The sequence below is a fragment of the Impatiens glandulifera genome, chromosome 2 (assembly GCF_907164915.1).
Source record: "Impatiens glandulifera chromosome 2, dImpGla2.1, whole genome shotgun sequence".
Lineage (NCBI taxonomy): Eukaryota > Viridiplantae > Streptophyta > Magnoliopsida > Ericales > Balsaminaceae > Impatiens > Impatiens glandulifera.
In genome coordinates, this window is record NC_061863.1 from 27428576 (window position 1) to 27500664 (window position 72089).

General features: G+C 35.9%; 1 long non-coding RNA gene across 2 annotated transcripts; it reads right to left on the bottom strand.

Annotated features, from left to right (window-relative positions):
- Window positions 1–15939: 15939 nt before the first annotated feature.
- Window positions 15940–17721, bottom strand: LOC124927175. 2 transcript variants are annotated; one of them, XR_007098392.1, is made up of 3 exons: window positions 17669–17719; window positions 16748–16820; window positions 15940–16247 (listed from the first exon to the last, which is right to left on the bottom strand). It is a non-coding gene; the product is annotated as an uncharacterized LOC124927175 (long non-coding RNA). The 2 variants fall into 2 exon arrangements; XR_007098391.1 differs by having other exon boundaries at window positions 15941–16247; window positions 17684–17721.
- Window positions 17722–72089: the final 54368 nt, after the last annotated feature.

Below are 72089 nucleotides of genomic sequence, written 5' to 3' on the forward strand. Positions count from 1 at the left end.
AGGCCTGAGGTTGAGTCGTTCCGGATTTTTGCACAAATGTTGAACATGTCCGACTTTTATCTCAAACCTGAGAATGCTGAAGGTATTTATTAGCCGGAGCTGAGAACAATTAAATAACCGGAGCTCATGCTTCATTAAGTGTCGTTTGACGAAACCGGTTGACCGAACTCCGGTTGACCGATCTTCACTTTGAACCGAAATCGAACTACTGAACCGGTATACATTGCTGAGCCGATCTTGCCTACATAGAGATTTCGGTATTTTGTTCAGCTTCCCTGAAATAGCAAAACTTTAAATATTATTTCAGTCGGTAAGATTTGAACCCTGGTCACCAGTGTGACGGGCTATAGTGTTTACCACAACGCTACAGCACCTTCTTGTTATATTTAAACCAATTAATATACTTGATATAACTTAGCGGTTTAACATATATATTTGAACTTAGTTTTATCTATTCATTAAAATTTTCATAAGTTCTAACAATTATTTTCTAACAGTTTCTCCATTTTTGATTATTTAGAATAAATATTCAAAACTTGTAATCGTTGACGGTTTAAAATTAACTTACTTAATTTTTCTAACATATATTTTAAACTTAGTTGTGAATAAAGTTTAGTGGTATATTTTTTTTGTGCAAGAATAAATCTAAAAGACAGTGCTACCTTAGACGCGGTCTAAAGTAAGTTGTCTTAGATGTCTTACGTAGTTAGACGAGGTCTAACTCCTTCAGATGGAATGTGAAGGAAAATATAGTTAGTCGAGGTCTAACTCCTTCAGACAGAGTCTAAAGGGAAACGTAGTTAGACGAGGTCTAACTCCTTCAGACGGAGTCTGAAGGGAAACGTAGTTCGACGAGGTCTAACTCCTTTAGAAAGAGTTTGAAGGTAAACGAAGTTAGACGAAGTCGAACTTCTTCAAACAGAGTCTGAAGGCAAATGTAGTTCGACGATGTGTAACTCCTTCAAACGGAGTCTGAAGGGAAACGTAGTTCGAAGAGGTCTAACTCCTTCAGACGAAGTCTGAAGGGAAACGTAATTAGACGATGTCTAACACCTTCAGACGGAGTCTGAAGGGAAACATAGTTCGACGAGGTTTAACTCCTTCAAACGGAGTCTTAAGGGAAACGTAGTTCGACGAGGTCTAACTCCTTCAGACGGAGTTTGAAGGAAAACGTAGTTAGACGAGGTATAATCTTTCTGACGGAGTCTAAAGGGAAACGTAGTTAGACGAGGTCTAACTCCTCCAGACGAAGTCTGAAGGGAAACGTAGTTAGATGAGGTTTAACATCTTCAAACGGAGTCTGAAGAGAAACGTAGTTAGACGAGGTCTAATTCCTTCACCGGAGTCTGAAGGGAAACGTAGTTAGACGAGGTCTAACTCCTTCAAACGCGCTCTAAAGGGAAACGTAGTTAGATGAGGTCTAACTCCTTCAAACGGAGTCTGAAGCTAAACGTAGTTAGACGAGGTCTAACACCTTCAGACGAAGTCTAATGGGAAACGTAGTTAGACGAGGTCTAACTCTTTCATACGGAGTCTGAAGGGAAACGTGGTTAGACGAGGTGTAACTCTTTCAGACGGAGTCTAAAGGGATATGTAGTTAGACGAGGTCTAACTTCTTCAGACGCGCTCTAAAGGAAAACGTAGTTAGATGAGGTCTCACTCCTTCTGACGTGGTCTGAAGGGATACGTAGTTAGACGAGGTCTAACTACTTCAGACGTGGTCTAAACAAGAATGTATGATGCCTTACTTTAGCAGTTGTCTAAAGGAAGCATATGTCTACCCACGGTCAATTAGTTGCTTGCTCCACTTCTTTCAGTAGTCTGACAATCCAGTTAATTCCATCAATGAATGAATGCCACGTACGTGAATATCTCTCAACCTTATTTCCAGTACAAGACAATATTAGAGGATATTTAGGGCACTACTTGTTTAGTACAGCCACGATCCAAACATTCAAAGCCTATTGTACTCTCGTACTATAGGGGGTCGTCCAACGGACACATGCCACGTGTCCTCAAAGAATATTCAATCCCTGGTGTATCTCAATTATATATGGAAGCCAAAGGACAACGGTCGAACCGCTTCACACATTCAATTCAAGAAAGTTTGTGAAATCAAACATCTTTCTATCTAGTTGTAATCACATGTAATTGTATACAGCATTTTTTGTGAGAAATCTCAGTGTGGTAAGTTGAACAAAGGTTTTTTTTCAACAGAGAGTTAGCTAGATCAGTGAGTTGTAGTTGTTTCAAAGTATTTAGTGGATATCCTTTCGGTTGTGGATGAAGGAGTGACGTAGGAGGTTTATCTCCGAACATCCATAAAACTTCCAGTGTTTTTTACTTTCTGTCATTTGCATTCAGTTTTTTAAAGGTTCAAATCTAATGAACACTTCCGCACTTGAATCTGTTTCAAGAGTTTGCAGGATTTGCAAAGAATAGGAACAAATTTCTTTTTTTTTTAGAAGTTTTAGGTTCAAGCCGGTTAGACGATAAGTTTTGCGTCTAGTTTAATGTTAAGTTACAGGATATATGTTTAATATTTATGATCACATATTTTATATACGTTTATTTTAAATTATTTAAGATATTATGCATTATACATTATAAAATATTTATATTATAATGTATATAATTAAAAGATTCCTTTAAATAATAACAAAACTTAAAATAAATATTTTTTTTGATAACTATAAACTAAACTTTTTTGACTTATTTTGCCGTGTATAACTACACCATTGCTTTACCAGTAAATAATAAAAAAAAGTTAATAAATAAAATATCAAAATATTTTCTTATGATATTTTATCAAGATTGCCATAATCTCTCCAATATATATATATATATATATATATATATATATATAATAGATTACATTTTATTGAAAAGATAATGCAATCTTTATTAATAGATAAAGATTATGATATATATTATAGATAAGAAAATAAAATTATTGACAAAATATAATCCTTTATTAATGAGATTATGAGAATATTTATTAAAGTTATAATAAGATATTATATTAATATATTTTTAACTAAATTGATTTTTATTGTTTAAATTAGACTACTACTATATAAATCAAACAACTAATTATACATTGCATAATAAATTATAAACATTTTAGTGTAATAGCTATGGAAAATATATCAATTAAATTTTTGATATGTTTCTTACTTATTTCTGGTATATATTTCATTTTCTACATGATTTTATTTCTGGATTATTTATGTTTATAAAATGTAATAAACATAAATTATATTATATTTTATATAATTTTTTAATAATATCTCTATTGTTAATTTATGATTTATTATATAAATTAATTCAAATACAACAAAAAATAAATAGTATTTTTTAATACTGTATTTTTTTTTTTGGAAAAATATACTGTATATTTTTGTTTATTGACTTAAATCCTATTTTTTTATATCTTTTATTTAACATTAAATTTTGATAAATATTATTTTTATCTTTTACCCTTATAATTTGTTTTATTTATAATTGCATTATAGGAATACGAGTTGTCTTTTTACGTCAATATTTTAAACTCTCAACCATTTCACCATTTAACAAAAATAAGAATATGATATTGACATTTTAATTTGTTTACTTTAAAAATGGAATGTTTTTTATGAATTTTTTTACTTATGTTGATTATTATGTCTAATGAATAATATAGAATAAATAAAAGGTTGTTTATTTTCTCTTTTAACATTATTTTATTTTTAATTATTTTTATTTAAATATTATAGGTATTAACATGGTTATACATGGTCAACAGAATTATACAAATTCAGATGACATCAACGTATTGAAAGGTAGAGTATATACATTAATATTTACTAAGTTTTTATTATTTAAAAATTGGCTTAGATTTATATTTTTATTTATCTTAATTTGAATAATAAAATAATGGAATCATTTAAAGCTACATGTACCAAGTATAAATATATATTATGAGGATGAAATATTTATTTTATGATGTACAAATTAAATATTTATTTTATGATATACAAATTAAATATTTATAAGAAAATCTTATGGTTGGACTACAGATTTTGGATTGCTAGTAAGAACAATAAGTTTAGGCAATATATTATTGTTTTATAAATGTAATATAAGCTTCATATCAATTATAAAAACAATTATAAGTTATTAAAAGGATATAGATTGACAATAATTAATATATAATCATATTAACATAATTGATTTATATATTTTGTATTTATAATATATTATTTGTATCGCAGAACTTAATATAGAATCTAAAGGGACGGACCAAGTTATTTTCAACTCTTGCAATCATCCGAGATCCTGCAGAGATATATCTCCATGTTTTTGCTGCAAAGATACAAGTTATTTTGTATCTAAATGTTTTGTAACAATAAAAAGCTGTAAATTTGTTTGTATGAACTCTTAGATGGAGGGCAAGAGAATTAAAAAAAATGAAGCTATAATAATAATAATTTATACAAATATGTTTTCAAGTTTTCAATAGTAGATTCATAATATAAATTTAAAAATAACTAATGAATGTTTATTAAAACAATATATATTATATTTCATATTAATCCAATAATGAGATATTTAAATAGGATAAAAATGTAAATATGGTGTATTAGATAATATATTATATATATTCTTGGCACTGAATCTTTGTTTAAATAAGAAAAAATAAAATAATTATAAAAATACAATAATGTTATCTAATCTTAATACAAAACACTATAAGACACCTGCTAAGTTAAATCAAGCCAGATCAAAGATTATTCACTAAAATTCATTTAAGGTAACAAAAGAAAAGATTTAGAAATTAAGATTACTTTTAAAATTGAAATAAAATCTCTATTTTATTCGTCCAAATTATTGTAGCAAAATAAATTTCATACTTTAAACTATTAAAAGTAGTTTAAAGTAGAGGTTAGTTAAAATTTGAAATTAACATACCATCCTAGGCAAAGCTAATTCTAAATGACGCTGAAAATAAAAAAAAAAAAAATAATTGTTATTCATCATCATGTTTATAACATTACTTATTTGTTCATTTCAATAAATTTATATATTTTGAAGTTTATGTTTTGACAAATTAAGTTTATTTGTAAGTAAAATAAAACAATTTCAAATTCACTTAATAGAAAATATTATAACTCCTTTTAAAGTATAAAAAATTTGTAGTAACACGATAAAATCACTCAGAAAACGGACTAAGTTGTACATTAAAATGAATTATTCTTTTTTATAATAGAAAGATCTTATAAAATAAATTATACTTGATACTTAAAGTAATAACTTATCTTCCTTTCACAATTCAATCGAGTTAGAGAATTAATTACAGGGTGACCATGCGTCTCTTTTAATATTTTTCCATTTTAAGAAATAAATCTCACAATATTATGTCGTCACCAATTTTTTTCGCAAAATTAGGAAAATATAATTTTTTTATATATATAAACACCAAAAAGGAGAGATTCTAATTTATGGTATCGTTGCTTGGTTACGTGTAAAAAAATGCTTCGAGGCTATTCCCCACATATCCGTCTAGTTATACGATTTCTACTATTATATTTTTGTCCTTTTAAAAAATATTTATTTTATTCTTAATTTTTATTTATTTTTTTAACTCGGATTAAAATTGTCCTACCGTGTAAATTTTAGTGCAAAATTTGGTTTTCATGTAAATGGTCGACCATTTATCAAAAAGCACGAACTAATTCCGTAATTTCTTGAAAAAAATATTACATCAAAGCATGGGTCTTTTAATTTTTTGTGACGAAACATCTCTTTGGGTTCACCACCCTATTCTCGTAGAGGATCATCTTTGGTCCTCTACTTTTGATTGTTGGACAAGTTGTACTTTTTGCCACATACTTCACTCCCTTATCCGTCCATTGCACTTCTTCAGTTGCAAAGGCTAGAGAATATCAATTTTCATTATACTATTATGGACGATTGTCATCTCCGTTTCATCATTCCAGGTATCACTTTGATACCATGAGATACAATATGGGTGATATCCCTGTCATCACTGTATGGGGATTGGAGGTGGCTAACTTCTACGGTACTACCTGATACTACCTCTCTATTCAGACAGTTCAACATGTGTAGTGTCATTCCATAGGAAGGTGTTGTCCCTCGACGCAATGGTCCCATTTTGAGTATATTTATCACACTTATCCATCCTTGTGGGATAGTGCAATTCAAATCAAGTTTCTAATGCCTTCGATCAATGTTGTTGCAGAAGCCAATCTGCTTTACCATCCATTCATCATTGAGGAGGAGGTCGATCTCATTTCGGAGGATGAAGACAAAGAAGAAGATGACGAGATGAGCTCTTTGTTTTCTTTTACTTTCTGTCATCTTATTATGAATTGCTTTACTACATGTATAAATTCATTGTGTACACGAGTAATAGCCACTTTCTAATTGTACGAACTATCTTATCTCGATGTTATAATGAATTTAGAAATCAAGTGTCTATTTCTATTCTTGACAGGATTTGCATAGTTGGTAACATGTATTGCGACGTAATTAGTCAAGCAATTGCTTGAATACATGTGGTAATGTTATTGTGTTCCATTCTATTTTGCATACATGGAATTATAAGGAATAAACGTTCATAACATAAAATGTATTTCTTAAAAAATTAAAACATACATACTGAAGTTATTTTTAAGCTCTGTTTTGTACAGGTTATGAATTCATCTTTTTCAGACATGATATTCATGTATGTGAGAGGTTCCTTAAAGACACCCCTTCTTGTATCTGATATAGGCTATACGATATTCTATCTTTAGCATATTTAAAGATAGACACTAGACTCATGGCACACATGTAACAGAAGTGGGATGGCCTTACACGTTCGTATGTCATTGGCTCACATTGTATCGCTCCTACTATTGACGAGTTCCATTCCATTTTGCGCTCCCCTTCCAGGCATCATATGGACCTCCCGCTGGCGAAGGATGCATGGCCTTCTCAAGAACTCCTGCTGAAGTGTTTTGCGACTGGTGAGTATACGTCCTTTTTTTTGTTTCAGACGGTATCATAGCCATGAGGTAGAATCTGCTGGAGTGTTCTAATGGCCGTGAAGACCCAAACATTACCAACCGAAATATTCTAGTTATGCTAATGGCCCATTTTATTTCTTTGCCTAGAGATGGGGCAGCGACCTTTCTCACACATGCTAGAGGTCGTTTTACTGATGGAAGATTCCCAACGCAATACGTCGGGCTTATCCTTGCTAAAGACCATACTCAGGGTGCGCCAAACTATTCTTAGGCAGACCCACACGTCATCGAGAGTGTCCCCCCTCATTCTATATCTCTAGATGATAGAAAAACTCAACTTTATTCCTACTACGGTTGATGGGCTCTATTATGGTCACACCATGATGCTTGAGTAAAAAGTTGTTGCAGCTCAATGCCATCATCCTATCGATGATTATCATTCCATCCAGTTCACGGTTCCTTCATACCATATTTTGGACATCGCAACCTTAATGGAGGACCATTCTTTCATTGTGTTACTTGGCTTGATAAAAATTACCTCATATTGTACAATGTACCTGAGAAAACAGATAGGCAAGTGTTTGGGCATTAAAGTAGTGGATCCATGTCCTATAGTTGAAGGACCTATCACGACAGAGTTGTACGAGGCTTATGCATGCTTAGGCAGGATGTGTATAGGTTGTCACCAATGCAGTACTGGATTGACATCATCATTAGGGATATGAACCTTCATTGGGAGACATGTGAGGAAATGAATATGTCATTAAGCGATGGAGATTCTTCAGTATATGAGGACCATGAGCTTGATGTTTATTCTCCGATTTAGGGACATATTGCTCTTTTGGACCAGACTAGTGTGGTACATGGTAGGCCCGATCACGAGGTGGTCAATGAGATAAAATCAAATGTGTCTCTCCCTTCTAATTATGGCTCGAGCTCTCCATAAGACAAGGGACCGACAAGTTCGGAAGGCTCTCACCTTGAGACAAATCTAGAGGAGGATCTAAACTATGATTTTGATCCTTAATGTCTTTTAGGCATAGATTTATTTTAGGTTTGTTTATGTCATGCACAACATGTTGTGTGCATGAGTAAAACTATAATATTTTATGATTGTAATAAAACTATCCTTTGGGATGTAACCTTTTATAAATGAAAATTTAGTTATTAGCTTTGAATGTCTATTTCTATTCATGACATGTTTACCTTTATTTCAATGAATGTGAAATGTTTTGAAAATAAGAAATTAAGATAATACGTGGATACACGATTTTTCTTTCAAAAAACACCCTTATTACCATAGTAACATGTCTCTCGAACAAAGTGTTACCATTGATGAATTTATGAAAGACACAATATCTTAGAAGTGTTTTTCTCATAAAGAGTATGACCTTTTAGGATTCCAATAAATGAAAGAAAGATTCTAATACAACGGCTATCCCTTGGGATTATGATAAGGAGAATGCAATCATCCTAGTTGTTGCATCAACGGCTCGCGTGTGGGAGATTGTGCTAGAGGCTCTAGAAGCTAATTCAAAGATCAAGAAGAACAAGGCCAACTTTAGTTGGGAAGTGCTTGAGGATAGAAAGAGTATCCCTAAGACCAAAACGGGTGTCAATGCCACTAAGTCCAACATTGAAATTAAGGATAGTTTCTTAAAAGCCTTAGAATCAAATAAGTAGCGAGAGAATGCTAAAGTAATATTTTCTTTGAAAAAGGTAGAGAAAGAAGATGGTGTTAATGTCACTAGATCCGACGTTGAAATTAAGGATAGTTTCTTAAAAGCCTTAGAATCAGATAAGTAGCGAGAAAATGCTAAAGTAGCATTTTCTTAAAAAAAAGGTAGAAAAATCAAATGTTACTATTGATATCGCTCATGTTATTACCCATGTTTCTTCTCCCAATGTGGTTTTGGCACAACTCAAAAAAACGTGTGCCAACATATACATTTGAGAATTATTAATGTCTTTTGTAGAGCATCGTTAGGCATGCTCGCATAATTAAACAACAAGGTCATTTCTATTGACTTAACCCCTACATAATTAGTGACCATGGCCATATGCGCCACTCCAGCCTGTACCATTTCTTTCAATAACGAGGACATGCCTCCTTGGGGCCCAAGTCACGCCAAAGCATTGTATATTTCAGTGCGCATGGAGGGTAATCTAGTTCCCATGTACCTAATTAACATATGTCCATGGCACACATTGGTTATGATAGGAGTTTCTCAAGATATGTTGTTTCATTCTAACCTATGTGTGTGGGGATTTGACAAATTGAAATGAGAGATAATGGGGAATTTTAAAACTACTGTCAAAGTGTTTGGAATTCCCTTTGAAATAGAATTCATCGTTATACACTTGCAACCCTCCTACAATTTGATCCTAAGAAGGCCATAGTTACATCAAGCAAGTGATGCAGCGTCTACGCTACACTAGAAGATGAGATTCACTCACCAGGGAAAATATTAATGTGGAAGGGGAAAAATGTACATCTGTTAGTTTGACTACTTCTGTGGTAAGCCAACAGGTAGAACTCAATGATTTTGAATTCAATTTTATTTTTCATCCCTAGCAATGGGTCTTAACAAGATTGAGCGAGCGAGTAAGCAACAAGTATGACAAGAAACAATCATACATAAGAATTTGTAGAGTTTAGTTTCATCTTCATGGGTTAGGTTCCTCTTGTCTTGAACCATCCCAATATCTCCTTTTGATAAAGTCATGTAATGCAAAATTAGAGTATTGTCATATGTTTGACTGCAATATTAAAAATTGTTTTCTGCACATGAATTTACTAGATAGGATATCGATATACCTTTATGTTAAACTAGAAAGAGTGAAATTGAACTCGTTTTCAAAATTCCCTAGTCTAAACTAGGGGCATTTTTACAAAATTTGTGCAGAGATTCGTTCTATCTTTCTACCACCCGTCGAGCTTAAGATACCCACGCTTAGTGTACTCTTTGAGACCCATGTTATCGAAGATGATTAACTCAAGTCGAGATACAGTCAATTATCTCTCAGGGAAGATAAGAGGCTGGACGCTTTGTGTAAAACTCATGTTTATCAGTGTCGCATTTTGAAGGCTTTCAACAAGAAGGTCAAGCCTCGACAATTGTTGGCATGAGATTTAATTCTCCGTAAGATTCGAGAGCTTCAAGATCCAAGAAGGAAATTTTAATTACCATGGGAAAGACCTTATGTCATCAATCAAGTTTTCTTAAGGAGTGATGCACGTCTCACTTCGATGGATGGTGACGATCTCTCTGCCTCGTATAATCTTAACATGCTTAAGAAAAACTTCGTCTGAAAGCGGGGTAGTGAAATCCCTGGGAGTTAGACCTCTTATTGGAGTTATGATTGTTATTTGTTTGTAAATCTAGTTATGCTAAGAATTGTCCTCGAGAAGATTGTGATTCATATTCATATCATTTCTCTTAGCAAGTGATATCTTCTATGTGATTCTTAACCTTAGGAGAATCTATTTATTTTAAAGTTGCATCGTCATGAGTACTATTCCAGATCTCTTAAACCCGGTGTTCAAGAATTTTCCTTTTTGAAAGTCGTATCGTCATGTGCAATATTCCAGACTGTTGGATTAAAAATAAAACATTAATCTATCATAAGTAGCCAACGATTGTAAAATTCGAAGTTTTGAATATTTATATTAAATAATCAAAAAGGGAGAAATTGTTAAATAAAAATAATTAATTAATTAGTAGTATTAATTATTTATTTAAATAAAGAACTTAATCAAGTTAAATTTTGTGCAAATAGAAGAAAACCGGAAGGAAGCAGCTGATCGGTTATATCTTAATTCAGCGGCTTTATCTCTTCGGCTTTATAAAAGACGGCGACCGGTTGTCTGGTCGGTTATCCATAAGAAATGCAACCGGTAGTTTGACCGGTTGTCTGCTCGACTTTATATAAGAAGCGGAATCGGTATACCAATCAGTAGACTGGCCGGTAGTATCTTCGATTTTATATAAGAAGCGCAATCGGTAGACCAACCGGTAGTATCTTCGGCTTTATAAAAGATGGCGCAATCAGTAGAATGTCCGGTTATCCGCTCGGTTCTATGAATGAAACAGAACTGGTAGTATCCTTACTTCGGTCTTATCATATGCGGAATCGGCAGTATCTATCAAACGGTAGTTTTCCCGGTTATTTACAAAAGGCGCAACCGGCAGACTGCTCAGTAGTTTTCCCAGTTAGTTACAAGAAGCGGAACCGGTTATATGCTAAAACAATTTTATCCAAGACACAGCCGACAATTCTCATATCAATGCTATGCAAAATATATCTGGTAATTATAGAGAACAATTTTCAAGCGTCCAGACTATTCTATTGCCATTTTAGTGAAAGATATCTTGGGAGAAGAAGTCTGCCAAATTAACTCAAACTACCATTTCGATATAAGTCCGATATAGTCTACTTGGAGCAGTTGTCTGTCACATTATTCCAGACAGCCAAATCATTAGAAGACAAAACTGTATGTTGATTGCTTCTTGAAAATCATTAATCCAATTAATGTTATGTTCACCTAGTATTAGAGTACAAACAAAATCAAAGGATATCCCAAAACTGTACTACACTGATCTTCAACAAATCAAATTCAAGAAACGACGTACTATCAAGGAAATATATCCGTTGAAGAAGAAGAATATGACCGTTGTCATATTCCTATTTAAGAGAACAAAGTTCAACCGGATAAAACACCCTTGACAACCTTTTACAATCTTGCTCACGTTCATTTGACATACAGCTTTCACATCTTGCTATCAAATTGTTCAAGCTTTCAAAATAGTGTGTGTTAGAAACTCAAGTGTATTACAATATCATCTATTATGTATAAGTGGTGAGTATTATAAGTTGACAGAATCTGTTTTTGTTCAACAGAGTAAGTTTATTAAAGGGTCGAAAACGAGCAGTCATTAAGCCTCGGTTGTTCGACTAAACCTATGTGCGTTGTAAACCGATTGAATATTCTAGTGAATATTTTTCTCAAAGGTTTGAGAAGAAGGGTGACGTATGAATTTTATCTCCGAACATCCATAAATCATGTGTTGTCTTCTTACTACTTTATGTCCTCTTATTGCTGTCTAAACCGTACATTTGTTGCTTCAAGTTGAAACAAACACTTTCGCACTTGAACTCAGTAGAGTTTGTGACAACTTGTGAATAATAGAAACCGATATTAACCTCTAAAATGGTTATTATCAATCGGTGTGTGTGTAAGCGTTCACCTTTGTGAGACATCGGTCTCTTTTGACGATCCCGATCCTAACACCTGTTATGCCTCTGATCGTATTGTTACTCTTTGCCATCTCTAATTCTCCGTCCCCCTTTGCGTCTTCAATCCCTTTACTCTGGAATTTACCCTCATCTAATATTCGGTCAAAGGGATAAAAGACTACTCTGTTCCGTCTTACGGGTTCGGATACTGTCCAATTTTCGATAAATACAGGGTGTTGAAGATATTAAAACCTTGGAATCTAAATAGTAATAACCCTCCTCCTCTTCTTACTACTGAGATTTATACACTCGGAACCCTAAATTGGAGAGTTGAAGATGCTCTAATGGTTGTGTACAATTACTACGTTCCTACTTTCTTGAATGGATCTTTGCATTGGATGATAAATGAGGTTAGGACTATCAATTCTTATGGTTACATTAATAATGAGAAACAGACAAGTAGCTTTGCCTCCTCCTCTTGACATTGGGAGATATATAAAACAGATAAAAAAATAGTTACCCTTGGAGTGTTTGAAGGCTGGTTGAGTGTATTTGTGCTCAATTCAATTAAAAGATTAGATGTTTGGGACATGAAGGAGTACGGGGTTCGTGAATCATGGATGAGGGAGACTGTTGTGAAAATGTCACTCTTTTTCTTGTTAATCATTCATTTCCGGTGAATTACATTAATGATAGGGAAGATTTGTTGTTTTTAATGCTGGTTATGGTATCTTTACCCTAAACCAACTCGGTTCAAAATAATGAAACAAAGATCCCGACTAAACTGGAGGAACCTTTGCAGCAAGTGGTAGTGAGGTCAGTGGTGGTGATTAGTTTTGGGGTGAAGGAGGGGATACAATAACTCGAGGAGATGGTATAATTGGATTCAATTGGGAAGAGGAGAGAGAATCAGAGATGGTGGAGGGAAACTCTAGTTGCCAATGGAGGTTTTCCGTGGATTGAGGAGTTTTGACGATGAATTTGATAAAAATAAATAAATTAGAATTACAAAAATTTAATTAAGGGTAAAATTAATATATTAAATAAATAAAATACATAATAATTTAAACAAATATTACTAAAATTAACTAAAAGGGAGTCTTAAATATAAGAAATATTGTAAGTATAGTTCTTAAAATGATAAAAATAAATGAGTCGAAAGTTGAAATTTTTTAAAATAACAAATTTGACAATAAATATTAAATAATTTAAAAGGTATTACACACTTATATAGTAAATTTGTAAATACCCCCAAATATTTGATAGAAGAATAAGCTGATTGGCATCTTTGTTGGTTCAGCTTCAATTTTTATTGCCTCGGAATCTGAAAACTCATTGGAAATGTTTCCAATGCACCTTTGAAATTGCTGAGAATATCGGCAAAGAAAATTAAGACAAAAATTTTCAACATTGGCTTAAAAATGGTATTCATAAGGGCTTGAAATGTAATAAGCACATTAGTGATGCCGGAAGACATCACTATAAACTAAAAAAACTCAGTTGTTGTGCAAACTCTTCCAACAATTGGAGATTTGCTTTGACTGTAACTTCCAATAGTCCACGCAAAATCTCCAAGTCATATCATTTTTATGAACCAGAACAAAAGAGCTGAGAAATGACTTTGACGGTCACGAATGACCATCTTTTCAATTCAGTCTTTTATACTGCAGAGTATTGGGGATGTCTTTTCCTTCAACACAATATAATTTTCATGATCTCTATGAGGTAACTTTGTAACTGGCGAAAGAAGATTAGAAAAATTCTGAAGCAGCACAGTGAATTCTTAATATTGTTTCGTTTATTGATATTTTTCTTCAATACTGATGCAGAATGCCCTATTGCTTTTTTATATTACTAGAACAAGTGTCCCTTCAATCAGTTTTTGAACACATTTGACAATCTCGTTCCTTCTAAAAATTGCATTTCAATTTTGCTATAGCCTTAGAACTGTCACCCATCTCTCTGATGTCGTTGAATGTTATTTTCAATTTCTAGCAGTTCCAATGGATAACCCGTAATTTAATCCGGGTCCAAGCCAATAACTCGAACGCGTTCGGTTTGAGCAACCATTCAATTCTCAATATCATATCATAACAGGGCATTTTAAGAATATGCATCTTGACAGAATTCAACACTCCCAAACATCCCCTTGAATAAATTTATTTGAGCTTGTTAATGTTACTCTATTAGCCACTACCAGTATTAATGGACATTTATTGTGTAGGGTCTGCAATCTGGCTCAAGATACTTGAATTAACGAAGTTGTGTGTACTCTCTTGGTCAATAGAAATGGAGATCTATAAGTTGCTAAATTATCCCTTGTTTACATTTTTGAAAATTTCTCATTTCCCTCTATTGAGTGTATTGTTGGTTGGTCCTTGATTGTCCATTCTTCGGTCGGAGTCAAGTTCCATCAAGGTATACAACTAAGCTTTAAACTTATGTCCAGGGAAGAACTTTTCATGGCATGTATAACATAAGCATTTAAGCTTCTTTCTGTTACTATTTTAGGGTCGAATCTTGTGAGCAAGCGAAATGGTTTAATTCTTGATTGTTTTGCATTGTAGGTTAGTTTCGTTACTGCGTATGGAATTGGTAAAAGTGGAGGTCCTTTATTTACTAAAAATCCTAGGATCTTGAGTTCTTGGAATGTCGCTTCTTGCACATCCCCGGCTTCAATAGGCGAACCAAATTCAGATAAGCTCATAGATGCCCCCAGATCACTGCTCATCAACAAATCTGCGGGAAAGGTTGGTATTTTCTGCATCAAGTTTACAAATTTACAATTATCTTCTTGAATCGGTTCATTTTGTTTGAGTTGGATTAATTCCACGAAAGGTCAAAAGGTTTAGGTTCGAAATTTCTCAAGATTCTCCTTTTCAATTCTTGTTACTTAACCTCAACCTTCATGTCTTCTTCATCAAATCGTGGAAAGTCGATCTTGGTCAGCATGCTTTGTACTCTTATTTGGAGTGTACATCAAATTGATGTTCTTGTCGAGCATTTTCTTGTGTGATATCTCCTGGCTCTTTGCATTCTTGTTGCAGTTTCGTAATGCCTCGTACAAGGCCCCTATCTTTGCTTTTGTATGTATTTCCGATTGGGCATCAAATTTTCAATGGAGTTCCACAAGGCCCCTATCTTTTGTTGACGAGTCTCGTATTTATTGGGTTGTATGGGTTTAAAAATATTGTTGTGTCAGGAAGTTCTTAGATGCTTGAAAAAAAGAGGAACAGTAAAGAATAAGACATGAAGAAGATGGGATACTTTAAGAAGGTAATGAGGGACTGAGATATCATCATATATATATCCCTCAGCATTCCATCCCATCTCCTCTCCCTATATCTTATTATTTAGCCATTACATTAGTTCTTATTGAGTGGTAATATTACAGTATACATACGTACGACTCTTATTCCAATATATGATTGCTGCCTATTGCTACATTAGCAGATTGCATTAAACTGAGGGGAATGTCTAACTACTAGGCGAGATTAAAATTGTGTCAACATATTCATTCATAGCTTATTACTTCTCCTATTCGTCCTATTTGTAATACTACTAAATGAACTAACTGTAAAAAAATGAAGGAGAAGAAATTGATATATTTTCCGATTGATTTGGAATGCTAAACTATTAGAATGGAACAATAATTCATAAGAAAATAAAATAGACTAATTAAATAGAGAATATTTGTTGAAAGACACAACTCAACCACTTGAGTTCAAACTAGGAAAAAAAATACAGCCAAAATGAGGAGGTCACGAAGATCTTGATTCAACAAAAAGGTGGATTTAGAGACAAACACCGAAAAGTAGGACAAAGTCAAAAGATCTGCATAGTTTGAGATGTGGAAAGTGTGTAGAATGACAGTTGTTGGATTACCATGACGGAGCAAAAATCTTCTAGTGGCACAACACTTGAATATATGCGGTGATGTGCATAGTGGCGTCGTGGAGTGTAATGACAGCCGCTGAATTGCCAAGATGGGAAAACAATCTGCAGAATATATGCGGAGAGGAGCTAAAAACTAGTCAGTTGATACAAAAGAATGAAAAACACGGCCACAAACAGCACAATATTGTCAAGGGAATTAGTCCCTTGGAAAACCAAGATGCAATATGTTGTTTCCAGATATAGTGTTGAAGTCAAATATAGGGCTTCTCTCTAGAAATATAAGGAGCTATCTGGATAGACGTGTACTCATTGAACTGGTATTACCAATGAGTTGTTTTGTGTCCAGTCTTTGCACATATTGGGATCTCACCTTTTTTTTCTTTGTATTTATGTAGAGCTCCACTGTATCATATTATTCTATCAAAAATTGTTCTCTTCTAGAAAATGTAAGAATAGTTTACTATACTTGATTCTATTATGCATGAACTGCAATTAAAAAAGGAGAAACTGAAATAGAACACCAACTAATGCAAAATGTGCGTGGAAACTACATCGACAAATCATTAGCTGCTATTAGAGAAAAAGCAAGTGAAAAGTAATACCTTTAACATTTCTTCTTCGCAAGTTGCCCAAGGATCCATTCTACGTCTTGATAGTGGAATTGAAGGATAAATGCTGTAAATGGAAACAAATTGTATTAAAGACAAATACTTAGTTGTCTTAAAAAATACATCATTTTACGCAAATGATGTAGATATGTGAACCCCACACTTCAATGTGTACTAAAGATAAATACACAATTGTCTTAAAAAAACAAGGATAACAACCAATAGTTGTGGGTTCATGTGGCAACTAACCGAACAAATTGCAAAGGCATTAAATTTTTTTCTAGAAATTTGAATTGGGCCCACGAACCAATTTTAAATCTACTCCCTTGCACTTGAAATCATTCTACATGTAGCTTTATTTTGATAAAAGTTTTATCTTTTCAATAAAGATATTCAATAATTTAGATTATATTGGCAAGAAATAAAGTTCTAATAATTATATTAACAATTGAAAAAAAAAAAGAGGCATGTCCAAGTGTGAGCATGCAATGGCCATGTAAGGCGAACATTTTTTCTTTGCCTAAGCACAGTTAGACCCAGTAAAGATTCTATCTTGACCCATTAAACTAGAAGTTAACTAGGCCTGAAGACAAAGTAGCACATAGCCCACACAAAACAACATACACCCACTTTACTATTAAGTTAATTTAAAAATTAAATGAAAAAGTGTAAGAAAATTGTTATAACTTGTAACTCAATTAACACATCATCATAAATTATAATAATATAAAAAATTACACTAAATATACTTAGAATTTAATTTTGGTAGTAACTACAGCAAAAAACATAAGTAGTAACTAAATTCAATACTAACATCAATAACTACTCTAAAAAACTTAATAATAGAAGTTAAGATTTCAAAGATCATAATGTAATTTAATATTTTGTAGAGAATCTTAAGAATTATACTTGAACCTTTTTTATTTTTACCAGGGGATTAATATTGTTCCTTTTCTTGTTCAACATAATAATCCTTCTTAGTAATCTATTCACCTCTCAGGTTATGTTCAGTTTCACACTCAGACCCAGCATGTGCCTCCTCTATAGGGGCAACCATTACACCAAATGATCCACAAGATGTCATTCTGCCTTCTTCAGATAGCTGATTGCGATCAAGACATGATTCCAAAGGTTCCTTTTGTTGCCCATGCTTCTTAGAACCACATTGTCGCTTATTATGAGTATACTGATCTTTTCCCTCCAAATCATATCTTTTTGAATTTCTTTTTGGCTGGGATTCATTCTTAAAACTCAAGTAATCAATCAGACCTTTCCTTGCTAAAGATAACTTTTTCTTTGCTTCAAGATGCTCAGATGTGGCATTGGAATGTGAACAAAATGGACAATAAAAGTGTCTACAATCATCAGAGAGCGCATCATAACCTAAGCAACTTGGGTGGGCCCCGAGTGTACAGGTTCTTGTACTGCAAATCAGCAACTGACCATCTCTGTTACACTTTATACAGAGATTAAACTCTGTCTTTTGAGTTGTTGAAAAATTATCTTCACTAAATGTGCACTGCCATTTCAGGAATCTTTGTTTTTCCATCTCAATATCAATCTTCTCATCATCAAAGCCATCACTATCGCCCTCAGTTTCTGCATCATCAGCACATTCCATTTTGGTTCTGTCACGGAGAGAACAAACTGATGGTCCTATTGGACAATCATTGTTTTCTTTCTTCGAAAATATGTTCTTTCCAGAACCATGATCATGGATATCTTCCTTAGACCTCAGTTTATCCAATTTATCAGCTTTGGATACAACTGTTGTTTTAGAATCTGTCTCAACCAAATTCTCTGACAGTTCAATTGAAGCAATTGTAGATAATAAGGTGGGTTCATTTTTCATGCTAGCAGCATGTTTAGCCTTCTTGGGAATATGTAAATGGGAATCACTCTCATCCTTAGGACTATTTCCATCATTGAGGTGTTCTGGAAATTTATCTTTTGATGTTGGATCAATCCTTTTGCACATAGAGGAAACATGGTTTATCTGTATTGGATCTTGGAGGCTCTGATTAGAATATGAAGATTGACATAAAGCCAGGTTTCCTTGCATTGAAATAACTTGGCCACTATGGACTCTTTGTTTAACTTTGAGTGGAACTGCATTGCTCCAAGCTTCATGATTATTTAATGAACCATTAAGAGATGTTTTGTTTTCTGATAGATCACTCTTTGACAATCTACTGCTCTTCTTCAAGGATTCAAGGATTGGATGACCTTCCCGAATTACATTTTTTATCTGTTTGTCAAAAAGAATAGATATATCTTGTTTATTTGAAAAAAACTCACAATATAGACATTTCCAATATTAATGATTAAGCACAGAGGAAGTGTCTATACCCGTTCTAAAGCACAGTTAGGCAAACTGCGTCTTTTATTCTGAATAAGGGTCTGAATATCAGAGTTCAAATCTGATCCCTCCTTTTTCACAGTAAACACAGAGAACTGTATTTCATGCATATAAGTTAGTTAGATGTTTGTTTATTGAGGAGACAGCTGAAACTAGAATACCTGCATTGCATTGCACTTGGTTTCTCAATAACCGAAAACACAGTTTACGGAAATCAACATACCTTATGTAGCAAAATTTGACGAATATCTTCATGATCCGTTAATCGATCGATTTCAATGTTAGGAATTGGACCAGTTAAAGGAGCATTAAGATTTCCACGCTGTTGTACCTGAAAATCTTCCAAGCTTTTCAAAAGAAGGATGTTTCTAGCATCTTTTCCTACATCATCAGTTATTTCAGGTGTCTTCGCAGCTAAATCTGAAAACCATAATTGATAATATCAATAATATAATTTTTTAAGCCCTAATAAAGGAGCTAAGACAATAACCAAGAAAACTGAGAAAACAGATCATTTTAGTGAGTTAACAACTTCGCACGTACCAGTTAATACAAGACATATCAATTTCCTTCACTTTTGCTAAGGCTTCAATCACCCAAATCCATGGAAGGGTGGAAGAAGCAGAATGCTCGGTACCCATTAGTGTGTATGATTGTTTCAGAAGTTTGCTGGACCAAAAAAACCACATTCCAGTCTCAGATCATTGATCTATAATATATTTTCAATTTTTGATTATATATGTATCAATAATATAAAGGGGGGAAATGTGGCAATCACAATGTAAGCCATATTTGTGAACCGATAACTCTTTAATGAATAGACAGTATTAGTTGAAGCCTTAACTGGCCAAAGGAATTTGCAGTAATCATATCTATTATTCACATAAACATCTTCAATCTAGAATCTGATTATACCATGTTCTACGCAGGTATATTATTGACCTACTAGTGCAATGCAAATCTTAATGTATATTTATTAATCAAGATGTAAAAATGTGTTCATAGTATTCTTTTGTTTGAATTTAGTTAATACTTTCGCATCTTCAATATCTATCAATGTCAATTCTATTCCTATACTGAATGGAAATAACTTTAAAATTGGAAGGAAAATGTTTTTATTATTCTCAGATGTATGGATCTAGACCTTGCGCTTCAGATTGATCGACCCACTATTACGGATCAAGGTACCCTTGTTGAAAAACATGACCCTAAAAAGTGGGAAAGATCAAATCTCATGTGTTTAATGATCATTAAACGAGGAATTCTAGAAACATTTAGGGGTGATATCTCTGAAGTCACTAATGCTAAAGAATTCATTGAGGAAATTGAGAAACGTTTTACAAAAAAAACAATAAGGCTGAAACTAGCACGCTTCTTGTGAGATTGACCTTAATGAAGTGTAAAGGAAAAGGAAATATAAGGGAGTACATTATAAAAATGTCTCACGTTGCTTCAAAACTAAAAACACTAAAGTTATAGCTTGGTAAAAGAATTAAATCTGTCAGATCAGACCATGGTGGTGAATACCATGGTCGATATAATGGATCAGGAGAACAACGTTCAGGACCATTTGCTAAATTCCTAGAGGAATGTGGAATTGTACCTCAATACACTATGCCAGGTTCTCCTCGCATGAATGGTGTATCTGAGAGACGAAATAGAACTCTTAAAGATATGGTAAGAAGTATGATTTCTCATTCTACTTTACCGAAATCTCTCTAAGGAGAAGCAATAAAGACTGCAGCATATATATTCTCAATAGAGTTCCAACTAAAGCAATAGCTAAAGCTCTTTATGAGCTTTGGACCGGTAAAAAGCCAGTCCTAAAGCATTTTCATATTTGTGGATGTCCAGCAGAAGCAATGCCTTATAAGCCAAATGAAATGAAATTGGACTCCAAAACAGTTAGTTGTTACTTTATTGGATATTCTGAGAAATCAAGGGGTTATAAGTTTTTTGTTCCCACGAATAGAACTATTTTTGAGACGGGAAATACGGTGTTTTTTGAGGATATTGAGTTTGAGGGGAGAAATACTAAGGAATTTGTATTTGAAGAGGAATTTGTTCAAATTCCTACAATTGCTAATAATGATAATCATGAATTTATTTATGATATTAATCAAGAAGCAATTCCAGAACTTCAAGACATTAATACAAATCTTCCCATTGAAAACAAGGTAAACATTCCTGAAGAATAAACTCAACAACCTCAAGAACAAATACCATTACGGAGATCCATGAGAGAAAGGAGAAATGCTATTTTAGATGACTATATTGTATTTCTCCTAGAACATGAGGATAGCGTTGAAATGATGGAAGATGATTCTATCAACTTACACCAAACAATGCATAGTTCTAATTCTCATAAATGGATTATTGCCATGAATGAAGAAATTAAGTCTATAAAAGACAATGACGTTTGGGATCTAGTCTAATTACTTAAAGGTGCGAAACCTATTGGTTGTAAATGGATATTTAAAACCAAAAGGGATTCAAATGGTGATGTAGAAAGATATAAGGCACGTCTTGTTGCAAAGGGTTTCACTCAAAGGGAATGTATTGATTTTACGAACACATTTTCCCCTGTTTCGACAAAGGACTCTTTTAGGACGACCATTGCATTAGTGGCGCATTTTGATCTTGAGCTACACCAAATGGATGTTAAGACTGCGTTTCTAAATGAAAACATTGATGAAACAATTTTTATGAACCAACTAGAAAATTTTATAGTGGGAGATCCAAACAAATAATTTATAAACTAAAGAAATCTATCTATGGTCTCAAGCAAACTTCTCGTCAATGGTATCACAAATTTCATGAAATTATTATCTCATTTGGTTTTGAGAGTAATTTAATTGATGATTGTGCATACCACAAATTCAGTCGGAGCAAACATATTTTTCTGATTTTATATGTCGATGATATATCGCTCGCTAGCAATGATACATGCTTACTATATGAATCTAAAAGATTTCTTTCAACTAAGTTTGAAATGAAAAATCTTGGTGATGCCTCTTTTGTATTAGGAATTCAGATACATCGAGATCGTTCTCGAGGTATACTTGGATTACACTGGTAAAAAAATGACCTTTACCGACAGAAATTACCGAAGGTTTATAAAATTCTCCTAATTGATCCCGAGAGGAACAAATCTTTCGTTATTGAAAATAGATTCTGAGAGGTGTGTAAAACTCTCGGTTTTGATTATTAGTACCGAAAGTTATGCTAATAACTCTCGGTTTTGACATTCCCAAAAAATGGAAAAAAATTCCAAGTGTTGGAAGTTGGTTAATTGCGAAGGTTATTCCAAAAACTTTCGGTTTTACCTTCCCTGACATGTTTAAATACGAAGGGTTTCCATTAAACCGTCAGAATTGACTCATCCCATAAAATTGAAAAAATATTCTAAGTTGGAGAATGATTAATTGCGAAGGTTATTTGAAGAACTTTCGTTTTTACCTTTTCCTGAAATTTTTAATTGCGAAGGTTTATCCTATAAACCTTCGGTTTTGACTCATCCAAAAAAAGACAAAAAATTAAATCCCGTGATTCTTATTACTAAAGGTTTTTCAATAAACCTTCGGTTTTTAGATTAATCAAAACCGAAGGTTTATTGAAAAACCTTCGGTAAATAACTTTATAAATACAAACCCTAACCCTTCTCTTTTTCATTCGCCTCTCTCCTTTTTCTCTCTCTCCCGCGACGCAGCCGCCTCCGACGCTCCTCTTCTTCTCTGTTCCAGGTTAGTTTTTTATTTGTTATTTGTTTTTGTTCTTATTCCGTTCCAGCTTCTTTGCCTTGATTTATTTGTTTTTTTTTGTTTTGTTAATTATTAAATTTAGATTTGTTATCATTTAGTTTATATTATCTAGATTTATGCTAATTTAAATTATTTGTTTGGTAGTTTAATTTAGATTTGTTATTGTTTAGATTAGATTTAGGTTAGTTTGTTAAATATATATGATTTTGTTAGATTTTGTTAAATGAATGATATATTTTGGTTATTGTGTTTGATATATATATATATATGAAATACATTTAGGATGGGTGAGTCATGGATGAGTATTCAGCTTACACCAGAGAAACTGTCCCGGTCATACCAAAATTTGCTAGCACAATCAGAAACTGCGGCATGTGAGGAAGAGGTGAGAAAAATGACGCTGGAAATAGAGGAAATCCGATTGAGGGATGCGGAAAAATGCCAAATGCTTTATGAAATTAAAGCGGTCAGGGCTGAAATGACGCAAAAATTGGTGAATCTTGAACAACAAATTGAATTGTTGAAAAGGCATAATCAACCACCCCCTCCTCCCCCACATCTACTAATTAATTTCTCGATTATCTTGTTGATTAATTATGTATTATCTTATCCGTACGAATGATAACATTTTGGTGTGTTTTGCTTTCATAATTATGAATTATTATTATCCTTTAATTTGATTTTGGTTTATTAATGTTGTTTAGGGTTTCTTTTCCTTTATTTATTATATTGCCTTTATTTGATAAAATTATAGAACATATTATCTTTTAAACAAAAAAATAGGGGTAATTTCGAAGGTTTTCAAATAAACCTTCGATTTTGACCTATGTTTTAAAAAATCCGAATGGTCAAAACTGAAGGTTTTCAAATAAACTTTCGGTTTTGACCATTGTTTAAAAAAAGATGAAAAATTTCTAAGTGTTGGGAAGGTTCAAAACCGAAAGTTTTCAAATAAACCATCGGTTTTGACCCTTGTATAAAAAAAGATGAAAAATTTCTAAGTGTTGGGAAGGATCAAAACCGAAAGTTTTCAAATAAACCTTCGGTTTTGACCATTGTTTAAATAAAACAGAAAAATTTTCTAAGTGTTGGGAAAGATCAAAATCGAAAGTTTTCAAATAAACCTTTGGTTTTGACCATTGTTTAAAAAAAACAGAAAATTTTTCTAAGTGTTGGGAAGAATCAAAACCGAAAGTTTTCAAATAAACCTTCGGTTTTGACCCTTGTTTAAAAAAAGATGAAAAATTTCTAAGTGTTGGGAAGGATCAAAACCAAAAGTTTTCAAATAAACCTTCGGTTTTGACCATTGTTTAAAAAAAACAGAAAATTTTTCTAAGTGTTGGGAAAGATCAAAACCGAAAGTTTTCAAATAAACCTTCGGTTTTGACCATTGTTTAAAAAAAACAGAAAAATTTTCTAAGTGTTGGGAGAATCAAAACCAAAAGTTTTCAAATAAACTTTCGGTTTTGACCCTTGTTTAAAAAAAACAGAAAATTTTCTAAGTGTTGGGAAGGGTTAAAACCGAAGGTTTTCAAATAAACCTTCGGTTTTGACCCTTGTTTAAAAAAAGCAGAAAATTTTCTAAGTGTTGGTAAGGGTTAAAACCGAAGGTTTTCAAATAAACCTTCGGTTTTGACCCTTGTTAAAAAAAACAGAAAATTTTCTAAGTGTTGGGAAGGGTTAAAACCGAAAATTTTCAAATAAACCTTCGGTTTTGACTATTTTTTAAAAAAACAGAAAATTTTCTAAGTGTTGGGAAAGGTTAAACCGAAGGTTTTCAAATAAACCTTCGGTTTTGACCCTTGTTTAAAAAAATAGAAAATTTTCTAAGTGTTGGGAAGGGTTAAAGCCGAAGGTTTTCAAATAAACCTTCGGTTTTGACCCTTGTTTAAAAAAAATAGAATTTTTTTTAAGTGTTGGGAAGGGTTAAACCAAAAGTTTTTAAATAAACCTTCGGTTTTGACCATTGTTTAAAAAAAACAGAAAATTTTCTAAGTGTTGGGAAAGATTAAAACCGAAGGTTTTCAAATAAACCTTCGGTTTTGACCCTTTTTAAAAAAATAGAAAATTTTCTAAGTGTTAGGAAGGGTTAAAACCAAAGGTTTTCAAATAAAACAAAGGTTTTCAAATAAAACCTTCGGGTTTGACCCTTGTTTAAAAAAAACAGAAAATTTTCTAAGTGTTGGGAAGGGTTAAAACCGAAAGTTTTCAAATAAACCTTCGGTTTTGACCATTGTTTAAAAAAAGATGAAAATTTTCTAAGTGTTGGGTAGAGTTAAAACCGAAAGTTTTCAAATAAACCTTCGGTTTTGACCATTGTTTAAAAAAAATAGAATTTTTTTTAAGTGTTGGGAAGGATCAAAACCGAAAATTTATTTAAAAACTTTCAGTTTTGACCCTTGTTTAAAAAAACAAAAATTTTTCTAAGTGTTGGGAATGGTCAAAACCGAAAGTTTCAAATAAATCTTCGGTTTTGATCCTTCCCAAAAACATTCTGTTTAAGGTCAGGACCGAGAGGTTTATTCAAAACTTTTGCAAATACCCATCAAAACCGAAAAGTTATACCATTAACTTTCGCTGTTACCACTTCATAATTATTTAAATTAATTGGTTTTTACCTACTAATCCAGACTCCTAAATAATCTAATCAATTGTGGGTTATTTTTTTAAAATTAAGATTGTGTTTAATGTTAAAATGTTTATTATTGTGTTTGATTATATAAAAAAGTGTATATATGTTTGTGTTTGATGATCACATGAATGTGTATAAAGTTTGATCATATGGATTGTGTAATGTTTTAAAGTTATCTAATGTGTTAAATTATTGTTGTTCAAGGTCATTAGAAGATTAAAAATCAAATAATTTCACAATTTTTGAAATGGTAATTCCGAGAGTTAATAGTAAAACTTTCGGAAATACCCATCAAAACCGAAAGTTATACCATTAACTCTCGGAATTACCATTTCACAAATTGTTAAATTAATTGGTTTTCTAATTTCCAATCTAGATTCCTAACTAATATAATCAGGTGTGTATTATATTTTAACAATTAAGATTGAGTTTAATGTTAAAATCTTCATTAATGTGTTTAGAGAAGTGCATATGAATGTTTATGTAGGATTATCCTATTTATTTGTGTAATTTTTGATCATATGGATTGGGAAATGTTTTAAGGATTTCAAATGTGTTAAATTAATGTTGTTCAAAGTTATTAGAAAGAGAGAAATCAAATAATTTAACAATTTGTCATGTTGTAAAACTAAAGGTTAAATATATAACTTTCGAAAATATGCATCAAAACCGATAAATATACCAAAACCTCTCGGTTTTTGTATTTAAATTTAATTGTATATATGTCAAAACCGAGAAATTCAGAGACATCTCTCGGAATTTAAATAATCAAAACTGAGAGTTTTCATATAACTCTCGGAATTTTAATAATCAAAACCGAGAGTTTTCATATAACTCTCGGAATTCATTTATGTTAATAAAAATCGAGAGTTATATGAAAACTCTCGGAATTAATTAATTAAATACCGAGAGTTTTCATATAACTCTCGGAAATAATATTTTTAATTAAAAAAAGACCTTTCTTTCTCACTTCCCCGTTTCTTTTCTCTCATCTCTCTTTCTCCCCGCTTGTTTTCGCCCGCGCCGCCAACAAGAAGACGACTCCCTCCCGCTGAAGAAGACGACGTTGCCCGTAGAAGACAACGCCGCCCACACACCGCCCTTCTTGAAGCCGCCTCCGCCTGAAGAAGACGTCGCGAATCCGGTTGAAGATCTGCCGCAGCGCCTCCGCCGCCCGTCTAATTGAAGGTAAGCTTTCAGATTTTAGGTTTAATTATTTAGATTGATTAATGTTATATATATATGTTAGAAAAATTAAGTAAGTTAATTTTAAATCGGCCAACGATTACAAGTTTTGAATATTTATTCTAAATAATCAAAAAGGGAGTAATTGTTAGAAAATAAACCGTTAAGTCATATCAAGTATATTAATTGGTTTAAATATAACAAGAAGGTGTTGTAGCGTAGTGGTAAACACCCATGCCTGTCACACATGTGACCACGGATCAAATCTCACCGACAGCAAATAATATTTAAAGTTTTGCTATTTCAGGGAAGCTGAGCAAAATCCGAAATTTACTTATAGGCAAGATCGGCTCGACAATTTATACCGGCTTAGTCAACCGGAGTTCGGTCAACCGGTTCGGTCAAGAAGTTCAAAATCCGGACAGGTTCAACCTGTGTGTAGAAATCCGGACATGTTCAACCTATGTGCAGAAATCCGGACAAGTTCAAGTTCAGGACCGGTTGAGTTGTAAACCGAAAGAACGGTCAAGAAATCTAACCGGATGAATATCAAACCGGTTAACCTGAAACTATGAAAAACCTGAAGTCATCCGGTTAACCTGAAGCTATGAAAAACCTGAATTCATCCGGTTAACCTGAAGCTATGAAAAACCTGAAGTCATCCGGTTAACCTGAAGCTATGAAAAATCTGAAGTCATCCGGTTAACCTGAAGCTATGAAAACCTGAAGTCATCCGGTTAATCTGAAGCTATGAAAAACCTGAAGTCATCCGGAACAGGTAAAGAATTCAACCGGTCAAAGAACTCAACCGGTTAAGAAACTCAACCGGTCAAGCAATCAAACCGACCAGAAACATGACCGCACAAAGAAAGACAGGATCGATCAAAACTGAAGGCCGGAAACACCAGATAGTCGGTCATTAACCAACCAGAAGCCAAAGAAATAACCGGAAGCCATCCGGTTAACACAGATAACTGACCAGCATAAGAAGATACTTCGGGTATGAAAAACCTGAAGTCATCCGGAACAGGTAAAGAATTCAACCGGTCAAAGAACTCAACCGGTTAAGAAACTCAACCGGTCAAGCAATCAAACCGACCAGAAACATGACCGCACAAAGAAAGACAGGATCGGTCAAAACTGAAGGCCGCAAACACCAGACAATCGGTCATTAACCGACCAGAAGCCAAGGCAAATAACCGGAAGTCATCCGGTAAAAACAAATAACCGACCAGCACAAGAAGATACTTCGGGTATCTTTTGAGAATGATACTAAAGGAACAGACTGAACATTTCCATATTCATACAAGTCTGAGGAAAGTCTGCAGGCTGCAAAAGACAGTCCTACAAGATCTTTCTACTTCAGGATAAATCAGAAAGGAAATCTTTCAAGTACAGACAACTGTCTAACCAACAGTCACCATATTGAGTAAAAGACAAACCTGGCAGGTTTGTCTTACACACTGGAAGAACGGACTGCCAAGTCTGTGAAGTTGACCGCCAGGTCTGAATCACTGAACCTCTGCTCAACCAATCAAATTCAAGGAAGTGAAATATGACCGTTAGCATATTTCACCTATAAAAGGAGCAGCTGAAGAAGAGTAAATGTGGGATACGTGGGACACAGTGAACAATTAATTTACAAGTGATAAGATTGTGTTCTCTCTCTAGAAAGCTTAAGTGCTAAGTTGAAGTGTGTATTTACAATTTCGGTGTAAATTGTACGGGTGTTATTGAGCAGGAAATAAGTCTCGATCGGATTGTATTTGTATTTCTTAGTGAATATCCTTCTCGCGGTTTCGAGAGGAAGGGGTGACGTAGGAGTTTTATCTCCGAACATCCATAAAAACTTGTCTTGTTATTTACTTTCTTCCTGATTTACTTTATAACCGAGCTGTACTAAACTACCTACATCACTTTGACCGACTCTACACTACCTAAACCGAATCATCAAGTTACAAAAACCGACCCATCAACTTCCAAACCTATCCTACTCAAAACCGGTTCTGCCTATCCTAAGAGTGTGCCGCTTCAACCTGAAACAAACCTCTTCCGCGCTTGAACCTGGTTCAAGGGTTTGTGACATTTTGTGTAGTATTGAAACCCCGGTGTTAATTTCTAACAGGATTAATCACCACCCTTTGAGTGAGACGCGCTTACCGGCCTAACCCCGGTCCTCCAGCGGCAACCTAGATCCTAACAATATATATGTTAGATTAGGTTGATTGATCATGTTAGAATTGGTTAGATTTGGGTTGGAATTGTTAGATTTAGGTTGATTAATGTGAAATTTAGGTTATATGTTCAATAATTTGGTTAGATGTAGTTAGATTTGGTGAGATTGTGTTTGAAATAGGTTGATTCATGTTAGCTTTGGTTAGATTTGGTTTGAAATTGGTTGATTCATGTTAGATTTGGTTAGATAATTTGGTTTGATTTAAGTTTTATTTAGGTTAGTTTAGGTTTGAATTAGATTATATTTTCTTTGGTATATGATTTTTGTTTGATTTGGTTTGATTTTGTTTGATTTATGTTAGATTTTGTTTAATTTAGGATTATGGTTTGATTTTGGTTTGATTTTGGTTTGATTTTATTTTGATTTAGGTTAGAAGTTGTTTAATTTAGGGTTTTGGTTTGATTTTGGTTTGATTTGGTTTGATTTTGTATGATTTTGGTTAGATAATTTGTTTAATTTAGGATTATGGTTTGATTTGGTTTGATTAGATTTTATTTTGGTTTGATTGAGGTTTGATTTTGGTTTTATTTAGGTTAGAAGTTGTTTAATTTATGGTTTTGGTTTGATTGAGGTTTGATTGTAGTTTGTTTTTGGTTATATTGAGTTTGATTTATGGATAATATGATATATATTGAGTTTGATTATATTTATTGTTATTAGGTTTCATCCACCGTCTATTGAAGATCGTCGAGCTTCCTCCACCTACAGTCGCCTCCTCCACCGTCGCCGCGCCTCTCCACCGTCGCCGCCGACACAACTGCTAAATAAGGTCAGTTTTAAATGTTTTTAATAATATTAGAATTATATTATTATGTTGTTAGGATTATATTGGATTTTAGTCATGAATTGAATCATGTTGATTTTGTTGAATTAGATTTGATTATGTTAGATTTGATTATGTTAGATTTGATTATGTTAGATTTGGTTTATGTATGAATGAATTAGATTTTAGGTTATAATTGAATTGTTTGGATTAGATTGGATTTTAGGTATGAATTGAATTGTTTGGATTGTGTATGATTGAAATATTGTTGGATTAGATTTGATTTTATATATGTTAGATTTGGTTTATGTATGAATAAATTATATTTTAGGTTAGATTTGCGAATTGCATTGTTTTGATTAGATTGGATTTTAGGTATGCATTGATTTTTTTGAATTATGTATGATTGAAATAGTGTTGTATTAGATTTGATTTTATGTTAGATTTGGTTTATGTATGAATAAATTATATTTTAGGTTAGATTTGCGAATTGCATTATTTTGATTAGATTGAATTTTAGGTATGAATTGAATTGTTTGAATTATGTATGATTGAAATAGTGTTGAATTAGATTTGATTTTAGGTTAGATTTATTGTAAGATAAATGGAAGCCTAAATATGTAAATAATAATGCGGGTTGTTTTCCATTTTATTAGAAATATGGAAGTACCCGATAAAAGCTAGATGACCTTACGTCGAGATCATCCAGATTACGAGGAAGGTGTTGACAAATTACTCGAGTTTGCTGTTAGGAGTACATCCCGACAAACCGTGAAATACTTGAACACCCCGTTTATGGAAATAGATGAAGTGAAGACTCACCTCATCATTTATGGAATAAATGTTCATTATGAGTATTGGTATTGTCATGGAGAAAAGAGACGTACTACTCAAGTGGTTAGTGACGATGTCGATGAAGATGTCGATGACTTCGATGATGATGATGATGATGATGACGACGATGGTCAGTCGGAGGATTCCGTGCCGGAATTCAACGATGCGAGACCAGAGATGAATAATACAGTTAATGAAGAGGTCAATGAAGAACTTTATATGCACGAATTTATAAACGATATGTTCTCCAATGTTAATGATGTCCCAAACAACCATGAACTAGTCGAAGATGCGTATAAATTTTATAAATTGCTTGATGATTGCAAACGACCATTGTATGAAGGTGCTCGAATAACGAAATCATCAGCACTACTAAAACTACTTCACATATAAAATGTATGTCAATGGACAAATTCTTCGTTCGATATGTTGCTGCGTCTGTTTAAAGACTACATATTACCGATTGACGCTCAATTGCCAAACTCATACTACGAAAGTAAAAAATTCATTACTGATATCGAGCTTAATATGACAAGATAGACACATGTAAGAACAACTGTATGCTATTTTGGAAGGACGAAAAAAATGAAGATTCTTGCAGAGTTTGCGGTCTTTCAAGATGGAAAGTCGACCAAACAAGTGGGGCAGTTCGAGAGAAGCAAAATTGGAAATTCATTCCAAAAAAGGTGTTGAGATATTTCTCTCTAATACCAAGACTGCAAAGACTATACATGTCCTCAAAAACGGCTCCAATGATGAGATGGCATAAAGAAGGAAAAGTTGATAGTGATACATAGAGACATCCCGCCGATTCCTTAACTTGGAAAACGTTTGATGAAAATTATAAAGATTTTGCGTCGGAATCTCGAAACGTAAGACTGGGTTTATCAAGAGATGGGTTTTAACCATTTACAAATGGGAAAAAGTCATACAGTATTTGGCCGGTTATTCTCGTTCCTTATAATGTGTCACCCACTACTTGCATGGATTCTAGCAATTTTATTTTATCTATGTTAATTGACATATTTCTCCAGCCATTGATCGACGAGTTGACTGAACTGTGGCAAACTGGTGTGAGAACGTTTGATGCACACACCTCGCAATACTTTAACATGCGAGCGACGTTGTTGTGGACCATTAACGACTTTCCCGCCTACGCGAATTTATCAGGCTGAAGTACGAAAGGTAAATTCGCTTGTCCTTGTTGTAACAATGACACAGTATCTCTTCGATTGGTTCATGGTTCTAAACAATGTTACATGGGTCATAGACGCTTCCTTCCACCAAAGCACAAATACAGAAGGGATAAAGAGTCGTTTGATGGTCAAACTGATTATAGAGACCCCCCTAGATTGTTAACGGGGCAAGAAAGTTACGAGCAAGCACAAGACCTAGAAGAGATAATTCTTAGTACGGATCTGAGCAAGAAAACCAAGATATATCATGAAACGCGGAGAGACAATTGGAACAAATTGAGCTTTTTCTTCCGTTTGCCTTATTGGAAATCACTATTATTGAGACATAATTTGGATGTGATGCATATTGAGAAAAATATTTGTGATAGCGTGTTGGGAACAATAATGAATGTGAAATAGAAGACTAAGGATGGTCTTAAGGCCCGTAAAGACTTACAACTGTTAAGCATAAAATCATGGTTACATCCTATAAACGATGAAGGAGTGATTCATTATCTAGAAGCGCCTTTAACTTTGACATCCGATAATAAAAAATGTCTTTGTAAATTCTTGAAAGATCTCAAGTTGCCTGATGGTTTTTGCTCAAATATCAGCGGTTGTGTAAATTTGGAAGAGAAAAAGATTTCGGGATTAAAGAGTCATGGTTGTCACATTTTGTTGGAATATCTTATTCCTTTAGCAACCCGTTGATTACTTCCAGATAATGTGTATGATGCGTTAGTAAATTTGTCTAGGGTCTTTCGGTTGTTGTGTTTCAAAGAGTTGATTCAAGCGGACCTCGAACAATTGTACATGGATATTACATTGACACTTTGCAAATTTGAAATGATTTTTCCGTCGTCAATCTTCGACATCATGATGCATCTCCCGGTTCACTTGTCATTTGAGGCTTTGCTTGGGAGACCTGTTCAGTATCGATGGATGTATCCGTTTGAACATTACATGGGTATAATGAAAAGTTATTTGCGGAATAATAACCACCCCGAAGCCTCTATAAGCTAGAGATATCTTGTAAATGTGAGTATTAGTTTATGTGCCAGGTATATGGAGGAAGAAGAGCAAGAAAATGCACAAACTGAAATCTCGGGCATTTCAATATTTTTATCGTCGGAAGACCTATCTAACGGAAAAATATACAACTTGGATTATATTGATCGAGTGACAGCTCATTCATACATTTTGAAAAATTGCCCCGATGCAGAACCTTTTTACATGTAAGATTCTATGTTGCTGCTATTAATTAGCATTAAAGAGTATGCTATTTACTATTCGATCTATTTGCAGAGATTATATGCAGTATTGAAATAACAACGAGTCCCGTGGAGAAATGTTTGCCGCATATTTCAAACATAGAGTGAGTAAATTATAATCCATATCTCCTAACTCTTTATATTTATTTTAACGACTACATTTCGGGTATATATATAGGTCGCTCAATTAGCAGAAATTAACGACATATCAAGATACCTCAAGATCTTAGGAGAAGGTCCAAGTATGTACTCGTCTATGTATGTTTGGTGTAAAGTAAACAGATACAAATTCTGTACAGAAAAACACGACGAAGGTTTGACCACTCAAAATAGTGGGGTGGTAGTTGAAGGGTACAACGAGTCGGAAATTATGTCATACTACGGAGTTTTAACGGATATAATAGAAGTACAATACTTTTCTCACAAACGAGTTGCTTTATTCAAGTGTAAGTGGTTTGATACACACTCGGGGGAACTAGGAATGAAAGTGGATAAATTTGGCTTCGTAATTATAAATGTAAACCGAATTTTAAAAACTCAAAGTCAAGACCCGTATATATTGGCGAGTCAAGCAAAACAAGTATTCTACTCCCCTGATATGTCAGCCCGACCCGGTTGGAAGATTGTGACAAAAATAAAACCGCGGTTTACAAATATGTAGTTCAAATTAATTAATTAGGTAGGTTTATATTCTTTACTTTATATTCGTTCTTATTACTACTCATTTTTATTAATGGTGCTTTAAGAATGTCTGAAGGTCCTAAAGAAACTTGGAAGAATATGAGAAAAACACCCAACAAATAGTTAAAGCCATACTAGAACCTCCATGTACAATCAGAAAACTTAAGGCTCCGAGAATCGTCTTCTAGAGACGAACCACCTATTGCTATGGTCTCGATAACTACTGCTCCCCTAGAAGATGAGGATGTTGAGGCTACTGAGGCCAAAGAGTTTGTAGAGAGTACGTTTGCTGATATGGTGGATGACGATGAGGCTGAAGACGAGGGTCTCGAGGAGCTTCACGAGGAGGATGACAAGGAGGAGCACGGTTCCACTCCCGACCCATCATCGACAGGTAACTTGTTTACAATTAGTTATTGTTTGAATTGATTCACATATCTAATTATGAATTTGATAATTTTGAAGAATCTTCTACCCGCAAGAGACGAGGGAAGAACAAGAATATTGCGCTGTCTAAGAGGGTAGCGGGGACAAGGATTCCTCTTACTTTTAGAGAGGTAGATGGGAGGTCAGGCGGTGCCGACGTGGGAAGAACACGGTGGTCTAGACATGTGGGGTCGGTTGTGCGGGACCTCTCAGCCGTCTCACACCGTCTTCTAAAGTGGAAGGCATTAAGTGCAGACCAATTGGATTCACTTTGGACTGCTATCACGATAATAATTATTACTTAATTATACATTGTTCATTAAATAATTATTTTTAACATTTGATTGTTTTTTTTAGGATCCGTTCGAGGCTACTAATGGTTCTATTGATTCCTTTAGAAAGACCGGATTGGGACACGCCAAGCAGATATGTGATAGATGGCGCTCGGATTTGAACAAGGGATATATCCGCGTCCACAAAGGAGACGAGGCGGCGGTACTGGCTAATCCTCCACCATACTACAATCGAGATGATTGGGAGTTTGTGTGTCACAACCATTTCTTTCGGAAAAATTTAAGATACGGTTTCATAATTCAAATAAAATCTGATATTAATTATTCTAACTTCATTTTTTATTTAAAATTCAGAAAAACAGTAGTACAAATATAATGAACAGGAAGAAGCTAAAATTCCCAAATCATACGGGAAGTAGACCATTTGCACAAGTTGAAGAAGAGTTGGTAAGTACATTATTTGTAATAACTTAATCTAAAGATTGTTATTAATTATATAAATCATTTCTTTCAACAGACGATTGAAATGGGACGGGCACCGTCTGTCATTGAAGTATTCAAGAGGACCCGTACCCAAAAACCGACCAAAGAAAACCCAACCCCCGTCCTGGACGAACACGTGCAAGAAAAAATTGTAAGTGAATTGAATATGGCTAGTTTTTTATTATAGAAACGATTCTTTATTTCAATTGTACAGGTTGAGATGGAGGAGGTTCTTAGTAACAAACCTGAAATATCTGATTTTGAATTGACGGAGAGGGTGTTCGGACAACAAAAACACGGGGTAGTGTTCTGAATGGGATCAGGCGTCCGGCCCACACACTTTCGTGAGGATCGTCGAAGTGGAAACAATTCACAACAAAACAATGAGCGATTCTATGAAGAGAATCAAAGAATGACACTCAAACTGGAGGAATTGGAGAAGAGGGATGAAGAAAGAATGCGCATAATCAATGAAATGCAAGCGGAAAATGAGGCAAGGAATGCAAGAATGGAGAGGGAAAAGTTGGAAATGAATGCAAGAATGGAGAGCGTCGAATTGTTTATGAGGCAATATCAACAACCACCTCCTCCCCCCACCAGCTAATTCTAGTACGTTTTGATTAATTGTTTCGATTGAAAACATGTTTTGATTAGTTATTTCGATTTGAATTTAAAACATATTGTTCGGATGATTAGTCTGGTTGGGAATTTTGTAATGATAATGATCATTTCATGTATATGTCATTTCTTTTATTATTGGATATATATTGGTTTGGATGAATAGGTTTGGGTTGCGAGCAAAACAATCGGCCTATTTTGTACATTTTATAAGGAAAAACCGAGAGTTAATTGGAAAACTTTCGGTTTTTCTATCTAAACAAGAACCGAGAGTTAATTGGAAAACTTTCGGTTTTTCCCTTTGGATGAAAACTGAGAGTTAATTGGAAAACTTTCGGTTTTCATCCAAAGGGAAAAACCGAAAGTTAATTACATAACTTTCGGTTTTGCTCATAAGGAAAAAACCGAGAGTTAATTAGATAACTTTCGGTTTTACTCCAAAGGGGAAAACCGATAGTTAATTGGAAAACTTTCGGTTTTTCCCTTATGAGAAAAACCGAAAGTTATCTAATTAACTTTCGATTTTACTCCGAAGGGAAAAACCGAAAGTTTTCCAAATAACTCTCGGTTTTTCCCTTATGAGCAAAACCGAGAATTATATAATTAACTCTCGGTTTTTCCCTTTGGAGTAAAAACGAAAGTTAATTAAAAAACTCTCGGTTTTGCTCATAAAGGAAAAACCGAAAGTTTTCCAATTAACTCTCGGTTTTACTCTCGGGTTTCTAAACCGAAAACTCTACGATATCTCTCGGTAAACGCCCAATTGTTTTTAACGAAAGAGTCAATACCGAGGGATGGCGAGAGTAACCTAAAATTTCGTTATTGAGTCTATACCGAAAGTTATAGGGTCAAAACCGAGAGTTTTTACTCTCATGTTTGACCCCTTTTTCACCAGTGTTATCACAAAAGAGTTACATTGAAAATGTAATAAAGGTATATGGCATGATGGATTGTAAATAAGGAAATAACCCCCGTTGTTAAAGTAGACAAATTTTGTCTTCAATTATGTCCTAAGAATGATCTTGAAGTTAGAGAAATACAGAAAATTCCTTATGCATCTGCAGTAGGAAGTTTGATGTATGCACAAGTCTGTACTCGACAAATCGGACCAACTGGAGATCATTAGATATTCGGATTTGGAATTTTCTGAATGCCAAGACAGTTAGAGATCCACTTCAGGTTATATATTCATGCTTACTGAAGGAGCAATCTCATGGAAAAGTGTTAAACAAATACTCATTGCTTCTTCCACTATGGCCGCTGAATTTATAGCATGTCATGAGGCATCCAATCATGGAATGTGGCTGCGAAATTTTGTCACTAGGCTAAAGATTGTGAAAGGAATTGAAAGACCACTAAAGTTATTCTGTGACATAATGTGACTACTTTGAATTGACTACTTTTTCTAAGTCATAAGGTGAACGAAGAATAAAATTCTAGGTTGGATAAATAGTTATTTTATTTTTTGAAAAAACGACTTGTTGTCATTTTATTAAAAATCTCATAACGAGAAAAATCGAAAATAGTTCGTTTGTATCATTCTAACAACCTAGAATGATAACACAAGTTTTGATTAAATGAAAAACGTACAAAATATACAAGTCTATGACATTGTTACAAAGTAATCAAAATAAGTGACTTCCGAGTATTGTATCCCCACTTATCGCATCTTAACATGCTTGCTAGAAATTTCTTACTCTTTGCTTTACTTAGGGAAGACTCTTTGATCTCTCCCCATTCCCTCGAAAATGTAAACAATTCAATGGCCACGACAAACATACCCCAAATCGAGATGGTAAATGGGAAGTCGCCTAATAGATGATCAATTAACTCCTCATTTCTCTCGCATAATAGGCAACTAGTGTCCGATATGTCCATGTATCTCTTAATTTGATCTCTTGTATTCAACCCTCCTCGAAAAACTAACTAAAGTATAAATTAATGCCTCGGGATGACCTTTGAAGACCAAACTAATGGATCCCACTCAATAACATGCTCCCTTTCTAGAATTACGTTCCATACTTTGCTGGAAATTAGTCTCCCATTTTCTTCGACCTCCCATGAATGTGAATCAACTCTATCGTGAATGTGAATACTATTGAGTTGTCAAGAACCCACTTCCCTTCCCATATATTCCTTAAGAGCGAACTCCATTTCCCATCTCTAATGTCTCTTACCGTGGCAGTCAAGCAATCTCTTCTTATATGAACACATCAGAACTCCTCATTAATAACAATAGGCTAGTTTTTCAACCAAATATCATGCTAAAATAACATGCCTCGACTGTCTCCCAACTGAATGTCAAATAGTAGTGTAGCACTGTCCTTGAGTTTTAAAATCTTTTTTTAACGACTAGCCCATTCCATCTTTGATCTTTCTTGTCCAAATACTCGATTCCCACTTCATAAACCGTGAGTGAACCCATTTAACCCCAAAAGAATCTTGTTTACATTCTATCTCCCACAAGTACTTAAACGTGAGCGCTTTGTTCCACTCGATGCAACTCTTTAAACCGATATCACACTCTTCTTTCGGCTCACACAAAGTTGTCCACTTGACTTTCTCACCCCTCTTTCTTGTCTTCACCAAATTAAAATCCACATGAAATAATCTAACTCTTTCATAATGTTTTTCGGAAGAACCAACTGTTGAGACCAATACCCGATAACTCCCATAACGACACTCTTAACCAATTCAATTTGGCCAGCATACGAGAGCTTCCTCTCTACCCATCCTGAGATAGTGTTCTTGACCTCTTCGATTAATAGACGAAAATATGTGATTTGAATCTACTTCGATGTCAACGGGATCCCCAAATACCTAACCAGAAAACTTCCCTCCGATATGCCCATAATATTGTAAATCTCCACCTTTGTCTCCTACTTAACTCCACCGTAGAATGTTAAATTCTTATCCTCGTTAATTGTAAGACTTGTGACATCAGAAAAGAATGTTAGTGCATCCCTTACGTTTTCATGGATTCAACCTCCGCGTGTGCAAGAATGAACATGTCGTCGATAAAGTAAAGATGTGTAATCCCTCCCCCCTCGGAGAACAAATGGTAGATGTATGGTCGGTTCTTTCGGACCATCGTAAAAATGTTCTCAAAGACCTCCATGATGTGGAAAAAGATATACAAAGTGAAAGTGTCTTCTTGCCCCACCTCGCTTTCACCTTTGAAATAACCTTCGTAGATTCCGTTAACGGTGACTACAAAATGAGATGTATAAATACATTACAAAATTCAGTCAATTTAAATGCATCGAAAAACCAGAAACAACCATGAAATGTCGAACGACCTCCCATCTAACGGAGTCAAAAGCCTTACGGAGGTCTATTTTAAAAGTCACTCTTGTGGTTATGTTTTTCCTCCCATAACCTTTAAGAAGGTTTTGCACGAGTAGAATGTTGTGAGATATAGTCCTAACGGGGATAAATACAGATTATCTTAGGCTAACAATCTTAGAAATAACAGTTTTAAACGTTTCGAAAGAATTTTGAATTAATTTTCTAGATAACATTGCGACATGAAATTGGCCTAAAGTCTGGTATCCTTTCAGGCACATCACTTTTATCTATGAGGTTCAGAACTGTAACATTCCATTGCTTCAACATCTTTGTATTCTGAAAAAACTCCAAAACCCCCCTCGCTGATATTATGACCCATAATTGGCCAAGTTTATTTTTAAAACATAGCATTTTAAAGAATATATTGGGTCTTTTCTCGATAGAGCCCTTGATTGAAATACATGCCAACTTGGTTTTCTTGGTCTTGCTCAATTGACCTCCACTTTGGTCTGTTGACCTGGCCCAATGGGCTCTATTCGTTGGTATATCGTTGACATTATTAGAATCATCGACGACCAGCAACTTCCGACCTAATTCTTTTTTTTCGTTTTTCCAAAAATACTTACAAAACAAATAATATCATATATTAATCTCAAATAAATTTATAAATAATCATTTGTATATTAACATATAACTACTCTTATATATTTTGGCTTATTTTATACTTAAATTAATTTTTTTCAATGTCCAATTGACACAACGATCTTTATAAAATATTTATTTATTCAATGTATCTATAATGTGTCACTTTATTCAATTCTAACTTTATAACCCTAAGAAAATCACCCTTTAGGCCCATTGCTTAGAACATGTTTGGAGAATACGTGGCAATACGAGGCGACATAGGGTGGCTCAAGGTTCGATGGTTTAAACCATGATTTGCGTGCCAACCATCTTTTAATATAAAACATTATTTTTTTAAAATATTTTCACAATACCTAACATCTTTTAAATATAATTATACAAAAATTATTATTTTTATTCAAATTTTAATAATTTGGGGAGTTGTTATGATCAAATGACGATTTAATTTAAAATTCGGTTTAAATTAATTAAACATAATTAATTTTAAAAAAAAGATTATTTATTTGAAGACAATGTCTCCAATTGTATTTAAAAAATCAATAAAATAGTATATGTGTACAAACGTATTTATACAAGAGTTTCATTTTTGGTTTTAAGTTTGATGATACTCGAGAAAGGCTTTCGTGCTTCATCCTCTGTACTTGTCCGAAGATGGCCTCCACTTATAAAGTTGGCATTTAAAAATCGGTTGTATCACGTTTAATTTTTAACCAATTATTCTTTCGGGTCTAGTCATGCTACTAGGTTTTAGCATTATTTAGAATATTAAAACATTAATATTTAAATGCCGGTACCTGTTGGGGATGATAACTATGGTGGAAATACCTGAGGAATATCAGTCATTTTAAAGGCCTATGGTGAAAATATCCAAAAATATTTAAAATATATTTCTAATTTTTTTGGATTTTTGGAAATGATTTGATGTCCCAAAATTAAAAAAATAATTTTGGATTTTGAAAAGTAGAACCAAACAGGCCTTAGGACCGAAGTCCTAAGGTTCGGGTTCAATTTTATCGGTCGGGGTCGAGAAACCCTCAATCTAGGCTCGAGAGCTCTTGGTCTAAGTATCGGAGGCTCTCAGACCATAAGTCCTTCGTTCGTACTGCAAGTTATACAAAACTTAGGATTGAATTATATTGAGATAAGCTTCTTTTGAGGTCGAACTTTAAACTGTTCTACAAATGCTTCATATTATACAAAATATCTTTTAACTGCATCGAGATTGCTTGGCGCAATGAACTCTTCACCTTCTAAATTATATAGGTGAAAAACTCATCTAGAGAGGATTTTCTTAAGTAGGAAGGGTCCTTCCTATTAGGGTCGAAACTTGCCCTAAGGTCTAGGAGTTCCCGGGTTCGTTTGAGAACTAGATCACCTTCTTTTTGTATTTTCTAGGTTTCACCTTTCTATTGAAGGTGTCTAACATGTATTTTTGGTAATCTTAGGTTTTGCACTAAGAATTTAACCTCTTGTCCTCCATTAACGTTAGTTAGTCATATTGAGACTTGAACCAACCTTCTTTTATTATGTGGCTCTTTAAGAGCACTCTTAGAGTTGGAATCTCGATTTTGATGGGTTGTACGACGTCCTGTCGTAAACTAAATTGTAGGGAGTTCCGTCCATCGATGTTCGAGCGGTTGTACGATATCCCCATAAGGGTATGGCAGCTTCTCGCGCTAGTCCTTATATGTGATGGTCATCTTCTTGATGATTTATATCACTTTTTCTTTGTCGCTTCGAACGCATCATTAGTTTGGAGTCTATAGGGCGATGATTTGTGGTGCTCGATTTTGAATTCATCAAGTAATTGCAATACTTTTCCTTGGAAGTGTCGAACATTATCTAAAATCAGGACGTGAGGAACTCCATATCTAGCGATGATGCTAGTTCGGATAAACTTTGCCAATTCAGATTATTTTAAGATATTGTAAGAGGCTTCTTCAACCCCTTTGGTGATGTTATCTATAGCGACGAGTACGAACTTGTGTCCATTTAAGGCGTTGTGATAGCTTTTTGCAATTACGTCGACGCCCCATGTTGTAAAGGAGTGAGATCGGTGTATAGATTTGACACTTAAAATAACTCCTTACATAACTCACACATTCTTGATCGAGGTTTTGCCAATAATATCTTAGACGGGGTATTTTATTGGTTAAGCCATTTCATTCATGTGTGGGATACATGTCCTTGCATATACTTCTTCCATGATCCTTTTGTATTTAGGAGTATATATACAGAGCATGTTTTGACCATCGAAAGATCCATAGTAAAGTTTAATGGAGATTTAAGCGTATTTGGTGGACTATTGGTGCAACGCCCATCGTTCCTTAGCTCGAAAATGCGAAGAGTGTTCTACATACTCAATGTACTTCTAGAGAGTATCATACTAGTGTTTCGTAGCATTCTCACAGGAAGTGGCTGCTCCCGATTCAAAAGTAGGTCATTACTTTTGTTAGATTTTCAGAGGTTTGACTTTGATTCTATCAGGAATTTGAGTCATGGTTTTTAAAGTAGCGAGGGCATCCGCAAAGCGATTTTGGCCTTTTAGGGCATGAACAAATGATACTTGATCGAATTTGTGCACGAGTTTGGTCAAGTGGTCGTGGTAAGGTTTAATATTTTCCCCTTTCACTTGCCACATGCCAATTGCTTGTGATATAATCAGGTTAGAGTTACCAACAACATCTAGCTTCCAACTTGAGACCCGAGAGACGTGCCTCGTATCCGACCTCGTAATTGGTGACGAAATATTCTAGTTTTATGGATATTGGGTTGTGTTAGGATCGGGGACGCCCTTGGAGGACCGGGTTGTTTTTCCGGTTTCGGTAAGGGTGGCCGCTTACACAACACACAACTCTTTGGTGATAGTCCGGTTAGAGACTAAAACCTTTCTCAGCACTGCACAACCTGTCACAGACTCTTGAACCGGGTTCAAAGGCGGAAATGTCTGTTTCAGGTTGAAGCAACGAATGCGACTTTTAGATGATGTTTTAGAAGGAGTAGGTTTTGTGGATATGAGTGACCGGTTTTAGGAGTATGATTGGTTTTGAGGTTAAGGTGAGGTAAATAGGAAATGAAAGCAAGGGAAAGAACACGAGACAAGAAATTTGTTTATGGATGTTCGGAGCAAACCCTCCTACGTCACCCCTTCTTCTCAGGTTATGAGAAGGATCTCCACTAACTCTTTAGAGTTACAAATACACTTCCGGTCGAGCCCAACTTCGCTACTCGCCGGTTACACCAAACTCACACTTTGATGTAATACAACGACTCAACACAAACACACACGGAAAGCTTCCGGTTTTAAGCACACCGGTTTTAGAATACAGGACTTTATCTCTCTAGAATTGAATGCTTTATGATTTTCAGAATTTATGATGCTCACAACTACAACTACCGAACTGCATTGAATGAAGACGATCCGTCTTCCTTTTATAGCTGAAAGTAGCTAACGGCTACTTTCTTCTCTCTCTTCTGGATTGGTTAATCGTTATCACTCCTGTTTGCAGAGAGGTTGCTTGCACGCTTCAACTTCCTCAACACCTGGCATTCATGCAGGTGACTCTGAGCATATGATGACATAACCGGTTTTTCAGATTGTAACACGTGTTGAACATCCGCCTCCGGTTGTCAGCATCGGATCAACAAAGCATCATTGCTTTCCTCGCATGCTTCTGATCGGATCCGATCTTCTTTTATTCTTTCGAGACACGTTTCTTCCGTCATGGTACGTCACTCTTGAATTTTGAATTTTCTGACTTTTGATCTGCACTATCCGGTTTCAGTGTCTTGTGCATTATGATCCGGTTGGAGGGTAATCTTTTGTTCTTCGTTAGCCGGTCGCTTGAGAAAGTGATATCGGTTCCTCTAATCTTTAGCTTGATCACTTGAGGCTGGTTTCTTTGAAGTATATCAGCAACCGGTTTCTGATGCCCTAACCGGTTCATGCGGTTTTTAGAGGTGCCTGCACATGGAGATTAATCTTTGTTTAGTTTGTTTGGCCGGTTCCAAAAATTAATCTACTTAATTTTTCTATCAATTTCTCCCTTTTTGATTATTTAGAATAAATATTCAAAAATTGTAATGTATGGCCGGTTAAAAAATTGCTTAGCAGCCAGTTTAGAAAAATTAATTTTCTTAATTTTTCTATCAATTTCTCCCTTTTTGATTATTTAGAATAAATATTCAAAACATGTAATCTATGGCCGGTTCAAAAACATGAGTTTGATTGTTTTAAAAAAAATGTTTCAAAACATGAGTATGATTGTTTTTTTTTAAAAAAATGTTTCAAAACATGAGTATGATTGTTTTTGAAATAAATATGCTAGAACCTATTAGAAATAGCAGAGTAACCAAGTTTCTGAAACAGAATCAAGCATAATTGTTCAAAGTAAAGAAATAAAGAAGTTTAGGGCTTGGATGATCCCCCCTTGTGTTGCTCTTTTTCTTGCTCCTTCTCCAACCGTCTTCTTTCTTCTTCTTGCCTTGCTCTGTGTTCTTTAGCACGTCTTTCGGCATCGATCAGCACACCGGCCCATACACTTGAATGACCGGTGCTCTTGTTCTTGAGATCAAAGTTGGCACAAACTGGCCTTGGTGGTGGAGGCGGTGGAACATTTGGAGGTCTGAGGCTTGGAGTTGCTGTGGATTCTCCGGTTGGCCTCTTCTTCCGTTGATGGAGTTCCTCTGGATCTTCTTCTTCTTCCTCATCAAGCGGTTGTGCATTTATCACAACTGGTAAGGCTGTTTTCTGTTCTGCCCTCTTTATCACATTCTTAACTGCACTTCGCTTTTTCTTGTTCCTTGTACTCATGGAGTGGGACGGTTGAGCCAGAGAGAGATCCTGGGCGTTGGCCTGCTCTTCCTCATTGCATTGTTGGGCAAGCGCATAGTCTTTATCTTCAGTCTCCTTCTGTAACCGTTCCCTTTCGATCTCTTCCTCTTGTAGTTTCTTTGCGGTTTCAGCATCTTTTTCGATTTGAGTCAGAGTTGTAGTGTTTTGAACCTTGGACATTTCCCCGATTTGAATTGCCATTGCCTGCAGCATGTCCAAAAGTGGAGCGGTTGCGGCTTTGACGGACTCGGCAATCATGGCTTTTACTGTTGTTTGCATGGTCGTGTCCATCATGGTTTGTATAGAACTTGACAATTTATCTTCGGCCACTGCAATTCTTTCATCGGTTACGGCTTTGAACTTTTCAATGCAAGAGTCAACCGTTTCAGCCATTGCTTGCTTGATCTGATCTATTTCCAGAGCTTTGACCGGTTGAGAGGCTTCTTGTTCCAGGTTTTCAGAGGTTCCGGATGTATCACTACTCATAAAAAATGGCTTACTTTGATATACTTCAGCATTGTTGAATTGACGTTGGCAATTTTTCCACCACTGCATGTCAAGACGATCAAGATTTCGCATAAGCTGTTCTCGTACTCCGAGGAATCGTTCGGCCATCCTCATTTCGATCGGGTTTAGAGTCTTTCCTTGGGTTCCTTGAAACGCATTCTCAACTGCCTGTAACCGAGCATTTTCAAGGATTACCGGAGCTTTGTTGAACGCCGGTTGAATTAAATTGGTGTTAGCCAAAGTAAGAGCCCTTTCTTCCAGCTGGATAAGCTTTTCCCATTGTTTATTTCCACTAAAACCTGGAAGCATGTCGGATAACTTGGTTTCGCATCGGAGCTTCACCCACAGGATGTATGGCGCTAGCGCATCACTTGCCCCTTTGTTCATGTCTTGAATACACTCCTCGAAAATTTCATTTTCTTGTTCGATGGTGTAAGGAACATCGTCCCCGGTTATGGCTTCATGTTGATGATCGATTTGCAGCGTGCCTGTTCCGGTTGCCGTTGTTTCTTCAATGAGAATTCCTTTGCCTTTATCTACCTGAGTGGGACCTTCTGGAGCTGTCTTGCCTCCTGCGGAACCGGAAGGTTCCTGTTCTTCAATATTTCCCTCCTGAGCCGGAGGTGCAGTTTCTGTTGTGTTGGCCGTCTCACCGACCGGTTGTGCTTCGTTCTGATCATGTACTTCAACCTGATCATCTGGCTTTCGACGACTTGAAACATCGTCCTCTTTGGTTTCTCTTGTGATCTCCTGGACCACGTTCTGAATTGCTTCTGAGGTATTCAAGCCCACATCGGCAAATACCTCTTCAATTTTCTTACTGGGTGACTTGGAGGTTGCAGAGTGAACATTCGCCTCTGCCTCCTCCTTTGAATTTGACTTGTTCTCCTTGCTCCCCGAAGATTCGGTTTGCTTTGGAGAGTTGGATGGGATGGGAGTTGGAATAACGGTGTTGATGGGGATGGGCTGAAAGACATCTGCGGTTCTTTCCGGTGGATTGTCCGAGGAAAGCGTTTTCTCGGAGTCCGCCGGTTTCTTTGAACTCTTCTTCGCAGCTACCTTCTTCCTCCTCTTCGGTTCTGGTGGTACTTCTGCCTCAACCGCTTTTCTTGACGGTTTCTTCTGTCTTGTTTCTTCCTCAACTAGAACCGATGAGCTTGCTCCCTTGGATGATTTAGTCTTTGAGGATTTTGGTTTGATCGTTTTCTCCGGTTTTTCTATCATTGACTCAGAATCAAGAATGTTGGAGATCGGAAGCGGTAGGCCTTCACCTAGTTCCACATTAAGGAACTCAAGAATTTTGACAATTTGCATAGCATAGGCCTGCACCCGGCCATCTTTCTTTATCACCATTTGACAAAACTCTTCGTATATAACGTATCCCCAGTCCACCTTGTCTCCGCGGACGATGGCTAACAACATTCTGAGCTTAAACTTTGTGAGGTTATCAAAGTTACCTCCCTTTCCTTGGAGTGATTTGGCGATGATGGTCACTAACCATCTGTATTCCGGTTTTAGCTTGATCTTCCGGCTGTTGTGGATCACCAAATCCTGACCTGAGAAAGATACAACCAACCGGGCAGCATTTGATTCTGCTTCGGTTAAGTCGAACTTTAGGTCTGAACCTGTGTTGGGCAGACCAAGGGCTTCCGCAAAGATTTCTTCAGTGATGAGGACGGCCTTCCCGTTGACAGTAGCCGAGATCTTTCTCTTCAACAGCGTCGCCGTCGCTAAGAACTCCGTCACCGCCGCCGGATGAATGGTGAACGGACCAGAAAGGAACTTCTCCAACCCAGATTCTCGTAGAAGTTGAAGAACAGCTTTGTTCTTGTCGTCAGCATGCTTGTCAATATCTTCGAAATCTACCTGCAACATCCATTGAACAGGAGCTTTGTCTAGATCCATGATGGTTTTGAGAGAGGAAAATGAAGAGAGATGATGATCGGAGAGAGGAAAGCTTTGAAGTTCTGGAAATTTTAGAGAGAGAAAGCACATGTGTTGAATGGGCTGATTTGAGTTTATATAGATGGCGGTTCCAAGCGGTTTTGAAGATGAACCGTCAATTTGATGTTTTGGCGCCAATTTTCCCTCCAAAAAGTTACTGCCGTAACTTTCGGCGGTAAAAGCGGAAATTCGATGGGCGGTAAATTTGAGAGGTAAAACCATGGGCGGTTAAGATTTTTCAAATTTTCATCTTTGCTCGAAGATCCGGTTTCTCTTGACATCTTGTTAACCGGAAATTGTTAGGTTAACTTTAAGTAAAGTTTGAAAACCGGAAAGGAATAATGTGAATGAAAAACCGGGGACTTTTTAAGAGTTGAAATATTTCATTAATACGAGAAAAGAAATGATTAACATATGAGCGGTTCTGGTCGTACAACAAAATGACCAGAAACCGGAAAGAAAACGAAAAGAAAGAGATTTATTCAGTAAACCATCCTCCTTCCAACCTCCTTTCATACCACTTCTCCATGGTGTTTTGGGGAGACCGTTCCTGAATTCTTAACACACATTTATAGATCATATCTATAGTGATGGTGTTGAAGGATCCAACCGGAACACCTTTTCCAAGGTTGCGACGCTTGGACATGAGAAACCGGGTGATCTGAGGAGCGTAGCTGATCCTTACTCTTTTACCGGTCATAAGCTGCTTCAACTTATTGAAAAGATAGGACGCCCAGTTGATGGCGGTTTCGCGGATGATGGCTATCATAATATCGAATGCCTCCCGGCTGTAGTTCTGATTGGGCATTCGGCCTATGATAGACCTTTGGACCAAATCGTGAAAGACTTGGTAGTGAGGAGCGAGATCTTCTTTCTTCCCAAAGTCCTTAACATGAGTGTATGAAGAAGAGAAGATCTTGAAAAAGGTTTCCTTAGCCGGTAAATATGGCGTCGGAAAATCAGAGAAACCTTCCGTTGGAAGGTGAAAGAAGGTGGCAAATTTCTCCTCAGAAAACTGGAGGAACTGACCGTCGATGATGGTGCGAATGCTACCATCATCCAAAACATGATCGTTGTTGTAGAATTCGCACACCTCCTCCACGAGGATGAGGTCCGAACCCTTGAGAAAGCCTTTCAGGCCAGACTCTATGACATGCTGATAAATGCATTCATAGTAAGAACTGTGTTTGATGTCTTCAAAATCAATGATCAGGGTGTTTCTTATCTCGACAGACATGATGATGAAGAGTGAAGAAGGTTTAAGAGAGTTCTTGAGCTTTTGAGTTTTTAGAGAGAAGAATGCTTGAAGGCGTGTTTTGAAAAATGGAAGTTGAACCCCCTTTTATAGCCTGGAGTGAATGAGAGCATTTAATGCGAGGATTTGAAAATCTAGCCGTTTATACTTAGTCATTAATGTTTTTGTGATTTTCCAAGAGAATAAAGGCAAGTCTTGTCAAATCAAGTCAGGCATGCTCTTTGATAATGAGGATTTGTGTTCCCAAGAGTGAAATGATTTATTTTTGATATGACGCATTGAATATTGTAGATTTTGACTTGGAAAGGAAAGAAATCCGATTCATTAATTGAAGTACGAAACCGGTATTACAGCAAAAGTACCGGTTTTGTAAAAGAAAAGATAGAAGAAAAGAGGAAAGACAGGTTTAGACATTTGATGACTCAGCCGCTTGAGCGTTTGAAGCCTCAGCCGCTTGAATTTTTCTGGCTTTAACCGCTTCCCACCGGTCGATCATCTTTTGTACTCGTTCTTTGGTGAGCACGTGCCTTGGGTGAAGAGTGACAAAGGGTCCGTAGTGGATGTCCAGACTTGCACAGAAACCGCTCAGTTGAGGAGCGTAGCCGGTTTTGTTGGAGAGAATCATCTTCTTCAGATTGCTGAAGATGATCCAGGACCAGTTGACCGGTGTCCCAACCGTTACGGCGATCATCATCTCGAATACCCTTTGCGTGTAATAGTAACTTTTCTCTCTGCACAAGATAGATTTTCCCAGAATCTCGCAGAGAATCTGGTACTTGTGAGAAAGTTGACTCTTAGCACCCCAGGGTTTAACCGGGATGTCAGATCCAGAGAACCGGCGACACATTTCTTCCATTGTCACCGGGGAATAGGTTAGGTCGGTTACCCCTTCATTGGGTAAACCGCAGTATACAGCGAAATCCGTCTCGCTGAATAGGAATTTTTGACCGTAGACCTGTGCAACGAGTATATCTCGATGCACCTCTTTCACGGTTTCAAACAGTTCTTCGACTACAAGGTAGTCGATGATGAACCTGTTCTCAAGAAAACTTCTTAGCCCACTCCTTTCTATGGCTAAGAACATTTCCTTTACTTCATGATCCTCATATTGGTAGATTGATTCAAAATCTGCCAATAGGATCTTCTTGGCTAGAGAGTTGGTATTCATGTTTTTGAGAGAGAGGGGATTTTATCTCAAGAATGATACTTGTGAATAGTGAACTTGTGATGTTTTGAAAGGATTAAGGATGGTTTATATAGCCCGGGGATTCGGCTTGGTCTTTAATGAGGTTAAGCATGCCTGATGATGTCATCAGCTATTTAATAGACTTAACTTGTTGAAGTAACTAATGGTTATTTCCAAGGTAAATCTAATAATTACTAAGATAGCAATGATGACAAATATCTATTGACAAGATGTAAGTCTCCCTTTCTTGATGATGGACACATGTCGTCATCTCGATTGTGGTAGACTTGTTTTAATTAATTACAGGCTTCATTTTTCAAAATATGCACGAAAACTCGGTCAGTCATCTCAGGTTAGCCGGAAAAGTTCATTTCATCAGACCAGAGTGCATATGTACTAAGCGGTTTTCCATGACCGGTTTTAATAGGATATTTCCGTTTATGAAGAAAGGTTGATTAATATCAACAATTGTTCAAATTTGGACTTGTTTTATCCACTTCAACCTGGTTATTTCAACCGTATTAGTAAACATACATTTGATTTGAATTTTGGAAGTAGTCGGGCATAACCGGAGACTTCCTCCCGGTTAGCATATTTGATTTATTTATGGCCTATTTGAATATGGTTTGAGAAGCTTTAGCTTCTCCCTGAGCACATATCCCGGTTTTATATACACGCATGCATCATGATTATATCAATTGATTTAGATTAGTAAGACCCAAGATATTTCGAAAATGTGAAAACTTAGCTTCCTGCAACGGTTTCGTGAAGATGTCCGCTACTTGTTGCTCGGTCAACACATATTCCAGTCGGATGTGTTTCTCCTGAACATGCTCTCGGATGAAATGATGTCGGATGTCGATATGCTTTGTTCTTGAGTGCAACACCGGATTGTATGTGATTGCTATGGCGCTGGTGTTGTCACAGAAGATTGGAGACTCCTTTGCTTCTATTCCGAAGTCCCTGAGTTGTTGTTGGATCCAGAGGAGTTGTGCACAGCAGCTTCCAGCCGCTAAGTACTCCGCCTCTGCGGTTGACGTTGCAACGGACATTTGTTTCTTGCTGCTCCAAGTAACTAACCGGTCACCCAGAAACTGACAGGTTCCACTTGTACTCTTTCTGTCGATTTTGCACCCCGCGTAATCGGCATCTGAGTAGCTTATTAGATTGAAGCTCGAGTCTTTTGGGTACCAAAGCCCCACTTCTTGAGTTCCCTTCAAATATTTTAGTATTCTTTTAGCCGACGTATAATGAGATTGCTTTGGATTTGCTTGGAACCTTCCGCATACTCCAACCGCAAACAGAATATCAGGTCGGCTTGCCGTGAGATACAACAGCGATCCGATCATTCCTCGATATGCTGTAATGTCAACGGCTTGACCATCATCATCTTTGTCCAGCTTCACGGAAGGACTCATTGGCGTAGCCGCTTCGGCACTTGTATCCATCCCAAATCTCTTCAGCAGTTCGGCTGTATACTTCGGTTGGCTTATAAAGATTCCGGCTTCCATCTGCTTAACCTGAAGTCCTAGAAAGAAGCTCATTTCTCCCATCATACTCATTTGAAATCTATCAGTCATCATTTTCGAAAATTTGTCACATAACTTTGAGTCGGTTGATCCGAATATAATGTCATCAACATAAATCTGGACAAGTAAAATTTGCTCCTTTCTTTCAAATTTAAAGAGGGTTTTGTCTACCGAACCTATTGTAAATTTGTGATCAAATAAAAATTGAGTCAAAGTATCATACCAAGCTCTTGGAGCTTGTTTCAAACCGTAAAGGGCTTTATTCAGCCGGTAAACGTGATTCTCATGTTCTGGATTTTTAAAACCTGGAGGTTGGTTAACATACACCTCTTCATTTACTTTACCGTTTAGAAAAGCGCTTTTAACATCCATTTGATAAACTTTGAACTTTTTGAAAGCTGCATATGCTAAAAATATTCTAATGGCCTCAAGTCTAGCTACAGGTGCGAATGATTCTTCGAAATCAATGCCTTCTTCCTGCTTATAGCCTTGAGCCACTAACCGGGCTTTGTTCCTCGTAACTAAACCGTCTTCATTGAGTTTATTTCTGAATACCCATCGTGTGCCTATAACCGGTTTGTTTTTCGGTCTAGGAACTAGGTACCAGACTTTATTTCTCTCAAACTCGTTTAATTCCTCTTGCATTGCCAAGATCCAATCTGGATCTGACAGTGCTTCATCCACCTTTTTCGGCTCAATTTGTGATATGAAAGCAGAGTTTCCATAGTGATCCAAATTTTGTTGCCTAGTTCGGACGGGTGAGGATATGTTACCTATTACTAGTTCGAGAGGATGATTTTTGTTCCTTCTGAGGTTAATCCGAGACGTGTCTACCAAGCTTTCGGTTGGCTGATCAAGGTTAGACTGATCGGTAGGTTGAACACAGTCAGACCGACCGATTTCTTCAGTAGAAACTGAAGCGTCAACTTTCTGCGGTAAGGCAGCTTGATCAGGCTGAATTTCAACATCAACCGCTTGGTCCTTGACAAAGCGTCTAAAAACCGGAACCTCGTCTTCATCATCAGAATAGATATTGAAATTTTCCATTCTGTTGTGAAGGTCGAAGGGTAATGCAGTGTTTCGCTCAACCGATTCATCGAAAACAACGTGTACGGTTTCTTCAACTGTTAAAGTCCTAGTATTGTATACTCTGTAGGCTTTACTCACAGCTGAATATCCCAACATTATTCCCTCATCGGATTTAGCATCAAATGCGGTCAAGTATTTCTTGCCGTTATTGTGAACAAAGCATTTACTACCAAAAATTTGAAAATACCGTACATTTGGAACTTGATCAAAGTAAATTTCAAAAGGAGTTTTAGAAAACCGTTTAGTTACTAAAGATCGATTTTGTGTATAGCAAGCGGTGTTGATAGCTTCAGCCCAAAACTTTTGAGCAATACTCGAATCAGCTATCATTGACCTTGCGGCTTCCTTGAGAGTTCGGTTTCTTCTCTCAGCCAGGCCATTTTGTTGAGGAGTTCTGGCACTAGACAACTCGTGCCTAATACCGGAATCATCAAGAAAAGTAGTTAAGTTACTGTTTATAAACTCAGTTCCTCTATCACTTCTGATTTTGTTTACTTTAATAGATTTTTCATTTTGTATTCTCAAAATCAGTTTAATCAAGTTTGGAGTTGCTTGATTTTTAGAAGCTAGGAAAGTAACCCAAGTAAATTTAGAATAATCATCAACAACCACCATAGTATAGTGCATGCCTCCTAAGCTAGTTACTTTAACCGGACCAAACAAGTCCATATGCAACAGTTCTAAACATCTTTCAGATTGATAATTTCCTTTACTTTTAAAAGATGATTTCACTTGTTTTCCCATTTGACATGCAGCACATACTTTATCTTTTGAAAACTTAACGTTTGAAAGCCGTGAACCAGTTCCTTGGAACAAATAAAGTTGATCGTTTTGAAATTCAAGTGATTTAGCCGTTTATGCCAAAGCCAATTTGGATCATTTCCGGCTATCATACACACAGGTTTTTCGAAATCAGTTTTCCAGTTTACTTTGTAAATGTTTCCTATCCGGTTACCGGTTAACAAAGTGTCATCATTTTGATTTTTGACTAAGCATGAGTTTTTATGAAATTCAACTTTGTAGCCCACATCACACATTTGGCTTATGCTTAGTAAATTAAAGCTTAATTTTTCTACTAATAGCACATTGTTTATGGATAATTCACCATGGACAATCTTACCCTTGCCCACGGTTTTACCTTTTGAGTTATCCCCGAATGTGATGAATGCTCCGGTTTCGTACTTGATGTCGGTCAGTAGTTCCTTGTTTCCGGTCATGTGCCTTGAGCATCCACTGTCCAAGTACCATTCAGAATTCTTTAACCGGTTGCTCCTCCTAGCCTGCAACAAACAATTATTTACACCTTTTTGGTACCCACATTTAGTTGGGTCCATGGTTGATTAGTCCCTTTGGGATCCAGACTTGAATTAGTCGGATCACTTTCCCGGTTATTGTTTTGATAATTTTTGGCTTAACTTCTTGGCCGTTGCTCAAGAATGCCTTATGTGGTGATGGGCTTCTTTGATGTCGGTTTTTATTATTTTTGTTTGGTTTCCGGTTGTCTTTCCTTTTCTCAGGATGAAGCCATTTTTCAGTTTCGTTAGGACCTACATATTTAAGCGTTTCTTCCGGTTTTAGGTCATTTTCTGTTTGTGAACTTTTGACAAATTTTATAAACGGAAGATTATTTTTCGTTAGTTTCATCCCGTGAGATTGTTTTGTTTCATTTTGTTTACTTGGATCATAACCGATACCATATCTACACTTAGGATGTCGTTTATAGTTACACATTTGTTTCACTGCTTGACGTGATCTCTCCCACGCAGCCGTGACGTACATTGCTCGTTCATCGGTTTCGGTTACCGGTTGAACTGTCTCCTCATTATCTGAGAATAGTTCATCCGATTCATACGTTTCGATTTTATATGTTTTATTGTTTTCATCATTTATTTGTTCGGTTTTAGGTTCTACAGGTGTTGGCATATACGCAGATATATTTCTGAACTCAGCAACCATTTGGTTGAGTGCAGATACTAGATCTTCTTTAGTAAACTCATCAGAAGAGAAATCAAATACCTCTTCGTCGTTTGCCATGAAACAGGTTACTTTCTCTTCACCATCTTCATTATCGGAGTATGCCCACTCGCTTCCACCGTCGGATGCAATGAGAGCTTTTTGGATCTCCTTTCCTTCATCAGCATGTTGATCATCATTTCTTCGGTAGTCGTTTCGTTGGTTATTGTTGTTTCCCCGATAATTGTTTCCTTGATTATTGTTTCCTTGATACCGGTTGCCTTGATAGTTATTCCCTTGATAATTATTTCCTTGATAGTTTCCTTCCGGTTTTCTATCGTCTCTTCTTGGTTTTCTACATTCTGACCTGAAATGTCCAAAACCATCACAGTTATAACATCTTTTGTTTGATTTATCTACATAGTTATAATTAAAATCATTATTAGATGGTGGCTGGCTCTTCTTCATGAATTTCCCGAATTTCTGGGCTAGCATTGCAATCACATCGTCGGTTATTTGATTAGTGTTTTTGACTGGAGCTGGTGCGGTTGATACTGGAGCCGCCGGTTCCACCGATGTGACCAAAGCTCTTGTTGCGGTTGATGTAGATGCTTCATCTTCGATCCGAGACTTGATCTCGAATTCGTAGGCTTTCAAATCCTCAAACACATCATGCAACTTCATCTGCCCAAGGGTGCTTGATTCCCTCATCACCATGGTCTTGATATCCCACGTGCTTGGCAAGGATCTTAAAGCTTTGATGATCACTTCTCGGTTGTCATACTTCTTTCCGAGTGTCTGAAGCTCGCTTACTACGCTGGTGAACCGGTTGCTAAATTCCTTCATATTTTCTCCCGGTTTCATCCTTATGTTTTCATACTTCTGCGTAGCCACCAAGATTTTATTCTCCTTGGTTCTTTCGTTTCCCTCGTGGATCTGGATGATCGTTTCCCAGGCTTCCTTTGCATTTTCGCACTCTGATATTTTGTTCAACGTGTTGTTATCTATAGCTTTATAGATATGCCTCATGCAATGGTTGTCCAGGTTGCTTCTTCTCCGATCTTCACTTGTCCATTGGCTTTCCTCCTTGTTGATCTTGATCGGTCCCTCTTTCAGGACTCGGCTCATCTCATCATCTAACGTAATCAGATGTAGATACATCTGTTTCTTCCAACTACTAAACGCTTCGCTGTTTAGCATTGGCGGCTTGTCTCTGTGGGTCATGCTTCCCACCATCTTTGGTTGCTTGAGTGCTAAGAACCTCGCTCTGATACCACTTGTTAGGATCGGGGACGCCCTTGGAGGACCGGGTTGTTTTTCCGGTTTCGGTAAGGGTGGCCGCTTACACAACACACAACTCTTTGGTGATAGTCCGGTTAGAGACTAAAACCTTTCTCAGCACTGCACAACCTGTCACAGACTCTTGAACCAGGTTCAAGGGCGGAAATGTCTGTTTCAGGTTGAAGCAACGAATGCGACTTTTAGATGATGTTTTAGAAGGAGTAGGTTTTGTGGATATGAGTGACCGGTTTTAGGAGTATGATTGGTTTTGAGGTTAAGGTGAGGTAAACAGGAAATGAAAGCAAGGGAATGAACACGAGACAAGAAATTTGTTTATGGATGTTCGGAGCAAACCCTCCTACGTCACCCCTTCTTCTCAGGTTATGAGAAGGATCTCCACTAACTCTTTAGAGTTACAAATACACTTCCGGTCGAGCCCAACTTCGCTACTCGCCGGTTACACCAAACTCACACTTTGATGTAATACAACGACTCAACACAAACACACACGGAAAGCTTCCGGTTTTAAGCACACCGGTTTTAGAATACAGGACTTTATCTCTCTAGAATTGAATGCTTTATGATTTTCAGAATTTATGATGCTCACAACTACAACTACCGAACTGCATTGAATGAAGACGACCCGTCTTCCTTTTATAGCTGAAAGTAGCTAACGACTACTTTCTTCTCTCTCTTCTGGATTGGTTAATCGTTATCACGCCTGTTTGCAGAGAGGTTGCTTGCACGCTTCAACTTCCTCAACACCTGGCATTCATGCATGTGACTCTGAGCATATGATGACATAGCCGGTTTTTCAGATTGTAACACGTGTTGAACATCCGCCTCCGGTTGTCAGCATCGGATCAACAAAGCATCATTGCTTTCCTCGCATGCTTCTGATCGGATCCGATCTTCTTTTATTCTTTCGAGACACGTTTCTTCCGTCATGGTACGTCACTCTTGAATTTTGAATTTTCTGACTTTTGATCTGCACTATCCGGTTTCAGTGTCTTGTGCATTATGATCCGGTTGGAGGGTAATCTTTTGTTCTTCGTTAGCCGGTCGCTTGAGAAAGTGATATTGGTTCCTCTGATCTTTAGCTTGATCACTTGAGGCTGGTTTCTTTGAAGTATATCAGCAACCGGTTTCTGATGCCCTAACCGGTTCATGCGGTTTTTAGAGGTGCCTGCACATGGAGATTAATCTTTGTTTAGTTTGTCTGGCCGGTTCCAAAAATTAATCTACTTAATTTTTCTATCAGGTTGTATATCCCTTTTAGGTCTACTAACAAAATCCTAATTTCGTAACCTTGTTTTCTGGAAGTTCTGCCAAACATCAGTTTCGATGTGTCTAATGTTATACTCACAATTCCCTCATCTGGGAACTCGAGTTCGTCTTCGGACTCAACAATAACAGGTATGTCAACAAGGAAGTCTTCGACTCATTAGTATAACAAATTTTAATAATATGTGGATTTTTTTTAATCAAATAACGATTTGATTTGAAATCCGGTTTAAATTAATTAAACATAATTAATTTAAGAAAAAAAATTATTTATTTGAAGATAGAGTCGCCAATTATTTTTAGAAAAATAAATAAAGAGGTATACGTGTACAAATGTATGTTATACTTCATTTTTGGTTCGAAGATTGGTGATATTCAGGAAAAGACTTCGCGCTTCATCTTCCGTACTTGTCCGAAGACAATCTCTACTCAAATTATTCTTTTGGGCCTAGTAATGCTTCTAGGTTTTAGCGTTATTTAGAATATTGTAACATCAATATTTCAAATGATGGTCCATGTTACGGATGATAACTATGGTGGAAATACCTGAAGAATATTAGTTATTTTTTATCGACATTAGGGTATAAAAATAAACACCAAACAAGCCTTTGTTGAAATTTTATGGAAATATCCCCAATATATTAAAAATGCATTTTCTAATTTTCTTGGATTTTTTAAAAATGATTTGAAGTCCCAAAATTACAAAAATAAGTTAGGATTTTGAAAGTGGAACCAAACAGGCCTTATCACCAGAGTCCTAAGGTTCAGGTCCGATTTTATCGGTCGGGGTCTACATACCCTCGGTCTGGGCTCGGGAGCTCTCGGTCTAAGTACCGGAGGCTCTTGATCGAGGTGCTAAGGATGCTCGGTCTTTAGCTAATCTTACCGGTCTAGGTGTAAAAATCTGTTGGGTCAAATTATTTTGACTAAGTGTTGAAATAATTTAACCATTGAGATTTTGATGATGAAATGACTTATGATGTTTGATGCAGGTGTATCAAAATCATATGTTATTAGACTTGTTTCTAATGAAGATCATTAGACCGATTTTGGCATTAGATGCATAGAATTAGACGTACATTCTAACTCATCGGAGTTAGACGTGTAGTCTAATGAATGTAAAGAATTAGACGTAAGTCTAATGAATACACGGAATTAGACGTAAGTCTAATAAATGTATAGAACTAGACGTACAGTCTAACTCAACGGAGTTAGACGTGTAGTCTAATGAATGCATCGAATTAGACGGATATTCTAATACATTCGAAATTAGACGTACGGTCTAACTCATCGGAGTTAGACGTGTAGTCTAATATACTTGCAATTAAACGGATAGTCTAATATGTGCGGAATCAGACGTGTCGTCTAATGGTTAGTGAATGATTAGACGTGTAGTTAAAGCATAGTGAAAGTTAGACGTGAGTCTAACTCCTTCCGACAAGTCTGAGGTAGAACCGGAATTAGACGTGTAGCCTAACTCAATGTAGTTAGACGTACAGTCTAATGGTTATTGGATAATTAGACGTGTAGTCTAATTAAGTGAAAGTTAGACGTGAGTCTAACTCCTTCAGACAAGTCTGAGGTAGAACCGGAATTAGACGTCTAGTCTAACTCAGTGGAGTTAGACGTACAGTCTAATGGTTATTGGATAATTAGACGTGTAGTCTAATTAAGTGAAAGTTAGACGTGAGTCTAACTCCTTCAGACAAGTCTGAGGTAGAACCGGAATTAGACGTGTAGTCTAACTCAGTGGAGTTAGACGTACAGTCTAATGGTTATTGTAATTAGACGTGAGTCTAATTCTATTAGACTAGGCGGTCTAATAAACTCTGTTACTAGAAGAAGATGTTTGATTTCATTAGACTGATTTTCACAATCCGTCTAACTGAAATATGTCTAATGCTCAGTTTAAGCAGTATGCTTGAAGCTAGCATTCACCACCCACGTGCTATAGTTGTACTCTACTCCTGCTCCACTTTCTAGTGAAGATTAGTACAACAAATATATGCAACCAACGAACGAATGTCACGTAAGAGAATTTTCCTCACATGACTTGTTTTGCAGGTACATCCTTGATGGAATATTCGACGCACTACTAGTGGTGTACGGTCACGATCCTTGTGCTCAGAACTTGTTGTGTACAATGGAGGTTTTCCAATGGAAGAGTGTCACGTATCATTCTAAGAGATTCGACCGTTAGCTCGTGCTCAGTATTTAACAAATCTAAAAGACAACGGACGAAGCACTGGATTTTACAATCTTCCTTAACGAAGAGAGAACTACTAACGAATTTGTCAATCTTGAGAGAATTCAAGCCTTTGAATATTCATACTGTGAAGCTGCTTTCTGATTGTACTATATGTGAATCAAGAGTGAGATAGAATCAAAATACCTTTAGCTGAGTGATATTCTTCATTTTGTAATTGAACAGAAAGTGTTCTGTTCAATAGTGAGCTAAGAGTGTGTAAACTGTATTCGATTCGAATCATATTATAGTGAATCCTTCCGGTGGTTGGAAAAAGGGGTGACATAGGAGAGTTTCTCTAAACAAACTGCTGTGTTCTTTCATTTCTATCATCTTTTCATATTTCATCTTGAGTTTCAAACCCAAGTAAACAATTCCGCCTTGAATCTGTTTCAAGTGTTTACAAGTGTTTGCGTAGAATAGAAAGCGAATTAAATCCCTAACAGGATTTCTTTCAAACCGTTTTTCATAAGCCTTCATCCTTAGCCAGACCCCCATCTCTATCGATAAAGCCAATCCTATCAATTGGTATCAGAGCCTTGTTCATATTCTCAAGCATCAAGAACCTGAAGCGTGTCTATCATCAATGAAATTCCTCTTCTGTCAAAGGACAACTACGAATATTGGATGATAAGAATGCAAGCTCACTTGGCTGCTCTTGACTATGATATGTTGAGTGTCATTACTGAATGCCCCATAAAGATTTCGAAGCCAAGAAGTGAATAGACTACTGAATATAACCTGGATAATGTTGTTAAGAATATTCTGTACCAGTCGATCAACATGAACATGTTCTGTGAGATCAAGTCTGTTCCACTGCTAAAGAGATATGGGATAAGCTTAATCAGATCTATGGTACAAGCACTCAAACAAAGAAGAACCAAAAAGCGTTCATGTGCAAGAGGAGTCTCCTGCTGAAAAATGGAATGAAGTTATCACATGTCTGATGGTAGATGATAAATCCTAGGTAAATGATATCTCTGCATCAGAATTTACAAACGAGGAGTTAAATTATGCACTCAATGAAATGGCTATTGAGTACAAGAAGTTAACTGACTCTTTTTATGAAATGAAAGTCAAATATGAATCAACTGCTCTTTCCTCCAACAAAGAATCTGAATCAAACGTTTTTGATGAAAATTTAACAGAGATCTCTTCTGAGAATGAGATGCTCAAAGAACAAATTCAAATTCTTTCATCTGAAAACAAGAGATTAAACTATGTAGTTAATGCATGGACAAGATCCGGAGATGCGGTCAAATATCAGATCAGTATGTTGAAACCTGCTGGATTTAGATCCGGATTGGGATATGACAACAATGACCCTAATTTGTCCTGCAAAAAGTCAAAACCTCCAACTGACAAGTTTAAGCCTATAAAATTTGTCAAAGGGAGTATGACTAACATTGAATCTGATCCTATTCATGAAGAAGTTGCTTTCAAAAATGAAATAGTTTATGTTCCGCCTACTATTAGCTGGCTTAAGAATAAGCTAGAAGCGGCTAACAAGTCTGGCAATCAAAAACCTGACTCTAAGTCAAGGAGTTTTAAAAGAAAGTCTTCTTCAAAAGCCAAAGGATCAATGGCTAGCAGAAAGTCGTCTGCTAAGTCAAAAACATATGCATTAATTACAGCACAAAATGGGAAATCCATTAGAATAACTCAAATATGGATTCATAAGGGACTGATTGACCGAGGACCCAATTGAAAGTGGGTACCAAAAGATTGTAAATATTTATTTATGTAGGTACAAATAAACGAAGGACTGGAGGAATCTGTATGGTATCTTGATAGCGGATGTTCCAGGCATATGACAGGAAACAGATGGCTTCTCACTGATATATCAGATTGCTTTGGACCTAAGATCACATTTGGTGACAACAAGAAGGGTAAGACCATTGGTAAGGGTAAGATTATCCATGGTAACCTAACTATTAATGACGTGATGCTTGTTGACAATCTGTGCTATAATTTAATCAGCATTAGTCAATTATGTGATAATGGTTTGTCAGTAAACTTTCAAACTCATGCATGTTTAGTTAAATATCAAGATGGAAACATTTTATTGACTGGAAGTAGAGTAGGAAACTCATACAAAATGAATTGGCAAAAAGAGTCTTCTGATCCTATGTGCATGATTGCAAGAATGATCAGAAATAGTTATGGCATAAACGTTTGAACCATTTGAATTTTAAAACCATCAACAATATTTGTTCAAACAATTTAGTTATTGGTTTGCCCAAACTTCAGTTTTCAAAGGACAAGATATGCACTGCTTGCTAGTTAGGCAAACAGGGCAGATCATCGTTCAAAAGTAAAGGGAAATCACAATCCAGCCGTATCCTAGAACTTTTATATATGGATCTATTTGGTCCAATTCCTGTAAAGAGTATTGGAAGAATGAGATTTGCCTTAATTGTTATTGATGATTTCTCTCGATTTACATGGGTTGCATTTTTACCATCAAAAGTTAAACTGCTGAAAACTTGATTAGAATATTTAAAGGAATTCAGAATCAGAAATCTTTAAATATTACATGCATTAGAAGTGATCAGGGAACTAAGTTCACTAACAGATACCTATCATCTTATCTCGAGGAGACTGGAATTAGGCACGAGTTGTCTAGTTCCAGAACTCCACAACAAAACGACATTACTGAGAGAAGAGTTAGAACTCTGAAGGAATCAACGAGATCTATGCTTGCTGAATCAGATATACCTCAGAGGTTCTGTGCGGAAGCCATTAGTACTGCTTGTTATACACAAAACCGGTCAATAATTAACAAACGTTTTGATAAAACTCCCTATGAACTGTACTATGGGAGAATTCCCACAGTTTCTTATTTTAAGATATTTGGGTGTAAATGTTTTATCCATAACAATGGAAAGGTTTATTTGACCGCTTTTGATGTTAAAGAAGACGAGGGATTCATGTTGGGATACTCATCAATAAGCAAGGCTTACAGAGTTTACAACAAAAGAACACAGACTGTTGAAGAATCCCTCCATATAGTTTTTGATGAGCCTGTTGAGAGAAAATCCAATGAACTCATTGATCTTGCTGACAGACTAAAAGCGACTAGTCTTGAGTCTGTAAGTGAATAAGAAGAAACTTTGGATAAGCGGATGGCTATGTCTGATGCAGTGAATGATCCAGTTGAAGTTCAACCAGACGTACAAACTCCTGTTCAACAAGAAGTTGAGAGTTTGGATGTCGCGGTGTCACCAGTTCAGATGATCAATCCCTTTGGATTCAACTTTAGATGGAATAAAAATCATCCACCAGAACTGATAATCGGAAATCCTTTTTCTCCTCGAAGGACAGGACGTCAACTGATGGATGAAATTGCCAACTCTGTATTTATTTCTCAAATTGAACCCAAGAAAATTGGTGAAGCTATTGTTGATCCAGATTGGATCAATGCTATGCAAGAGGAGTTAAACCAATTTGCGAGAAATAAAGTGTGGTATCTTACTCCTAGACCAACTGACAAGTCAGTCATATGAACAAGATGGGTCTTTAGAAACAAGCTTAGTGAAGATGGTTTAGTCATTAGAAACAAAGCTCGTTTAGTTTCTCAAGGATACAGACAAGAGGAATGTATTGATTTTGATGAGTCTTTTGCACCAGTTGCAAGACTAGAGGCGATCAGAATCTTCCTAGCATATGCATCATTTAAGAACTTTAAAGTCTTTCAAATGGATGTGAAAAGTGTATTTTTAAATGGGAAATTAAGTGAAGAAAGTATATGTAGAGTAACCCCCTGGTTTTGTAGATCATGTGTTGCCAAATCATGTTTATAGGCTTGACAAAGCATTGTATGGTCTGAAACAAGATCCTAGAGCTTGGTACGACACATTAACAAATTTCTTGTTTGATCATGACTTTGTTGTTGGAACTGTGGATAAAACCCTGTTTAGATTTACTAAAGATTCTCACATTCTACTTGTTCAAATATATGTTGATGATATTATTTTTGGTTCAACTAACCCCAAATTGTGTGAGAAGTTTGCTAAGCTGATGCAAGGCAGGTTTGAAAAGAGCATGATGGGAAAATTGACATTCTTCCTTGGGCTTCAAGTCCGTCAGCTAGAAAACGGAACTCTTATCAACCAGGACAAATATACCAAAGAATTGCTAAAGAAATTCGGTCTAGAGAACTATTCTGCAGCAGCTACTCCAATGAGCTCTTCAAGTAAATTGGATAAAGATGAAGGTGGACAAAGTGTCGATGTAACAACATATAGAGGACTCATCGATTCCATTCTGTATGTAACTGCTAGTAGACCAGACATTCAATTTGTTGTTGGTGTTTGTGGCAGATTTCAGGCTTATCCTAAACTCTCTCATTTTACTGCTGCTAAACGTATTCTTAAATACTTAAAGGGAACTCAAAATGTGGGACTGTGGTATCCGAAGGATTCCAGTTTCAATTTAATTAGTTTCTCGGATGCAGATTATGTAGGGTGCAAAATCGATAGAAAAAGCACAAGTGGAACTTGCCAGTTCCTTGGAGATCGTCTAATCACATGGTTCAGCAAGAAGCAGACGTCGGTCGCCACGTCTACAGCTGAAGCAGAGTATCTTTCAGCTGGAAGTTGTTGCTCTATAGTTTTATGGATTCAACAACAGCTCAGAGACTATGGGATTGAGGCTGATGAATCTCCAATTTTCTGCGACAACACAAGTGCTATCGCAATCACCTACAATCCAGTTCTGCATTCTCGGACAAAGCATATTGAAATCAGGCATCACTTCATCCGAGAACACGTCAATCAGAAGCAGATTCTTCTTGAACATGTTCCTACAGATCATCAAACTGCAAATATCTTCACGAAACCCCTACCGGAAGCTAAGTTTTCTCACTTTAGAAACATGTTAGATCTTGTTGATCTTGATTGATGTGATTACGTGCATAAATTAAGGGGGAAGGTATTGTTCAAAACGCAACTGAACAGATATGAAAGACAAATGTCTTAATTTGCCCTACGGATTCAGAGTTTGAGAAACACAGCTACTTAGACGGTCTACCTTTGCAGTTTCATCTTCATATGGAATTTTTGTCTTGGTTATTCTAACCTGCATGGTTAGACGGATACGTCTAATAGACGTTATACGTTTTTACGTCATGAGAAAGAGGATGCTCACGTCTAACCAGACACGCGTGTCTCACGTGATGTTATTGCATAACTAGACGGATACGTCTAATAGACTGATTCTCAAAAAGAAGTTGAAAATGTAAAAAGGAAAATAAACGTCTAACTACTGGTGTAATTAGACTCTTCATCTTCTAGCTATTTGGACAGATGTCCTTTGTCTACTTCTGCTCAAGTTCATTTTCCCGCCAAAGATCAAATCAGTCATTCCTCAAAAGAATTGAAGACACGTGTCTCTCAATATGCAAGGAATAACTAATATTTCTAACAACTTTTTCTTGTACACTTAGTATTAAACGTTCGGTTTCATGCTAACATTAAATGATGCGTTTATTAGGAACAGACCTTTGAAGTTCTTGACGGTAGGAGTAATCATTAGTTATTTTTTACATGATTAAACCTTGATATTTATAGGGTTATTCACCCTAAATGATAGAAGATCCTCGAAATCAATCTCTCTCTTTAGAACTCGAATCGTCCAAACCCTTGTTCATCAAATCGAAATGTCGTCTTTCCGTCCAAAATCGATTCAAGTGGATTTTTAATCCGTATCCACTTTCCAATCTCCGGGAATGCATAGGATGTTTGAGACTCTTAAAGCCTCCGGGCTGAGAAATTTCATCTCTCCTCATGAACTCTATCACGAACAGTTAGTCAATGAATTTTTCGAAACCACTGGATTTTATCAGGATAAAGTTATTGTTGGGGTCGTGATGGGCCAGATGATTTGCATCACCGAAGAGTCTTTCAGTACGTTTTTCCAGCTTCCAAAGGTAGGTATTGATGAAGTCTCAACCATTCCGCCTGAATTAATGATTACAATGATGAATGTTTTTTCGATTCCCCTCAAGTAGACATTCATGGAAAGAAAAACCTCCTGAAGGTTGAATTTGCTCTTTTAAGCGATATCATCTAGAAATCCCTTCTCTCTAAAAAGTCTTCTTACAAGTATTGTACGAACGTCTTTCAGATTATGGTGGCTATCACCAGGGGTGTTCCTGTCAACTGGACAAGCTTCCTATTCGGAAATCTTTTCAGAATGGTTGTTGCTCGGAAGACTATTTTTGGCTTTGATGGTCCTCTTAGCTCTCTTCTTTGTTTCCTTCTGAATGAACCCGATAAGAGTTTTCAAATTCCTTCTAAGATTCTGAACTTCCAGAAGGTTGTCGATTATGTTCAAAGGGTGGAGACACTCAAGTCCAAGAAAAGGAAAAGAGAAGACTCCATCTTCCCTCTAACCGTAGTCTTAGAGATCTCTTAGGTGGAAGTCTATCCTTTCTAGAGTTAAGACTAGGAAGAAGAAGAAGATCATAATGGAAATTATCTTCATTTAAGATGAATGTTTTTGAAAAATATGTTAGTAATGTTTTGATGTTAACTTATTTTGGTTATTTTTGAGAACAAGGTTTGTGTGTTTCTTCTGAAAACACCCACGTTTGGTTGATTATTAACATGATATTTTTGTATGCTGAATTTGCATGTGAAGGTTTGTTTTATTTATATGATGAATGCATATTTTAGTATATATATATATATGCAGGTTTCCAATTTCTACATCAAAAAGGAGAAATTGTTGGGTCAAATTATTTTGATTAAGTGTTAAAATAATTTAACCATTGAGATTTTGATGATGAAATGACTTATGAGTTTTGATGCAGGTGTATCGAAATCATATGTTATTAGACTTGGTTCTAATGAGGCTCATTAGACCGATTTTGTCATTAGATGCATAGAATTAGACGTACAGTCTAACTCATCGGAGTTAGACGTGTAGTCTAATGAATGTAAAGAATTAGACGTAAGTATAATGAATACACGAAATTAGACGTAAGTCTAATAAATGTATAGAATTAGACGTACAGTCTAACTCATCAGAGTTAGACGTGTAGTCTAATATACTTGCAATTAGACGGATAGTCTAATATGTGCGGATTTAGACGTGTCGTCTAATGGTTAGTGAATGATTAGACGGGTAGTCTAATGCATGGTGAAAGTTAGACGTGAGTCTAACTCCTTCAGACAAGTCTGAGATAGAACCGGAATTAGACGTGTCGTCTAACTCAGTAGAGTTAGACGTACATGCTAATGGTTATTGGATAATTAGACGTGTAGTCTAATTAAGTGAAACTTAGACGTGAGTCTAACTCCTCAGACAAGTCTGAGGTAGATCCGAAATTAGACGTGTAGTCTAACTTAGTGGAGTTAAACGTACAGTCTAACAGTTATTGGATAATTAGATGTGTAGTCTAATTAAGTGAAAGTTAGACGTGAGTTTAACTCCTTCAGACAAGTCTGAGGTAGAACCAGAATTAGACGTGTAGTCTAACTCAGTGGAGTTAGACGTACAGTCTAATGGTTATTGTAATTAGACGTGAGTCTAATTCTATTAGACCAGGTGGTCTAATAGACTTTATTACTAGAAGAAGATGTTTGATTTCATTAGAATGATTTTCACAATCCGTCTAACTAAAATACGTCTAATGCTCAGCTTAAGCAGTATGCTTGAAGCTAGCATTCACCACCCAGGTGCTATAGTTGTACTCTACTCCTGGCCCTCTTTCTAATGAAGATCAGTACAACAACTATATGCAACAAACCAACGAATGCCACGTAAGAGAATTTTCCTCACATTACTAGTTTTGCAGGTACATCCCTGATAGAATATTTGGCGCACTACCAGTGGTGTACGGCCACGATCCTTGTGCTCAGAACCTGCTGTGTACAATGGAGGCTTTCCAATGAAAGAGTGCCACATATCATTCTAAAAGATTCGACCGTTAGCTCCTGCTCAGTATTTAACAAATCTAAAGGACAACGGACGAAGCATTGGATTTTACAATTTGCCTTAACGAAGAGAGAACTGCTAACAAATTTTCCAATCTTGAGAGAATTCAAGCCTTTGAATATTCATATTGTGAAGCTGCTTTCTGATTGTACTGTGTGTGAATCAAGAGAGAGCTAAAATCAAAACACCTTTAGGTGAGTGATATTCTTCATTTTGTAATTGAACAGAAAGTGTTCTGTTCAATAGTGAACTAAGAGTGTGTAAACTGTATTTGATTCGAATCATATTACAGTGAATCCTTTCGGTGGTTGGAAGAAGGGGTGACGTAGGAGAGTTTCTCCGAACATCCATAAACAAACTGTTGTGTTCTTTCATTTGTCATCTTTACATATTTCATATTGAGCTTCAAACCCAAGTAAACAATTCCGCCTTGAATATGTTTCAAGTGTTTACAAGTGTTTGCGTAGAATAGAAAGCGAATTAAATCCCTAACAGGATTTCTTTCAAACAGTTTTTCATAAGCCTTCATCCTTAGCAGACCCCCGTCTCTATCGATAAAGTCGATCCTATCAAAACCTATTCGTCCTATGCTCGCTTGGGCTAGGTTTCTTGGTCAAGGTATATAAACCTCTCGGTCCATTTTTATTAGTCGGCCTCCGAAGACCGTCAGTCTGGGTTCTAAAGACTCTCGATCCTTGGCTGAGATTATCGGTCCGAGTATATAAACCTATCGATCCTGGGTTATGTCAAGTTCAATTTTCTCGGTCGAGGTATATTAACCTCACGGTCTTGGGTTAGCTACGATCTAAGTTCCTCAGTACCGGATTTAGGAATTCTTAGTCTTGGATCAAGATTCCTCGGTCCTTGGTTTAGCCCTCTCCTTCGTAGGTTTTGGAATCCTCGGTCTTAGGTTTAGACCTGTCGGTCCTAGGGTCTGGATCTCTCGGTCCTAGGTGAAACTCCTTGGTCAGAATTATCAGTCTTAGCTTAAGAACACAGTCTGACCTCTCATTCATAGCTTAAGAAAATCGACCGGGACTCACGGTCCTATTGAAATTCTCAGTATTAGGTCTCTTGGTCCTAGGTTTTGGTCTGGACCAAAGATCCTCAGTAGGATCGCATAGTCCTAGGCTAACAAGCCTCGGTCTTCAAGAACACCTATGTTCATTTTTTTAAATTTTTTTTAGCTCGGATTCTTTGATCCAAGGGTTTGGATAACATCACAAAGCTCCAAGGAATATGTTGATCATCATCTAAAGGTATGAAATGACCTGTATGGTGATATATTTTTTCAAAACAGTTTGTGATTACAAATTGTATTTTTTTAATTTAAAGTTGTTTTGAAGGAAAATGAGCAACCCAATAGCTTCCTTATATCCCATATACTTGATTGGTACCAAATAATTAACACTAGTTGTTCGTTTTGACCAAATCAATAACTCAAAATTTTTATTTATTTTGAATTTTTTTATTTTGATCAATCGGGATGGATCAAACATGATCCAAATAGTTGTCCAACATCATTACAATTATGTTGGGATACTTTCTAGAATATGATTCAACAAAATTAACCCAAGAACATCAAACTCGATTTTTGGATTTTAAAAAATTAAATTTGAGTTTTTGTTATTAAGATCAATTGATCCCTTCTATCCTATCCAGATAGCTTCTAAATGAACATAGGATCATTATTCAACCATAAAACATCATAAGCAACAAGCATACAAGCTTATGCAATTTCAAATTTAAATATTTCAAATTTAAACTGTAAATATGAATTAGATGATGATTGGATCATTACCAATGATTAGAGAATACTCATTACACCTTAGGGAAGTTGTGGAGATGCTTAAATCCAAGCTTTAAGGCTTTATTCAATGTTTTCAAAAAATCTGAACGCTTGAAGCTTTATTGGTGGATTTCTGAAAATTGAAGATTGGAAGGTTGAGGGCTCTTGCCTTCGGATTGACTCAGGGGGATATTTATAATTGTCCAAGGTCGGTTGATCATCCAAGTGGACTGAAATAGCCAAAATCTATTTATGGTATTTAGACTGTTCTTCCTCAAGTTGTCCGGAATATGTATGTATCATCCTTAGGACAAAAATGATCATCAACGTAGGGTGAATATTTCAGGCATTAAATTAACCAAAATATTTAACTAACGAAGGAGTTCCAAAAAGAGAAGATCAAAGTCGAGACTTTGATCTTATCTCTCAAGCGTCGTAATGGAGACGAAGGTGGTGCTCAAAACGACGTCATTTTTAGTGTGTTTGAGAATTTTGTTGGCGTTCTATCCAAACGTTATTGTGTCTGGGGGTTCCATTAGCGGTCTGGAAAACGGGCGTTAGCCAATCCGGTGTGATGCGTGCGCGCTTCTCCTCGGTTGCAACGGGCTACGCTACGCTCATCTAATGGTTGAAATTTCAGTTGTAGTGGATCCTTCGCGTTTCGGCTGCATTGGATTACTAATATATATATTTATTAAATCCTTTAGGGTTTATTTGAAATTCATTATTCTTTTACCCTTTTGGAATTGATATTGATTTTTTTAAAATACACAAAATATTAATATAAATATGACAAATATTTTACAAATTTATTTTACAAATTTATTTTATTTTTATTTTTGTATATTTTTAGGATTAAATAAATAATTGTTTTAGATGAAATGGATACAACAATTCATTCTAAATTAATTATTTTTGTCCTTTTAACTTTTCAAAAATTATTTTGAGATAAAATGGGTATAACATTTATCCTAAATAATTTTATTTTTTTTGTTTTGTCTTTAACCCTTAATTAATTTTTATGAATTACCACGATAATTAATTTAAATTAATTTTTATAATTGGGTTTTTGGCCATAGGGTTAATTATTTTGATTTTATTTATTTCAAAATAAATCAAAATAATTATTTTAATATTATAAATTATAGTGTAGATTTTAGTGCTTATAGAGTGCCCCTCTCGCATCGAGTTTGAATACAACAAACTGGTTTTTGAAAATGTTGATTCGAGTATGACATCTAAAACTAGGTTATCTAGTATAATTTATAATTAAGGGGTTTAGAAGGTTAGAACATGTAGCGTGCTGACTATTGGAGTGACCGGGTGATGCTGTGTATAGCAGTTCATCAAGGTACTTCCAAGCGTTGTTGTAGGGATCTTTCTTTGGTTCTTATCCTAACAAGGATAATTCTTGGCAATTCTGTTTTACAGAACTTAACAAAATACTCATAAAATCCCTGAGGTAAAGATAATCTTTAAGTATTGAAACATCAATTTTTGTCTAGCATTAATATCAACAGATTATTCAAGATAGTCATGTACAAATGTCTAGGGATTATGGTCATGAGATTTGTAGGGAACATGAAAATTTTAGTAATATTTCATGTGGGTTACATTTTCATGGTGAACATAAACATATGATCATGTGACTATCAATAGATAAGTCTTGGTAAGGAAGTCGACAAACTTTCCTATGTGTCTTTCTATCGTGTGATCATGTATATATGATCATGGTATCATTGATGTTTATTGCAGAAGTTAAAAAAATTTCCGTGAAGATCACTCATAGATGAGGTTAAGATTTATCTTCTATAAATGATCGTGATGCTATCAATAGATAAACTTTCGTGTCATTGTGAATTCGGAGTAGAACATTTATCGAAGAATGGGACTTTATTGGAGAACGCGAACTTATCATAATACATATCATAAGATCGGATTTGAACATGATCATGTATAAATGATAGATGTTCTTGTCAATAAACAAAGATTGGATACGTATTGAGTGATAGGGTTTGGATGCCCATTCAGATGATAGAGTTTCAATACCTATTCTGACGATTGGGTTTTTGTTAGAGTACCTATAGAGAGACAGGGTTTTCTTGGGTATCTTATCAAGAGATGAGGTTAGGTTACCTATTTAGTGATAGGATTTGTTCAAGGTCTTATCGAGGGATAGGTCTTTAAGATGACAAGTATAAATGATTGGTATGTTTGTTGACAAACAAAGCTTGGATACTGTCGAGAGATAGGATTTTGAAGTACCTGTTCGAATGACAGGGTTTGGATACATATTTAGACAATAGGGTTTGGATACCTATTCAGATGATAGGGTTTTTTTAGAGTAGCTATCGAGATAATGGGTTTTCTTGAGTATCTTATAAAGAGATGAGGTTTGGTTACCTATCGAATGATAGGATTTTGTTCGAGAAGAATAGGGTTTTGAGATGATCACGTATAAATTATCGTTGTGCTTGTTGAAAAACAATGCTTGGATACTATCGAGATATAGGATTTTGAGGTACATGTTATAGGGTTTGAAAACATATTTAGACAATAGGGTTTGGATACCTATTCACACAATAGATATTTTTTTCAAAATCTTTATCGAGAGATAGGGTTTACTTTTGAGATATCTGATCTTAGTGATGTTGGGAGAGTTGATACCTATTGAGAGATATGATTTTGGTGGAATCACATACAAGCGATATTTCGACCTATCGACATATAGGGTTTTGTCATAGAGTCATGTACAAATGACGTCTTTACCTATCAATAGATAGGGTTTATAGGCGGAATCGTAAATGAACGATTAGTTCACATATCAATAGATAGGGTTTCTAGAGGAATCATGTACAAATGTTGTGTCGACCTATTAACAAATATGACTTAGTAACGGAGTCCTGTACGAACAACTTCACGACCTATTAACAAATAGTATTTAGTCACAGAGTCGTGTGCAAACGACGTCTCAATCTATTGACAAATAAGATGTTAGGATCAGGATCGTCAAAGGAGACTGGGGCTCACAAAGGTGAACTCTTACACACACGTAGGTTGATAATAACCCTGTTAGATGTTAGTATCAGTCTCTATACTTCGCAAGTTGTCACAAACTCTTTAACTGAGTTCAAGTGCGGAAATGTTTGTTTAAACTTGAAGCAACATGGCATTAATTTGATTAATGATTTCCGAGGAGCATGCATCATATAATTTTGTCTTCTAATAATTTGGATGTCTGGAACAATTTGGCAAACAACTACTCTCAAAAATCTTTATCAGACTTGCATCGAAATAGAAATTAAGGTTAAATTGGCAAACATTTGCTCCCAAGAAAGTTTAATCAGACTTGTATTAAAATGACAATAATACAGTCTGGAAATTTGAAGACTGCCCTTTGTATTTACCAAAATTGTTTTGCATAACACTAAATAGGAAACTGCCGGTTGCGCTTTGTATAAAATTGTTTTAGCATATAACCTGTTCCACTTCTTGTAATTGACCGAGCAAACTACCGAACAGTCTACCGGTTGTGCCTTTTGTAGATAACCAGGCAAACTACCGTTGGATACACACTACCGAGGTAATGATACTGATAGGATCGGTGAAATCAATAGAGATGGGGTCTAACTATAGTTAGAAACTTCGGATAAAAGGATTGATAGAAATCATGTTAGGGATTAATATCACTTTCTATTCTTCGCAAACCTTCACAAACTCTTGAAACGATTAAAGTGTGGAACTGTTTGTTTGGTTTTGAAGCTTTGAACCAATGAATGATGAAAGACAGAAGGTAAAGAACACAACAAGTTGTTTATGGATGTTCGGACCTAACTCTCTTACGTCACC